The sequence below is a fragment of the Nicotiana tabacum genome, chromosome 9, assembly GCF_000715075.1.
Source record: "Nicotiana tabacum cultivar K326 chromosome 9, ASM71507v2, whole genome shotgun sequence".
In the NCBI taxonomy this organism is placed as follows: Eukaryota; Viridiplantae; Streptophyta; class Magnoliopsida; order Solanales; family Solanaceae; genus Nicotiana; species Nicotiana tabacum.
In genome coordinates, this window is record NC_134088.1 from 81,464,859 (window position 1) to 81,536,947 (window position 72,089).

The 72,089-nt window shown below is 40.1% G+C and overlaps 1 protein-coding gene and 2 non-coding genes across 9 annotated transcripts; all 3 read left to right on the top strand.

Annotated features, from left to right (window-relative positions):
* The first annotated feature begins 25,472 nt into the window (after positions 1-25,472).
* On the top strand, positions 25,473-58,515 carry LOC107810568 (uncharacterized). Of its 7 annotated transcripts, none has more exons than XR_012694940.1 (3): positions 25,586-25,981; positions 43,426-43,481; positions 56,658-58,515. XR_012694940.1 is itself a non-coding variant. In XM_075221775.1 (3 exons), the coding sequence occupies exons 1-3, from the start codon at positions 47,890-47,892 to the stop codon at positions 57,249-57,251; spliced, it is 315 nt and encodes a 104-aa protein (XP_075077876.1). In that variant the 5' UTR covers positions 43,488-47,889; the 3' UTR covers positions 57,252-58,515. The 7 variants fall into 7 exon arrangements, 1 of the variants encoding a protein (XP_075077876.1); XR_012694944.1 differs by having other exon boundaries at positions 57,239-58,515; XM_075221775.1 differs by lacking the exons at positions 25,586-25,981; positions 43,426-43,481 and adding an exon at positions 43,488-48,055 and having other exon boundaries at positions 56,658-56,793; positions 57,239-58,515.
* LOC142164449 (small nucleolar RNA R71) lies at positions 44,531-44,637 on the top strand. The gene has a single exon (XR_012695218.1). It is a non-coding gene; the product is annotated as a small nucleolar RNA R71 (small nucleolar RNA).
* On the top strand, positions 46,363-46,469 carry LOC142164442 (small nucleolar RNA R71). The gene has a single exon (XR_012695213.1). It is a non-coding gene; the product is annotated as a small nucleolar RNA R71 (small nucleolar RNA).
* Positions 58,516-72,089: the final 13,574 nt, after the last annotated feature.

Consider the following 72,089-nt stretch of genomic DNA (forward strand, 5'->3'; position numbering starts at 1 on the left):
CCTATTCTTCAGAGCGGTTGGCAGAGATTTACATCCGCGAGATTGTCCTTCTTCATGGTGTGCCCATGTCAATCATTTATGGTAGAGGTACGCAGTTCACCTCGCACTTTTGGAGAGTAGTACAGTGTGAGTTGGGCACGCAGGTTGCGTTGAGCTCAACGTTTCATCCTCAGATAGATGGACAGTCCGAGTGCACTATTCAAATATTGGAGGATATTCTCCGCGCTTGTGTTTTAGACTTCGGAGGTTCTTGGGATCAGTTCTTGCCGCTCACGGAGTTTACCTACAACAATAGCTACTGGTCGAGCTTTCAGATGCCTTCCTATGAGGCATTATATAGTAGGCGATGCCGATCTCCAGTTCGATGGTTTGACGCGGGAGAGGCTTAGTTGTTGGGGTAAAAATTTAGTACAGGATGCCTTGGATACGGTCAAGATTATACAGGATCGACTTCGCACAACTCAGTCCAGGTAGAAGAGTTATGCCGACCGCAGAGTTCGTGATGTTGCATTCATGGTCGGAGAGAGAGTGTTGCTCTTGGTATCACCCATGAAGGGTGTGATGAGGTTCGGAAAGAAGGGCATGTTGAGCCTTAGGTATATCGGGCCTTTTGGGATTTTTGAGAGAGTGGGAGAGGTGGCTTACAGACTTGCGTTGCCACCGGGTTTATCAGCAATTCATTCGGTGTTCCATGTGTCCATGCCCCAAAAGTATCACGGCGATCCGTCCCATGTGTTAGATTTCATCTTTGTCTAGTTGGACAAGGATTTGACTTACGAGGAGGAGTCGGTGGCTATTGTAACCCGACATGTTCGTCAGTTGAGGTCAAAAAGTTATCCTTAAGTCCGAGTGCAGTGGAGAGGTCTGCTCGTCGAGGCAGCTACTTGGGAGTCTGAGTCGGACATGCGGAGTAGATATCCCTACCCTTTCACCAACCTAGGAACTTTTCTATGTCCATTCTAGGACGAATAATTGTTTTAGAGGTGTAGAATGGGATGACCTAATAGGTCATCTTATGTTTTAGAATTGTTTTAGAGGTGTAGAATAGGATGACCCAATAGGTCATCGTATGTTTTAGAACCTTATTAAATACCTCATTTTAGCCTTCCTCGATTTGCGTATGCAGTCTGAGTGTTTTTTCGGAAAGCTTTTATGTTAAAAACTGAGAAAATATGAAATATTTTCGTAAAAATCTTTTTGAGTTGACTTCGGTCAACGTTTTGAGCAAACGGATCCGGATTTATATTTTGACGGTCCCAGCGGGTCCGTATCGTGATTTGGGACTTGGGCGTATTCCCAGAATCGAATTCGGAAATCCCTAGCCTTATTTATCAGACTTTGTTGAAATTTGAAAGTTTGACCAATGTTTGAATTTATTGATATCGGGTCCGTATTTTGGTTACGAAACCCGGTATAGGTCCATTAGTACATTTATGACTTATCTGTCAAATTTGGTGAGAAACAGAGTTGGTTTGACGTGATTCGGACGTCCTGTTGTGAAATTAGAAGTTCATGAGTTTTTTGAAAATTTCCTTTGATTTGATGCTAAATTCGTAGTTTTAAGTGTTATTTTGGCGATTTGATCACGCGAGCAAGTTCGTATGGTAGATTTGGTAGATTTTGATGTTATCTAGGGTATGGATTGGCTGTCACCTTATTACACTAGATTGGATTGTCTTGCTAACATAATAACCTTAGCCTTGCCGGGGTTGCCTCGATTAGAGTGGAGAGGGACTCCTAGCCATTCTACCAGCAGGGTTATCTCTTATATGAAGACTCGGCGTATGGTCAAGAAGGGGTGTCTAGCTAATTTGTCTTATGTTCCTAATTCTAGTGCGAAGGTTCCTACCATGGATTCAGTACCAGTTGTCTGTGAGCTTCCAGATGTGTTTCATGCAGACGTGCTGGGGATGCCACTCGATAGGGACATTGATTTCTGTATTGATTTCGCTTCGGGCACTCAGCCCATCTCTATTCCGACATACCGTATGGCCCCAATAGAGTTGAAAGAATTGAAGGAGCAGTTGCAGGATTTGATTGATAAGGGATTCAATAGACCTATTGTCTCACCCTGGGGTGCGCCTGTGTTTTTCGTGAAGAAGAAGGATGGATCGATGAGGATATGCATAGATGATCGGCAGTTGAACAAAGTCACCATCAAGAACAAGTATCCATTACCGATGATTGATGACTTATTTAATCAGCTTCAGGGTGCCAAGGTGTTTTCGAAGATTAATTTGAGGTTGGGCTACCATCAGTTGAGGATTAGGGCATCCAATGTCCCTAAGATAGTTGTTCGGACTCGGTACGGGCATTATGTGTTTCTAGTGATGTCCTTTGGGTTGAAAAATGCCCCAGCAACATTTAGGAATATGATGAACCGAGTGTTCAAGATTTATTTGTACTCCTTTGTTATTGTGTTTATTGATGATTTCTTGATCTACTCCCGCAGTCGAGAGGAGGATGAGCAGCATCTTCAGATTGTACTTCAAACTCTGGGGCACGTTGTATTAGTAGAGGGAATTCAGGTAGACCCTAAGAAGATTGAGGCATTTTAGAACTGGCCTAGACCTACTTCATCCACGGATATCCGGAGTTTTTTGGGATTGGCGGGTTATTATCGTCGGTTTGTGGAGGGGTTCTCATCTATAGCAGCCCTGCTGATCAGGTTAACCCAGAAGGGATCCCCGTTAAGATAGTCAAACGAGTGTGAGACGAGCTTTCAGAAGCTCAAGACTTCTTTGACTAGAACGCCGGTGTTGGGGTTGCCCACATGTTTAGGATCTTATAAGGTATATTGTGATGTATCCCATGTTGGGCTCGGTGCAGTATTGATGCAGGATGGCTGGGTGATTGCATATGCGTCGCGGTAGTTGAAGGGTCATGACAAGAATTACTCTGTCCATGACTTAGATTTGGCAGCATTGTTCATGCACTGAAGATTTGGAGGCATTATCTTTACGGTGTGTCGTGTGAGGTTTTCACGGATCATCGGAGCCTACAGTATTTGTTCAAGCAAAGGGATCTCAATTTGAGGCAGAGAAGGTGGTTGGAGCTATTGAAAGACTATAATATCACCATCTTGTATCATCTCGGGAAGGCCAATGTGGTGGCCGACACTTTGAGTAGAAAGGCAGCAAGTATGGGCAGCCTTGCGTACATCCCAGTCGGTGAGAGACCGTTTACATCAGATGTTCATGCTTTGGACGATCAGTTTATGAGGCTGGATATTTTGGAGCACAGTCGTGTCCTAGCTTGTACAGTCGCTTGGTCTTCCTTGTTTGAGCGCATCAGGGAGCGGCAGGTTTGCTTGTCCTATAGGGCATAGTGTGGCGCGGTGGTGCCAAGCAGGTTACTATTGAAGATGATGGAATTTTGAGGATGCAGGGTCGTGTTTGGGTGCCTAATGTGGATGGACTTCATGAGTTGATTCTTGAGGAGGCCCATAGTTCTCAGTATTCTATTAATCTGGGCACCGCCAAGATGTATCAGGACTTGCGGCAACATTATTGGTGGAGAAGGATGAAGAAGGATATAGTTGCATATGTAGCTCGGTGTCTAAATTGTTAGCAGGTAAAGTGTGAGCATCAGAGACCTGGTGGTTTGCTTCAGAAGTTAGAGATTCCTGAGTAGAAGTGGGAGCGTATCACTATGGATTTCGTTGTTGGACTGCCACAGACTCAGAGAAAGTTCGATGCAGTTTGGGTCATTGTAAACATGTTGACCAAGTCATCGCACCTCAATCCTATGGCAATTACCTATTCTTCAGAGCGGTTGGCAGAGATTTACATCCGCGAGATTGTCCTTCTTCACGGTATGCACGTGTCTATCATTTCTGATAGAGGTACACAGTTCACCTCGCACTTTTGGAGAGTAGTACAGTGTGAGTTGGGCACGCAGGTTGCGTTGAGCACAACGTTTCATCCTTAGATGTATGGACAGTCCGAGTGCACTATTCAAATATTGGAGGATATTCTCCGCGCTTGTGTTATAGACTTTGGAGTTTCTTGGGATCAGTTCTTGCCGCTGGCGGAGTTTACCTACAACAATAGCTACCAGTTGAGCATTTAGATGGCTTCCTATGAGGCATTATACGGTAGGCGATGCCGATCGCCAGTTGGATGGTTCGATGCGGGAGAGTCTCAATTGTTGGGGTACAGATTTAGTACAGGATGCCTTGGATACGGTCAAGATTATTTAGGATCGACTTCGCACAACTCAGTCCAGGTAGAAGAGTTATGCCGACCGTAGAGTTCGTGATGTTGCATTCCTGGTCGGAGAGAGAGTGTTGCTCCTGGTATCACCCATGAAGGGTGTGATGAGGTTCGGAAAGAAGGGCATGTTGAGCCTTAGGTATATCGGGCCTTTTGGGATTTTTGAGAGAGTGGGAGAGGTGGCTTACAGACTTGTGTTGCCACCAGGTTTATCAGCAATTCATTCGGTGTTCCATGTGTCCATGCCCCAGAAGTATCACGGTGATCCGTCCCATGTGTTAGATTTCATCTTTGTCTAGTTGGACAAGGATTTGACTTACGAGGAGGAGCCGGTGGCTATTCTAGCCCGACATGTTTGTCAGTTGAGGTCGAAAAGTTATCCTTAAGTCCGAGTGCAGTGGAGAGGTCTGCTCGTCGAGGCAGCTACTTGGGAGTCTGAGTCGGACATGCCGAGTAGATATCCCTACCCTTTCACCAACCTAGGAACTTTTCTATGTCCATTCTAGGACGAATAATTGTTTTAGAGGTGTAGAATGGGATGACCTAATAGGTCATCTTATGTTTTAGAATTGTTTTAGAGGTGTAGAATGGGATGACCCAATAGGTCATCGTATGTTTTAGAACCTTATTAAATACCTCATTTTATCCTTCCTCGATTTGCGTATGCAGTCTGAGTGTTTTTTCGGAAAGCTTTTATGTTAAAAACTGAGAAAATATGAAATGTTTTCGTAAAAATCTTTTTGAGTTGACTTCGGTCAACATTTTGAGCAAACGGATCCGGATTTATATTTTGACGGTCCCGACGGGTCCGTATCGTGATTTGGGACTTGGGCGTATTCCCAGAATCGAATTCGAAAATCCCTAGCCCTATTTATCAGACTTTGTTGAAATTTGAAAGTTTGACCAATGTTTGAATTTATTGATATCGGGTCCGTATTTTGGTTACGAAACCCGGTATAGGTCCATTAGTACATTTATGACTTATCTGTCAAATTTGGTGAGAAACAGAGTTGGTTTGACGTGATTCGGACGTCCTGTTGTGAAATTAGAAGTTCATGAGTTTTTTGAAAATTTCCTTTGATTTGATGCTAAATTCGTAGTTTTAAGTGTTATTTTGGCGATTTGATCACGCGAGCAAGTTCATATGGTAGATTTGGTAGATTTTGATGTTATCTAGGGTATGGATTGGCTGTCACCTTATTACACTAGATTGGATTGTCTTGCTAACATAATAACCTTAGCCTTGCCGGGGTTGCCTAGATTAGAGTGGAGAGGGACTCCTAGCCATTCTACCAGCAGGGTTATCTCTTATATGAAGACTCGGCGTATGGTCGAGAAGGGGTGTCTAGCTAATTTGTCTTATGTTCCTAATTCTAGTGCGAAGGTTCCTACCATGGATTCAATACCAGTTGTCTGTGAGTTTCCAGATGTGTTTCATGCAGACCTGCCGGGGATGCCACTCGATAGGGACATTGATTTCTGTATTGATTTCGCTTCGGGCACTCAGCCCATCTCTATTCCGACATACCGTATGGCCCCAATAGAGTTGAAAGAATTGAAGGAGCAGTTGCAAGATTTGCTTGATAAGGGATTCAATAGACCTAGTGTCTCGCCCTGGGGTGCGCCTGTGTTGTTCGTGAAGAAGAAGGATGGATCGATGAGGATGTGCATAGATTATCGGCAGTTGAACAAAGTCACCATCAAGAACAAGTATCCATTACCGATGATTGATGACTTATTTAATCAGCTTCAGGGTGCCAAGGTGTTTTCGAAGATTAATTTGTGGTCGGGCTACCATCAGTTGAGGATTAGGGCATCCGATGTCCCTAAGATAGTTGTTCGGACTCGGTACGGGAATTATGTGTTTCTAGTGATGTCCTTTGGGTTGAAAAATGCCCCAGCAACATTTATGGATATGATGAACCGAGTGTTCAAGCTTTATTTGTACTCCTTTGTTATTGTGTTTATTGATGATTTCTTGATCTACTCCCACAGTCGAGAGGAGCATGAGCAGCATCTTCGGATTGTACTTCAAACTCTGGGGCACGTTGTATTAGTAGAGGGAATTCAGGTAGACCCTAAGAAGATTGAGGCATTTTAGAACTGGCCTAGACCTACTTCATCCACGGATATCCGGAGTTTTTTGGGATTGGCGGGTTATTATCGTCGGTTTGTGGAGGGGTTCTCATCTATAGCAGCCCTGCTGATCAGGTTAACCCAGAAGGGATCCCCGTTAAGATAGTCAAACGAGTGTGAGACGAGCTTTCAGAAGCTCAAGACTTCTTTGACTAGAACGCCGGTGTTGGGGTTGCCCACATGTTTAGGATCTTATAAGGTATATTGTGATGTATCCCATGTTGGGCTCGGTGCAGTATTGATGCAGGATGGCTGGGTGATTGCATATGCGTCGCGGCAGTTGAAGGGTCATGACAAGAATTACTCTGTCCATGACTTAGATTTGGCAGCATTGTTCATGCACTGAAGATTTGGAGGCATTATCTTTACGGTGTGTCGTGTGAGGTTTTCACGGATCATCGGAGCCTACAGTATTTGTTCAAGCAAAGGGATCTCAATTTGAGGCAGAGAAGGTGGTTGGAGCTATTGAAAGACTATAATATCACCATCTTGTATCATCTCGGGAAGGCCAATGTGGTGGCCGACACTTTGAGTAGAAAGGCAGCAAGTATGGGCAGCCTTGCGTACATCCCAGTCGGTGAGAGACCGTTTACATCAGATGTTCATGCTTTGGCCGATCAGTTTATGAGGCTGGATATTTTGGAGCACAGTCGTGTCCTAGCTTGTACAGTCGCTTGGTCTTCCTTGTTTGAGCGCATCAGGGAGCGGCAGGTTTGCTTGTCCTATAGGGCATAGTGTGGCGCGGTGGTGCCAAGCAGGTTACTATTGAAGATGATGGAATTTTGAGGATGCAGGGTCGTGTTTGGGTGCCTAATGTGGATGGACTTCATGAGTTGATTCTTGAGGAGGCCCATAGTTCTCAGTATTCTATTCATCTGGGCAGCGCCAAGATGTATCAGGACTTGCGGCAACATTATTGGTGGAGAAGGATGAAGAAGGATATAGTTGCATATGTAGCTCGGTGTCTAAATTGTTAGCAGGTAAAGTGTGAGCATCAGAGACCTGGTGGTTTGCTTCAGAAGTTAGAGATTCCTGAGTAGAAGTGGGAGCGTATCACTATGGATTTCGTTGTTGGACTGCCACAGACTCAGAGAAAGTTCGATGCAGTTTGGGTCATTGTAAACATGTTGACCAAGTCATCGCACCTCAATCCTATGGCAATTACCTATTCTTCAGAGCGGTTGGCAGAGATTTACATCCGCGAGATTGTCCTTCTTCACGGTATGCACGTGTCTATCATTTCTGATAGAGGTACACAGTTCACCTCGCACTTTTGGAGAGTAGTACAGTGTGAGTTGGGCACGCAGGTTGCGTTGAGCACAACGTTTCATCCTTAGATGTATGGACAGTCCGAGTGCACTATTCAAATATTGGAGGATATTCTCCGCGCTTGTGTTATAGACTTTGGAGTTTCTTGGGATCAGTTCTTGCCGCTGGCGGAGTTTACCTACAACAATAGCTACCAGTTGAGCATTTAGATGGCTTCCTATGAGGCATTATACGGTAGGCGATGCCGATCGCCAGTTGGATGGTTCGATGCGGGAGAGTCTCAATTGTTGGGGTACAGATTTAGTACAGGATGCCTTGGATACGGTCAAGATTATTCAGGATCGACTTCGCACAACTCAATCCAGGTAGAAGAGTTATGCCGACCGTAGAGTTCGTGATGTTGCATTCCTGGTCGGAGAGAGAGTGTTGCTCCTGGTATCACCCATGAAGGGTGTGATGAGGTTCGGAAAGAAGGGCATGTTGAGCCTTAGGTATATCGGGCCTTTTGGGATTTTTGAGAGAGTGGGAGAGGTGGCTTACAGACTTGTGTTGCCACCAGGTTTATCAGCAATTCATTCGGTGTTCCATATGTCCATGCCCCAGAAGTATCACGGCGATCCGTCCCATGTGTTAGATTTCATCTTTGTCTAGTTGGACAAGGATTTGACTTACGAGGAGGAGCCGGTGGCTATTCTAGCCCGACATGTTTGTCAGTTGAGGTCGAAAAGTTATCCTTAAGTCCGAGTGCAGTGGAGAGGTCTGCTCGTCGAGGCAGCTACTTGGGAGTCTGAGTCGGACATGCGGAGTAGATATCCCTACACTTTCACCAACCCAGGAACTTTTCTATGTCCATTCTAGGACGAATAATTGTTTTAGAGGTGTAGAATGGGATGACCTAATAGGTCATCTTATGTTTTAGAATTGTTTTAGAGGTGTAGAATGGGATGACCCAATAGGTCATCGTATGTTTTAGAACCTTATTAAATACCTCATTTTATCCTTCCTCGATTTGCGTATGCAGTCTGAGTGTTTTTTCGGAAAGCTTTTATGTTAAAAACTGAGAAAATATGAAATGTTTTCGTAAAAATCTTTTTGAGTTGACTTCGGTCAACATTTTGAGCAAACGGATCCGGATTTATATTTTGATGGTCCCGGCGGGTCCGTATCGTGATTTGGGACTTGGGCGTATTCCCAGAATCGAATTCGAAAATCCCTAGCCCTATTTATCAGACTTTGTTGAAATTTGAAAGTTTGACCAATGTTTGAATTTATTGATATCGGGTCCGTATTTTGGTTACGAAACCCGGTATAGGTCCATTAGTACATTTATGACTTATCTGTCAAATTTGGTGAGAAACAGAGTTGGTTTGACGTGATTCGGACGTCCTGTTGTGAAATTAGAAGTTCATGAGTTTTTTGAAAATTTCCTTTGATTTGATGCTAAATTCGTAGTTTTAAGTGTTATTTTGGCGATTTGATCACGCGAGCAAGTTCGTATGGTAGATTTGGTAGATTTTGATGTTATCTAGGGTATGGATTGGCTGTCACCTTATTACACTAGATTGGATTGTCTTGCTAACATAATAACCTTAGCCTTGCCGGGGTTGCCTAGATTAGAGTGGAGAGGGACTCCTAGCCATTCTACCAGCAGGGTTATCTCTTATATGAAGACTCGGCGTATGGTCGAGAAGGGGTGTCTAGCTAATTTGTCTTATGTTCCTAATTCTAGTGCGAAGGTTCCTACCATGGATTCAATACCAGTTGTCTGTGAGTTTCCAGATGTGTTTCATGCAGACCTGCCGGGGATGCCACTCGATAGGGACATTGATTTCTGTATTGATTTCGCTTCGGGCACTCAGCCCATCTCTATTCCGACATACCGTATGGCCCCAATAGAGTTGAAAGAATTGAAGGAGCAGTTGCAAGATTTGCTTGATAAGGGATTCAATAGACCTAGTGTCTCGCCCTGGGGTGCGCCTGTGTTGTTCGTGAAGAAGAAGGATGGATCGATGAGGATGTGCATAGATTATCGGCAGTTGAACAAAGTCACCATCAAGAACAAGTATCCATTACCGATGATTGATGACTTATTTAATCAGCTTCAGGGTGCCAAGGTGTTTTCGAAGATTAATTTGTGGTCGGGCTACCATCAGTTGAGGATTAGGGCATCCGATGTCCCTAAGATAGTTGTTCGGACTCGGTACGGGAATTATGTGTTTCTAGTGATGTCCTTTGGGTTGAAAAATGCCCCAGCAACATTTATGGATATGATGAACCGAGTGTTCAAGCTTTATTTGTACTCCTTTGTTATTGTGTTTATTGATGATTTCTTGATCTACTCCCACAGTCGAGAGGAGCATGAGCAGCATCTTCAGATTGTACTTCAAACTCTGGGGCACGTTGTATTAGTAGAGGGAATTCAGGTAGACCCTAAGAAGATTGAGGCATTTTAGAACTGGCCTAGACCTACTTCATCCACGGATATCCGGAGTTTTTTGGGATTGGCGGGTTATTATCGTCGGTTTGTGGAGGGGTTCTCATCTATAGCAGCCCTGCTGATCAGGTTAACCCAGAAGGGATCCCCGTTCAGATGGTCAAATGAGTGTGAGACGAGCTTTCAGAAGCTCAAGACTTCTTTGACTAGAACGCCGGTGTTGGGGTTGCCCACATGTTTAGGATCTTATAAGGTATATTGTGATGTATCCCATGTTGGGCTCGGTGCAGTATTGATGCAGGATGGCTGGGTGATTGCATATGCGTCGCGGCAGTTGAAGGCTCATGACAAGAATTACTCTGTCCATGACTTAGAGTTGGCAGCTATTGTTCATGCACTGAAGATTTGGAAGCATTATCTTTACGGTGTGTCGTGTGAGGTTTTCACGGATCATAGGAGCCTACAATATTTGTTCAAGCAAAAGAATCTCAATTTGAGGCAGAGGAGGTGGTTGGAGCTATTGAAAGACTATGATACCACCATCTTGTATCATCCCGGGAAGGCCAATGTGGTGGCCGACGCTTTGAGTAGAAAGGCAGCAAGTATGCGCAGCCTTGCGTACATCCCAGTCGGTGAGAGACCGTTTTAATCAGATGTTCATGCTTTGGCCAATCTATTTATGAGGCTGGATATTTTGGAGCACAGTCATGTCCTAGCTTGTACAGTCGCTTGGTCTTCCTTGTTTGAGCGCATCAGGGAGCGGCAGGTTTGCTTGTCCTATAGGGCATAGTGTGGCGCGGTGGTGCCAAGCAGGTTACTATTGGTGATGATAGAATTTTGAGGATGCAGGGTCGTGTTTGGGTGCCTAATGTGGATGGACTTCATGAGTTGATTCTTGAGGAGGCCCACAGTTCTCGGTATTCTATTCATCTGGGCACCGCCAAGATGTATCAGGACTTGCGGCAACATTATTGGTGGAGAAGGATGAAGAAGGATATAGTTGCATATGTAGTTCGGTGTCTAAATTGTTAGCAGGTAAAGTGTGAGCATCAGAGACCTGGTGGTTTGCTTCAGAAGTTAGAGATTCCTGAGTGGAAGTGGGAGCGTATCACTATGGATTTCGTTGTTGGACTCCCACGGACTCAGAGGAAGTTCGATGCAGTTAGGGTCATTGTAGACATGCTGACCAAGTCATCTCACTTCAATCCTGTGGCAATTACCTATTCTTCAGAGCGGTTGGCAGAGATTTACATCCGCGAGATCGTCCTTCTTCACGGTGTGCCCGTGTCTATCATTTCTGATAGAGGTACGTAGTTCACCTCACACTTTTGGAGAGTAGTACAGTGTGAGTTGGGCATGCAGGTTGCGTTGAGCACAACGTTTCATCCTCAGATGGATGGACAGTCCGAGTGCACTATTCAAATATTGGAGGATATTCTCCATGCTTGTGTTATAGACTTCGGAGGTTCTTGGGATCAGTTCTTGCTGCTCGCGGAGTTTACCTACAACAATAGCTACCGGTCGAGCATTCAGATGGCTTCCTACAAGGCATTATACGGTAGGCGATGCCGATCGCCAGTTGGATGGTTCGACGCGGGAGAGGCTCAGTTGTTGGGGTACAGCTTTAGTACAGGATACCTTGGATATAGTCAAGATTATTCAGGATCGACTTCGCACAACTCAGTCCAGGTAGAAGGGTTATGCCGACCGCAGAGTTCGTGATGTTGCATTCATGGTCGGAGAGAGAGTGTTGCTCCTGGTATCACCCATGAAGGGTGTGATGAAGTTTGGAAAGAAGGGCATGTTGGGATTTTTGAGAGAGTGGGAGAGGTGGCTTACAGGCTTGCGTTGCCACCGGGTTTATCAGCAATTCATTCGGTGTTCCATGTGTCCATGCTCCAGAAGTATCACGGCGATCCGTCCCATGTGTTAGATTTCAGCTTTGTCTAATTGGACAAGGATTTGACTTACGAGGAGGAGCCGGTGGCTATTCTAGCCCGACATGTTTGTCAGTTGAGGTCGAAAAGTTATCCTTAAGTCCGAGTGCAGTGGAGAGGTCATCCCATCGAGGCAGCTACTTGGGAGTCTGAGTCGGACATGCAGAGTAGATATCCCTACCCTTTCACCAACCCAGGTACTTTTCTATGTCCATTCGAGGACGAATAATTGTTTTAGAGGTGTAGAATGGGATGACCTAATATGTCATCTTATGTTTTAGAATTGTTTTAGAGGTGTAGAATGGGATGACCCAATAGGTCATCTTATGTTTTAGAACCTTATTAAATACCTCATTTTAGCCTTCTTCGATTTGTGTGCGCAGTCTGAGTGTTTTTCTAGAAAGATTTTATGTTAAAAACTGAGAAAATATGAAATGTTATCTTAAAAATCTATTTGAGTTGACTTTGGTCAACGTTTTGAGAAAACGGATCCAGATTTGTGTTTTGACGGCCCCGGTGGGTCCGTATCGTGATTTGGGACTTGGGCGTATTCCCGGAATCGAATTTGGAAATCCCTAGCCCGATTTATCAGACTTTGTTGAAATTTGAAAGTTTGACCAATGTTTAACTTTATTGATATCGGGTCCGTATTTTGGTTACGGAACCCGGTATAGGTCCAATAGTACATTTATGACTTATCTGTCAAATTTGGTGAGAAACAGAGTTGGTTTGACGTGATTTGGACGTCCGGTTGTGAAATTAGAAGTTCATGAGTGTTTTGAAAATTTCCTTTGATTTGATGCTAAATTCGTAGTTTTAGGTGTTATTTTGGCAATTTGATCACGTGAGCAAGTTCGTATGATGTTTTTAGACTTGTGTGCATATTTGGTTTAGAGTTCCGAGGGCTCGGGTGAGTTTCGGATAGGCTATGGAGTGGTTTAGACTTAGAACTCAGGTGGTCTTCTGCAATTTCTGGTATTGGTCGCGAATGTCCCAAATCCTATCAGGCTCGCATTTGAGAGCAAATTCTTCACATTTGCGAAGAGTACCTGGGTCAGCATAAATTCGCATTTGCGATCAAGAGGTCGCAATTGTGAGGAGGCGAGAGCTCGCATTTGCGAACAATACTTCACATTTGCGAAGTGGGCCTGGGGCAGGCTTGGTCGCAAATGCGGAAGATCAATGCTCACAATTGCGAACAAGTCATCGCATTTGCGATGAAAGCACACGTAGGAAGGACTTCGCATTTGCGATGGTTTCTTCGCATTTGCAAACCCCAGGTCGCCAATGCGACTTCTGCAATTGATCAAAATGGGACTTAGACGGGATTTTGGTTCATTCTATTAAATTTTCAAAACAAGAAACCCTAGAGGCGATTTTTCGAAGAACCTTTCTTCCCCAAATCATTGGTAAGTGATTCTAAACTAGTTTCTTTCAATCTTTCAATACATTTCCTAAGATTTCAACCAGAAATCTCATGTTTTCATGGTGGAAATTGGGGGTTTGGGTAGAATTAGGGATTTTTATAAAATGGGGATTTAGACCTCAAATTGAGGTCGGATTCCAAAACAAATTACATAACCGGGCTCGGGGGTGAAAGGCTAATCGGATCTTGGTCCGAATTATAGGATTGGACCAAGCGGGTGAGGGAGTTGACTTTTGTTGACTTTTTCAATAATGACCTAAATTAAATTCTTTGCAATCGTGGGTAGTTCCTAAGGCTTAATTTGAATTGTTTGGTTGGTAATTTACTAGATTCTATTGGTTCAGAGGCTTGTTTGAAAGGCAAAGCTGTGATTGAGCTTTGAGTGGACCTTTTGGAGCGAGGTAAGTGTTGTGGTTAACATTGACTTGAGGGATTAGGACATGTTTGTCTATTTGCTACATGTTTAGATGTTGGGTACAACGTATATGTGAGGTGACGAGTACTTATGCATTGTTGTATGGTTAAATCATGCGGGTGGGGACCTGTTCCTTGTAGTTTATTGCTTACTTTGATCTTGTTATCCATGCTTAGACTAGTTACTTACTAAATTTACTGTTCTTATCGTATTTACGGGCTTCTGTGATAATTGCGTATTGATTCCAAGGTTGAGATCGGAACCATTATTGAAGTAAGGCTTGTTCTTGTTGATTCTATCTCCCTGCTATTACTTGTAAATTGTTATGTGGTAAGGGAAAGTGTTAATGCACGAAGGGTGATGTCGTGTCATATTGTGAGTGTAAATGCACGAAGGGTGATGTCGTTCCATATTGTGAGTGTTAATGTACGAATGGTGATATTGTGCCATGTTATGAGAGTTAATGCACGAAGGGTGATGCCGTGCCGTATCTATTGATTTATATTGTGAGGCAGAGAGTAAAAGCACGAAGGGTGATGCCTTGCAATGTTCTTCATTGTGTTTAGTTGTTTTCACTAGCTAAAAGTATGTTGAATGTTCTGATTATCATTTCCACTGTTTCTCTTTTCTCTTGTGCCACTTTAGCATGTCCCCCCTCCCAATAGTACATGTTTAGCTGTTATTGTTATTTTCTTATACATATATTGTTATCTGCACAAGTTATTATGAGGGCGTCGTGTTAAAGCCTCATCACTAGTTCTTCGAGGTTAGGCTCGATACTCACGAGTACATGGGGTCGGTTGTACTCATACTACACTCTGCATTTCTTGTGCAGATTTTGGTACCGATCCTAGCTGATCGTGAGGCTTAGCAGCTTGGACTTGCTTATTGGAGACTCAAGGTAGATCTGATGGCATCCACAGATATTGGAGTCCCCTTCTATCTCCCCTATTTTACTGTTTCTTTTCATTTAGAACAGTTGTATTTATTTAAGACCCTGTTTGTAGAAAATCTTAGAAGCTCGTGAGTTGTGACTCCATATCCGATTTGTAGTAGATATTATGGGCATTTATGTTATTCTGCACTCAGTTTTATTTCATTTTGGTTTAATTGACTATATCTATTGAATTGAATAACAATTAACTTAACGGTTCTCTAACGTTGGCTTGCCTATCAAGTAAAATTTTAGGCGCCACCACGGTCCCAAATGTGGGAATTCTGTGTCGCGACACTTCTGTATTTTTTTACTATGGTTCCACTTATTCATATGTATAATCATATTTTGCTCGTTACCTGGATATGCCCCGTGAGTCCTTTGCTTCATCTGTTCAAGTATCTACGATAGTGGGTGATGCTATTGTTGTGGATCGTGTATATCAACCGTGTGTAGTGACTATTGGGGATTGGAGACTAGAGTTGATCTCTTATTGCTTAGTATGGTTGATTTCGACGTGATCTTGGGTATAGTTTGGTTGTCTCCCTGTCATGCTACTATATATTTTCATGCTAAGACCATGACATTGGCGATGCCGGGGTTGACAAGGATTGAGTGGAGAGGTTCTCTAGATTGTGTTCTCAGCTGGGTAATTCCTTATTTGAATGTCAAACAGTTGGTTGGGAAGGGATGTTTTTCTTATTTTGGATTTGTGAGGGATGTTGGTGTTGATACTCCTACTATTGATTCTGTTCCGGTGGTGTGAAATTTTCCGGATGTCTTTCGTGCAGACCTGTCGGGCATGCCACCCAACATGGATATTGACTTGGTGTCGGGCACTCAACCCATTTCTATTTCTCTGTATCGTATGGCACCAGCTAAGTTAATGGAATTGAAAGAGCAACTTTATGAGCTTCTTAATAAGGGGTTTATTAGGCCTAGTGTGTCACCTTGGGGTGCACCGGTTCTGTTTATGAAGAAGAAGGATGGTACTAAGCGGATGTGCATCGACTATAGATAGTCGAACAAAGATACAATCAAGAATATCTGTTGTCGCGCATTGATAATCTATTTGACCAGCTTCAGGGAGGGAGGGTGTTCTCTAACATTGATTTGAGGTCTAGGTATCACCAGTAGAAGATTCGAGATTCGGATATTCTAAAGACAACATTTAGGACCCGTTATAGTCACTATGAGTTCATTGTGATGTCTTTTGGGCTAACCAACACCTCAACAAAATTCATGCATCTGATGAACAGTGTATTTCAGCCATATCTTGACTTGTTTGTCATAGTATGCATTGATGATATCCTGGCATACAGACGTAGCCAGGAGGAGTATGTCTAGCATTTGAGGATTGTATTACAACGGCTAAGGGAGGAGAAGCTTTATGCCAAGTTCTCCAAGTGCGAGTTTTGGCTTAGTTCAGTGGCGTTCTTTGGGGCATGTGGTGTCCAGTGAGGGGATTAAAGTGGATCCAAAGAAGATATAGGCGGTTCATAGTTGCCTCAGACCGTCCTCGGCTACTGAGATTCAGAGCTTTCTCGGCTTGTCCGGTTATTATCGTTTGACCAAATTGACTTAGAAGAGTGCTCCTTTCAGGTGGTCGGATGAGTGTGAGGAGAGATTTTAGAAGCTCAAAAATTCCTTGACCATAACTCCAGTTGTATTTTTGCCTTCACCTTCAGGCTCTTATACAATGTATTGTGATTCTTCCTGGATTAGTATTGGGTGTGTCTTGATGTGGGAGGGTAGAGTGATAGCTTATGCTTCACGTCAGTTGAAGCCTCATAAGAATCACTACCCTACTCATGATTTGGAGTTGGCAGCCATCATACATGCATTGAAGATTTGGAGACATTATTTCGATGGTGTGTCTTGTGAGGTATTTACAGATCATCGGAGTCTCCAATACATGTTCAAACAAAAGGATCTAAATTTGTGACAGCGGAGATGGTTGGAGCTGCTAAAGGACTATGATATCACCATTATGTATCATCACGGGAAAGCTAATGTGGTGGCCAATGCCTTGAGTAGTAAGGCGGTGAGTATGGTTAGCCTTGCATTTATTCCTATTGGTGAGAGACCGCTTGCAGTTAATTGTAAGGCCTTGGCCAACTGGTTTGTGAGATTAGATGTTTCGGAGCCCAGTCGGTTCTAGTATGTGTGGTTTTTCGGTCTTACTTATATGATCGCATCAGAAAGTGCTAGTATGATGACCCCTAATTACGTATCCTTATGGACACAGTTCAGCATGGTGATGCCAATAATGTTACTATCGGGGATGATGGGGTGTTGAGGATTCGGGGTCGGATTTGTATGCCTAATGTGGATTGGCTACGTGAGTTGATTCTTGAGGAGGTCCACAGTTTGCGGTTCATCCGGGTGCCGCGAAGATGTACCAGGACTTGAGGCAGCACTATTAATGGAGGAGGATTAAGAATGATATAATGGGGTTTGTAGCTCGGTGTCTAAATTGTCAGCAGGTAAAGTATGAGCATCAGAGACCGGGCGGATTGCTTCATAGGCTTGATATTCCAGAGTGTAAATAGGAGCGTATTACCATGAATTTTGTAGTTGGGCTGCCATAGACTTCGAGGAAATTTGATACTAGTTGGGTGATTGTATATCGGTTGACCAAGTCCCCTGCATTTCATTCTAGTTGGGACTAATTATTATTCAGAGTGGTTGGCTAAGATCTACATCCGCAAGATTGTTCGCCTTCACGATGTGCCGGTGTCCATCATTTCAGATCGGGGTATGCAGTTTACATCGCAGTTTTGGAGAGCTGTGCAGCGAGAGTTGGGCACACAAGTTGAGCTGAGTACATCATTTCACCCTTAGATGGACGAGGAAGTACAAGCGCACTCTTCAAATATTGGAGGATATGCTATGCACTTGTGTCATAGATTTCGGGGGTTCTTGGGATCAATTTATGCCGCTCATATAGTTTTCCGACAACATCGTCCACGAGTCGAGCATTCAAATTGCTCCATATGAGGCTTTTTAAGGGAGACGGCGTCGGTCTTCGGTGGGATGGTTTGAGTCGGGTGAGGCTAGGCTATTGGGTACTCACTTGGTCCAGTATGCTTTGGACAAGGATAAATTGATTCAGGATCAACTTTGCACGGCGCAATGTAGAAAGAAGAGTTACGCCACTCGGAAGGTTCGTGATGTTGCTTACATGGTTGGGGAGAAGTTATTGCTCAAGTTTTTACCCATGAAGGGTGTTATGAGATTCGGGAAGAAGGGAAAGTTAAGCCCTCGGTATATTTGTCCGTTTGAGGTGCTTTAGAGGATTGGAGAGGTGGCTTACAAGCTTGCCTTGCCGCCTAGTCTGTCATGTGTTCATCCAATATTTCATGTTTCTATGCTCCGGAAGTATGCCGGTGATCCGTCTTATGTTTTGGATTTTAGCACGGTTCAGTTGGATGGTGATTTGACTTATGATGTGGAGCTGAGGGCTATTTTGGATCGACAGGTTCAAAAGTTGAGGTCAATAGACATAGCTTAAGTGAAGGTGCAATGGAGAGGTCAGCCGGTTGAGGAACCTACTTGGGAGACCGAGCGGGAGATACGGAACAGATATCCACGCCAATTTGAGACTCCAGGTATGTTTCTAGACCCTTTCAAGGATGGATGTTTGTTTAAGAAGAGAAGGATGTAACGGCTCAGCCGGTCGTTTCGAGTGTTGTAGCCCTTCTCCCCCATTTACTACTCATTTTAAGCTTATTAGTTGTTATGTGACTTATCGGGGTAGTTGATTTGGTTCCGGAGATGTTTTTGAATGTGATGAGACACTTAGTCTTAAGGTTGAAAACTTAAGTTGAAAAGGTTGACCGGTTGTTGACTTACGTGTAAACGACTCTGGAATGGAGTTTTGATGGTTTCAAGAGCTCTGTTGGGTTATTTTGGACTTAGGAGTGTGTCCATATAGTGATTTGTAGATCCGTAGTTGATTTAAGCTTGAAATGTCAAAAGTTGGAAAAATAGAAGCTTTGGAAATTTAGAAGTTTGATCGAGAGTTGACTTTATGGTTACCGGGCTTTGGTTCCGGGAGTTGGAGTAGGTCCGTTATGTCATTTAGGACTTGTGTACAAAATTTGAGGTCAATTGGACGTGATTTGATAGGTTTCAGCATCGATTGTAAAAGTATGAAATTCCTAGTTTTTATTAGGCTTGAATCGAGGTGCGATTCGTGTTTTTGATATTGTTTGATGTGATTTGAAGGCTCGACTAATTTTGTATTGTGTTCTAGGACTTGTTGGTATATATGGTTGAGGTCCCGAGGGCCTTGAGTGGAGTTCAGATGGTTAACAGATCAAGTTTGAAATTTGAAAGACTGTTGTAGTGCACCAGGTCTGGTGTGATTGCACCTGTGGAGTATTGATCGCAATGCTAGATCGCAAAAGCAAGTAGGGGTGCGCAGAAACGGCCTGGGAAGGAGTGTGACATGGTCATAGATGCGGCGTGTTTGGCGCATAAGTGGAGTTGGTCAGCTGGGGGCATTGCGCAGGTGCGATGGTAGTCCTGCACCTACAAGAGCGCAGATGCGGAGAAAGTTGCACAGGTGCGAGAGCAGGGGTCACCAGGGGAAACCGCAGAAGAGGAGGATTTGTCGCTTCTGTGACACCGCATATGCGGGTAAGTTGGTCTCAGGTGCGAAAAGCCCTAGACAAAATATAAATGTTGGGTTCCGAGGGTTTTATCATTTCTTGACTTTGCAAACTGAGATTAAAGAGATTTTTGAGAGGGATTTCGAAGGGTTTCTTGAGGTGTTTCACTTGTGATCATTTTTATTCAGTAATCTTGTTTTCCCATTGAATTGCCCACCTAGTTTGTGTGTGTTTGATGTTGAATTTGGGAGTTTGAGGCCAGGGATTTGGAGATTTTAATTTGGGGATTTGACTGGTGTTTTGGTATCAGAATTTGGTCAATTTGGTATGGTTAGAGTCGTGGTTTAGTGGGCTTCCGGGTTTTGTGAATTTTATTTGATTCTGAGACGTGGGCTGGGGGTTTGACTTTTGAGTTGACTTTTTGATTTTTGATTAAGAACTTAGTATTTTCTTATGGAATTGATTCCTTTAGCTCGTGTTGATTATATCGAGTTTTTTGTGGCTAGATTTGTGGTATTTGGAGGCCGATTCATGAGGCAGGGCTTATTGGAGTAGCGATTTGCACGGTTTGAGGTAATAAACACTTCTAATCTTGGTTCTGAGGGTACAAAACCCCGAATTACATGTTATGTGATTAGTGTTAAGACGACGCACATGCTAGGTGATGGGCGTGTGTCATGCACCATAATAATTGTAATTTAGTCGATTCCATGGAACTGTGTAGCTATTTTATTTGAACATTTTCACTGTACTCTATGTGTTAGAGCACTTGAGCTGTAATTTATGCTAGGAATCTTGTTTAGGCTATATGCTAGTACTATTGGGACCCAGAGTTGTTGAGTTGTTTGCTTAATTGCTGTCATGTACTCAATCGCATTCATCATTGCATATTTTATCTCAGTCTTTTTTACAATATATAGTCACCTCTTGTGAGCCTGAGAGACTGGAGAGATTGATGACTGTGTGAGGGCGAGTGCTTGTTTGTGAGTTACATTTATGGGATCGGGTTTTATACCACAACAGACTTTATTGATTCATACATGGATTTGGTTTATTATAGCGCTTGGGCTGGATCTGCCCCTCCGGAGTCTACACACCTACATTAAGCGCAATTGTTATTGATTTATTTATATATGGGCTGGATCTACCCTGGATTTATTTACATTTGGGATGGATCTGCCCTGTACAGTGTTGAGTGAATGAGTGAGAATTGGGACAGTCAGGTAGAGTTCTCTGAGAGTGTGAGTACATGAGGCTTTTATTGTATTGCATCATATACGATATACATGTTGGCATGTAGATATAGAGATGTCATATGTCTCATATCATTCAGACTTGACATATTTTATTTGTTCTGAGATTTATTGCCAAACCTAAAAGCATGTCTAAATTCTTACACTGTTACCTGTAGATTATTGTCACGCCCGACCTCGGGGAGCACGACCGGCGCTCAATCGACATACCTCGGTCGAGCAAGCCTGCACAATACCGTCTACCGGACTTAAACAAGAATAAGAAGAAGGTACAGTTCATTAATGAGACAATAAGAAAGTCACGTGAACAACACCATTTCATTACCATTGGTTACCTCATTTATAAGTCTCAAAATACATTACACATTCATAGTTTAAAGTGGAACATGTGATACAACTACAACATTTTTTGGTGGCTTTCCCAACACTAAAATACAACCCACACTATGTCTACGGATCCTCTAACAGAAACTAAAGAGTGTTATGACAGTGTCGGCGACAAGGCCCTGACTATACCTCAAAATGCTATGTAGAAAGGACAAAAGATACATGACCCCGAAATGAAGTGGGGCTCACCAACTCAGTTGAGGAGAGGGTGTACTGCTATAACTGCTTAATGTCGCCCGCTGTGGAACCACTTGCATCTATAAAATATACAGCTCCCCTGTTAAAAAGGATGTTAGTACATATGGAATAGTACTAGTATAAAAATGAAACACCACCTCAATAGAACGAGTAACACTACAATGATAAAGAAATAGTAAATCAATGAGGGCCTCGTATATATTAAAGTACCAAGTTAGGAGAAAGAATAAATTTCAAGCAAGTTTCAATATATTAAGTTGGGATATCTTTAGTACCGATACACCACTGTGCTTTTAGCATGGAGTCCGATGTCAACCCGATCGGCTAAGCCATCTCACCCGAGACGTCCACTCACAATACCACCATGTGCGCGACATGGCGTCCAATATCAGCCCGATCGACTAAGCCGTCTCACCACAATGCCGTGTGGGTTGACGTCACCTCACATTCAGCCAGCAATCATCTCATCGCATTTAAGGGGAATTATCTCAACACATCAATCACATCCCATATTCGGGGAAAACTCTCACCACCTCACACTAGGATTTTACCCCTCACTCACTCCTACACCGGCACGTGTAGTTTTGGGGTTAGGTCATTTCAACCTACCCTTCCTCGGCGACTAAACTATACTCCCAAGGCATTTATTATTTAAGGAATTTGCAGATCATTTCAATGTATTTTACACTTCTTTTCATTTCATTGGCACTAGCGGCCTCTATTGTAATATCATTCTCGGTACGTTGGCCGTGTTTCATATCTCATGCTTACTTCTTTTGCTTTCAAACACCACCAAGGGTTATCAACAATAAGGCATTTCTATTCAAGACTTTAAGTACACATGTGAGCAAAATAAGAGTCTTAGGCACAATGAGATTTCTTACACAATTCGACATAATAGCTTTCTTTAGAATCATGTCTTGAAGTTATAACATGTTAACACACAACACATACTTAGATCACATTCCCCGAAGGATAACACAATAAGATAGAAGCATTCAGAATAGTCACATTTATAATGATCACCACGGGCTTACAAGAACAATGTGGAATTTAATTCTAAGAGAGAAATTTAGCCAACATACCTCGCCTTGAGCATCCTTAAATTAATACAATACTCCGGAAATCTTAGCGACTTCGATCTATTTAGAAATATAACAAAATTGAACACCAATTAGGAAGGAGTTCACGGTTCCAGCTCATTTGAGTATTTTATCAAGCACTAGGTGTGCATTAAGATTTCAAGGTCCTCCTATGGTGGATTCCGTCATCCCACTACCCAAAGTCTACCCAATTGAGCTCAACAATCTTCCCACAAACAATGATAGTACATGCATGCATTATGAACAACACCCACACCCAAGAATTGCTTTTCTCATTACCTAATATTTAGTTAAATCCCGAAATTGAGGGATAGGGAGTAGAATCTTACATCTATTATGAAGACCTAGTGAGTTTTCCTCGTTAATCCTCGAAGCGTTGAGCAAGAATTGATGAATAATTAGTTTAGGAACCCTTCTCACTCTAGAGCACTTCCTTACTCTCAAAATATTAGATTTTTACTTATCAAATAGTCCTTAATGTCTATTTACCGAAGTGGGTTTGGGTTATAAAAACAAGAAAATGGACTCTCCGAACACAGCTCTGCGGTCGCAGAGTGGACCGCAGAACAGATATGCGGTTCACAAAATGGGTCACAGAAGTGATGTTAAAAACTGGGCTGTTCGGGTCAGTTCTGCAGATCACAGACCAGTTCTGCGGTCGCATAATGTGCCACAGAACTTCCCTCCGGAATTCTTTATGCTGGCTCTGCGATGGAATGTACGGCCCATGAAAGCATTATGCGGTTGCATATTAGACCGTAAAACGACCCTCTAAAATTGGCCATTTTTCTGTTACACTATGCGACTGATCTACGGCCCAAAGAATCTGTATAGTCATCAACACATAAGTCCACCTTGGCATCACGAAACCCGGGTTGTAGGTGAAATATTTTATGGGGCCTTACAATTATGAATTAAATGAGATATCACTGTCATATTTTCCATATATTTTTGTACTATTAATGATGTATTTTGGGCTGTAATTCTCGGACCTGTCACTACTCTCAGTCCAAAGGTTAGATCTGTTACTTATTGAGTTGGTTGTACTCACGCTACACCCTGAACTTCGTGTGCATATCCAGGTGTTTCTGGTCACGGCGGTTGCTAATTCATAGAGTTCAGTCATTCAGAGAATATCGAGGTAGCTGCCCTGGCATCCGCAGACTTTGAGTCTCTTTCCTATATCCCTCAGTTTTATTTATTCAATTTCAGTTTTTCTTAGACGGTGTTTTAGACTTGTATTGTATAGATGCTCATATACTCAGTGACACCCTGATTTTTGGAAAACTTATATATCGAGTGTGGAAGTTTTATTCGAATTATGAGATTTCTTAATTATGTAAAACATGTTTTAATATATTTTAAAATTTGAAAGTGTCAGAAATGTCTGAGTAGTCGTCTTGCCTAGTATCATGATAGGCTCCATCACAACAGGTTGAGTTTTGGGTCATGACATATTGGGCAGTGCTTAGAGGTGCGTCGGCTCAGATCACTTTGCTTCGGAGACTTGAGGTAGATATGTTGGCGTTCGCAGGCCTTGAAGTCTCCTTCCATTCCCTATCTTTACTGTTTATCTCTTTTGACCAGTTGTATTATTTTAGACTATGCTTGTAGACTTCTAGTTGCTCATATACTTGTGACTTCAGATTTCTGGGAGTAGTTAATATCACGTTGCTTATGTTCTCAATGTGTTATGTTTGGAGTTTATTTCTCGCTTAATGTCATTACTTAGAATTATTTGTTAAAAATTGGTTAATTTCTTTATTAACGTCGCTTGCCTAGCAAGTGGATGTTAGGCGTCATTGCGGTCCCGAGGTTGGAAATTTCGGGTCGTCACACGATCACACATATCAAAAATAAGTAATTAGGCCAAATCCTATGGGGTAATTCCCCCACACAAAGTAACGTAAGATACATACCTCAAATTGCCCAAATCAACACTCAAAAACAACATTTCCTTTAAAATTCACCTCTGCTCAGATCAAATCTAACCTGTCAACTTAATAACATAAAAAATGCAAGAGAAATTAATTTGAATTAATAAAGTTCAAATTTTACACAATTCCCTAAAGGTCAACAAAAGTCAATCCTAGGCCCGTCCGTTAAACCCCAGTTGAAAGGTAGATCTTGATTACCCATAAGCCCACGAGTTCAAATATGTGTTTGGTTTTCAAATCCGAGTCCAATTTGTCTCTCAAATCTCAATTTTTTTTAAAATAGTCAAAAATTCCCAAAGTTCCTTTCAAATCTCATGATTTTGATGATTAAATCCATAAACAATCATGCTAAAATATTAAAATTGAGTCAAAATCACTCACCCAATAGCTAAATGTAAAATTCCCTCTAAAACATCGCCTCTTGTTGACGACCAGTTTAAACCCTCCCTTTTAAAATTAAATTATTTACTCTTATTAATTAGTATTGAATGCAGTAAAATATTTTTCAAATCGATAATATCTATTTTTTTACTATATAAATAATATAATACATATTAATAATTAACAATGTTAAATGAATAATAATTTGATATTAAATATGCATAGATTATGTTACTCTTATTGTTTTAAACTATTAAAATAGCTTTTATATCTTGATAAACAAGTTTACAATTAATTTAATAAATTAGTCTTTAATTTATAACTATACTACCTTTATTACTTTAATTAGGCAAAATTAGTTTTCATAGATGAAGTATTATGATTAATTTGAATAAATGATTAATTACATTAATTATTAGTATATTTAATGATTATATTTTATTGTATTTAATTGAGATTAATTAAGTCTAATTAAGTTAATTTTAAAAGCGATTAAAAACTTAAAAGGCTGTAATTGCAATTGGTTAATTAAGTGCAATGTGTCTATGAATTAAATTTCATATATCAGCTAGTTTAGCCCAACGCACCCTTCGACCAGTCCAGACCCCCCTCTCATCCAAGTTGGAAATCTATGCCATTTTTCTCTACCAACGGCATTGTGCCACGCCATTGCTCTCCAACACTCACATAAGAAACACAAAAGATCTGGGCTATTATTTCAATCCATCAACGGTTTACAATTAACCCTTGTTTTTCCTTTATTTTCAACCCTTCCCTGAATCTCATCTCAGCCGTAGGATCACAAAGATCCAATGGCCATCGTTTTTCCTTTAAAAATCCTATTACTAATTTCTATTCTCTGAAAAATCGGAGTCGTTGATCAAAAGATCCAACGGCTCAGGTCTCATCCCTCAATCTTAACCTAAGAGACACCCCTAGAACCCTACTCATTTTTCACTACCCTACCTCCTTCATTTTCCTTTTCTCTCTCTTTCATCTCATCCATCAATCCCTATCAGTCTCCAAAACCTTGCACAAATTTGTGCAAGGTCACACGATTCAACCATATATCATCCATCTTGTCACTGATAGCCGGAAAACACACCGGTTTATTTCCATTTCTGTCAATTTTATTCAAAATCCCAAAAATCAAATCCTAGACCTAAATCGTGTAACTGAAACTCGTCTATTGTCTCTCCGTCCTTTAAGTCGGAGTATGCATGACTGATTTTTATCATTATTATTTGTGTCCAGAGGTCAATTGCAGTAACCTCTGTACATTAGTGTTTAGCCAATGGTTCTTCACCTTCAACGGTCTCCTTCCTCCATTCCCGTGCCCAGGTAAAAGTCCTTTGATATTTTTTCATCTACTCTTCTATGATTTAACGGTGTTGCTATCATCATCCATCATTCGTCAATTTCCACTATCTATTTTGAACTGATTGGAATCCTAAGTGGCTTGAATGCCACTGTAAAAAGGGCATTCGATTTTCATACCTAACCGACACCGAATACAATCATAAATACAAAAGAAAAGAAAAAAACATTAAATTTAAGATTTCTTACTAAGTTCGATGGTTTCTCTCTAATTTTGTTTTCTTTCCTTTCATTCCCGGTTTGAGTTCAATTGCTGTGCTTTGGTCTTGAGTTTGGATCTCTGAAACGGCTATTGAACACTACCCTACCTTGTTTCTGGCTCTATAGAACGTCAATGTAGACTGGCCCCCTATCTTTACTTCGAATTAGTTGCTTATGATGTTTTCCCTAGTCTTCTGTTGCGTATGATGTATGTTAACATTGTAAGATTATACTTATTATGCTCTATTTTGCATGCCATTTTTCTAATGAGTTGATAGTTTTTTTATAGGTCACGTTGTTCTGATGTTGCTATCTAATCTATATTGTTAATGAATTTCATTCCTCATAACTTAGTGTGGATACATATTTCTGTGTTGTTGTAGTCTCATGAACCAATCATGTGAAAATCTCGTGATTAGTCGAGTTAAACTTCAAGTTGGTGCTATGTGTGACCCTAGTTGACAGCTTATTCATGCTACTATTATGACATGATCTATGTGTAATCTTCATGACAAAGAAATAACATGCTAAACCTTTTTAGTGTATCAGAAAACCTGTCCTCAGATGTGAACATAATTTGTTGGGATTGACCCCTATAATGAGTGTTAATACTTGCCATCTCATGACTTTTTGAGATTTGTGACAATATCCATATGAAATTCCTTTTGTTGTTTTAATGACTCTCCTTAACCTCTATACTTGAGCTCACATCTATCATGTTAGTTATGTTGTGCTCATAGATTGTTACATGACCTTAGTTTGAGGAATTGTGTACTTACATCTTTGTGTTAACTCTATACCTGCAACAATCCTGACCTTCCTATGATGTTGTACTGGTTTAAGTTAAGTGAGCAACTCTCCTTAAGAAATTTTATGTAATGCCAGTAACAAAAATTCTTACGTAAATAGCTCTACCTAGTAAACTTGGATATGAAACTATGCTATTCTAACAACATGCCTACAGAATCATGCATTGAGCCTTTGTTGACATATCCTGCTAATGAATCTGTCTATATTTCCATAATGTTAACTTATCAAAATCTGTTTGCATACCAAGTTAAAGGGATTATCATTACCTGTTGTCTTATGCTTGTTAATATCACTGAGGACTTAATCTGAAGCTGTTTGAGTTTGAAAGGTAGAAAGTGTAATGAACTATGTGTTGTTGTCACTAGACATCATGCCATTAAGATTAAACAAGATCAAAATTAACCTTTCCATTTAGGTTGATGTCTCTGCTGGCTTGATTAATTGGTAAGCCCTTTTAAGAATTCTGAAATGGAACTATTAACTTAAGTGTCTAGTAAATGAGAGGTCTTGGTTGGGTGCATGCTTTGCTATGAACTGTGTTGAACCACTAGAGTACATGTGGACTGTGCTTATGACTTGAACCTACTATGGGAATTCTGAAACATTGAACCTTTGCTGGAATCAGTAGAACAAATGCATGTGATCATCTCTGTATGCCACTGGTAATTGCCTGATGAGATTTTGAGTCTGAAGTTACATCTAATAAACCATATCAGTTGTGTTCCGTAAACTCAACTGATTATGTCCCAATAGTGACTCTATGCATATTGCACTATCCTATCTTTATGCTTCACACTCTAATGTGAATGTTTTTCCGTCAATGTTGTATCCTGAGTTACTTCTGTGATTTGATGATGAACTATAGCGTCATGTCTGCCTAAAGTTATTAAGTCTTTGCATGCTTGAACCTTTGAAAGGTTTACCATGACCTTTTATATTTACTGCTGATGTTATAGTAAAATGGAATTACGAAGTTGACACTCTAGTTGTGCCTAAACCTTTGAGGAAGAGTAAGAATGGATGACTAAAGGCATTTGGGTGTGAATTTGGTTTGTGGTTAGGATACCCCACCCTGACACAAGCACTTGTCATGACCCAAAATCCAACTAGATGTGATGACACCTAACTGTCACGCGCCAACCTCGGTAAGCGCGACCGGTGCCCAACCGAGTGAACCTGGCCGAGAAAGCCTGTTAGATACTTTCTACCCAACTCACCCATGATCAAGAAAGTGCGTGATTTCATTAATTATACAGTAGGAAGCTGATTTATGTAATATTAAATTGTTTCTTTAGCTATTTCGCCTTTCAGTCTCGAAATACACATGTTCTTATAGTCTAAGTGGAACAAGTGATCAAACACAATATAACTCTCTTAACATTCCCAACACCCGTATACAACCCACATAGTGTTTACAGAGCCTCTAGAGATACAAAAAGGTGTAAAGAAGGTGCCGGAAACAAGACCCCGGCTATACCTCAAAAAGTACAACAATATAAACAAAAGATATATTACATAACTGCGGAATGAATGGGGCTCACCGAGTCTGTTGAGAAGAGGATGCAACACCTATCTGTGATCAACATTGTCTGCTATGTAACCATCTGCACCCATTTAAAGATGCAGCGCCCCCGGCAAAAGGGACGTTAGTACTGTCGAATAGTACTAGTATGTATAATTAAATACTATCTCAATAGAATGAGCAATAATACAGGGGGAGACAGTCAAGAACGCAATATGAGATTTAAATAACACTAAAACATCAAGTTATCACATAGATTTTTAAGTCAATTCCCGGATTATTAGGTGAGATCGTTTTTAGTGCCAATATGCCACAATCCACAATACCACCGTATTTTTCCACGAAGTCCGATCTCGGCCCGATCTGCTAAACCATCTCATTGGAGACATCAACCATATTTACTATTTCACTCACAATACCACTGTGTTATTACATTGAGTCCGATCTCAGCCCGATTGGCTAAGCCATCTCATTTGAGACATCAACCATGTTCACAGTTTCACTCACAATACCACCGTGTTATTACACGGAGTCTGATCTCGGCTCGATCGGCTAAGCCATCTCATTCGAGACATCAACCATTTCAATCGATCATATTTCTTTCCCATATTTTTAGCACATTGGCACAAGTGGCTTTAATTATAAAGTCGTTCTTGGCACTTAGCCTTATTTCATAATTCAAGTTCTTTTCCACAATCCAATATTATTATTATCTTCAATAACAACACAGTTTTCATTCAAGACTCTTGATTTCACATGTGAGCAGTTTAGAATTCAAGGCACATAAAGGCTTTTCACACAATTTGGTATAACAGTCTTTAATCGAATTTGACGTGAAGTCTAAGCATATTTACACATATTCTAAGTCTTTAACATTTCCTCAGACGACGAGATAACATGATGAATGCATGGGAATACGTATTACACGTATATTTGCAAAGGAAGCACATTCACGATAGCAATTTCTAGGACGTTCAATTTGGGACTTACGTCGATTACATGAATACCGTGGGATTCAATTCTAAGAAGAGAGGGTTTAGCCAACATACCTCAATTGAGCCTCTTAAAACTCTAAAATATTCCGAAATATTAGCAACTTCAATCTAATTTAGCAATATAGCAAAATTGAACCCAAAATTAGGAAAACGATCATAATTCTAGCTCACTTGAGCATTCTATCAAACACTATGTATGTATTAAGGTTTCATGGCTCTTTTTATGAAAGACTCCACCAACCCACACCCCATTCTTTTCTATCTTTAACTCACAAGCTCCTCACACACTTTAGGAACACATGCATGGAAGGTAAGCACTCCCATCCCCATGAATTACCTTACTAATGGCCCATTCTAGTTACATTTTGAAATTGAGAGTTTGGGTGATAGAATCTTACCTCTTAGGAAGAAGACCTAGGTGCCTCTCTTGATAATCTTCAAGGTTTTAACTGAGGATTGAAGAGCAATTTGATGAAGATCACTTTCTCCCTCTAGGATTCTCTCTCTCTCACTCTAGAGTATCAGATTTTAGTAAAAAATGGCCCCTTACATCTATTTTAACGAAGTAGGGTCGGGTTTTAAAAACCCAAAAATGAAGCTCCGAAATAGGTTATGCGGTCCGCGAAATGACCGCAAATTAGGATGCTAAAACTGGAGAGGAACTGACCAGGTCTGCGGTCACTATGCGGCCTGCAGACCTGTTCTGAAGGTCGTATAATGCACCGTATAACGGTTCTGCGATCGCATAGTGCACCGCAGAACCTCCCTCCAAAAAATCCCAATGCGGGTTATGCGACAAGAGTGCGCCCCGCAAAATGGTTATGCGGTCGCATAATAGGCCGTAAAATGACATTAAAATGGCCTAGAAGACTGCTCCACTCTGCGGCCATTCTGCGCTCGCAAAACGGATCGCAGAAATGCCTACTTCTGTCCAACATTTTCCTTCAACTCCGCAACGCACTGGTCAATCCAAAAAGTCCGAACCGCGGTGAGCTTACTATTATTAACCTCTACGCCTACTTTAGCATCACGGAAATTTGGGTTTTTATGAAAAATTTTACGGGGCCATACACTAACCCAACCCGCTAGGTAAGTCAATTAACAATAAACCACAATATATTGATAATGATAAGAGTCAAAAATAAAATAATTGAATTTTATAAAACTCTCCAAGGACTGGTAGTATAAATCATGAGCTTCTACGATTTATAGTTTAAAAAGCAGGTATGAAATAAATACATCATCTGATCGAAATGTACATAAACAAATTTATAAATCTAAAGCTACCAAGAACAAGGGAAATCTATAACCAGAACGCAGGTACAACTGTAATGCCAGCTCTTGCCATACACAACAACATCAGCTCCAAAATCTGCACGCAAGGTGCAAAAATATAGTATAAGTACAACCGACCCCATATACTCAATAACTAACAAACCTAACCTTAGGATGAAAGCAATAAAAAGCTTGGACAATGGTCACAGTCCAACACCAATGGCCAAGAACAGCTTGGAACAATATAATAAAAGAAGTAAAAGTAGTAACTCAAGGATATGATGCTCAACTCGTTCATAGTTGTGGAAAATAGGTATGTTTATCAGGTATAACAGTAAAACCCAAATCTTTTACCGAAATCACCAAAATATAAGTATAACAGTAAACTATGATTTTTACCAAAAACATTCAACAACCGATAAGATATTTCATTCTCAGATAGCATGAGGAAAGTATATCTCTATGCCTACATGTCAATGTGCATGTGAAGTCATGAATTTCACAAAACCATATAGCATGAGGAAACACATCTCTATGCATGTATGTCAAGTATGCATGCCAAATGGAATACATCACAATGATGAAATCATATACTCACACTCTCGGAGTACTCAATCCCAAGAGCTAATATAAGCCAACATAGCTTGCTGCAGAGTGCAACCCGATCCCATCATGAATCAGTAAAACATGCTACAGCGTGCAGGCCGATCTCATAATGAATCAATAAAACTTGTTGCGATGTGCAACCCGATCCCATCATGAATCAATAAAACCTGTTGCAGTATGCATCCTGATTCCATAAATATCACTTACAATACGGCCCTCAGGCCCCAACTCAGTCATCAACCTCTCCAGTATCTCAGGCTTACAAATCTCATGCCTATCAGCCCAAATAATGAGAATATGGTGTGACAACAAATGATAACAAAGACAGAGATATGATATGCAAATGAATGAATATGACTAAGTAAGCAACTGCAATTTAAGCAAATAACTCAATAGCAGAGATGACCTCAATTGGTCCCAACAGAATAAGCATATATCATAAACATGATTTCTAACACGGTTCACGGCTCATACAATCAACCAAGTAGGGAGAACATGGATGTAACAAGATATAACAGAAAAACAAGTTTGGTCATAGTCTAATAGTCGACTAAAATCATGATTTCCTTGGTGCATGGCCACATGATCTTCACCTAGCTTGTGCATCACCTCAATACATCTCTTATAACACAGTTCCCAGGGTTAAATACCCTTAAATCAAAGTTTAGATATGTTACTTATCTCGAACACGCCGAATCCAATACTGAGCAACACAAACAATACTCTAGAAATGACATCCCCCGCGTACCAACCTCCAAACTGGCCAAAAGCAACTTAAGAACATCAAATAATGCCAAAGAAAACAAACCAAATCGATAAAGGTTGAATCTTTAATTAGAAGTCCCAAAGTCAACCAAAAAGTCAAACCTGGGCTCGCACCTCAAAACCCGACAAAACTAACAAAATCCGACCACCCATTCAATTACGTGTACAACCATACTAGTTTCACTCAAATCCAACACTGAATCGATGTTCAAAACTCTAGAATTCGCTTTATGAAAGTTTAGACAAAAACTCCCAAATTTCTCTTTGAAATCACCAATCAAATGCCAAAAACGAAGATGGATTCATAAAATATAATCCAAACCGAGAAGAAAACACTTACCCCAATACATGTGGTGAAAATCGCCTCAAATAACGCCTCAATCCGAGCTCCATAGCTCAAAATATGCTAAAATATCTAAAACTTTCAAAATAGAGTACTTCTATTTCACTGAACAGTCATACGCATCGCGATCGCGTAGAACAAATGCAACTGCCTCCAAAAATACTCTATGCATTCGAGATAATAGGCACGTGAACGCGACATATATCTACACTAATTGATCGCGACACAACTAACGTGAACACGAAGAAGAAGTCTCCAGCTCTCAGCTCTCAGCTCAGCTCAATGTGAACGCGGTGAACCATATACGAACGTGAACAATAACCAACACAACCCTATGCAAACACATTCCAGCAGACGCGAACGCGAATAAGAAAATTACTCATCTCTAGAATCCTTCTACGTTGTCATGCCCCGACCTCGGGGAGCACGACTGGCGCTCAACAGAGTTACCCCAGTCGAGCAAGCCTGCATAGTGCCGTCTACCCAACTCATCCACAAAAAAAGAGAAGAATGCATTTCATTAATTAGTCAATAAGAAGTCATGTGAACAACACCGGTTCATTTCCATTAGTTACGTCATTAACAAGTCTTCAAAATAGTACGTTGTACAATCATAGTTAAAGTGGAACAGATGATACCATTACAACATATTCAGTTAACTTTCCCAAAAATAGATACAACCCACACTATGTCTACGGAGCCTCTAACAGGAATAGAAGAGTGGTATGACAGTGCTGGCAACAAGGCCCCGACTATATCTCAAAATGCTATGTACAAAGGATAAAATATACAAGACCCCGAAATGAAGTGGAGCTCACCAAATCAGCTGAGGAGAGGGTGTGCTGCTCGAAGCCTCAAATAACCAGTAATCACATCAAAACCACGAATCGCACTTCAAATCAAAATTAATGAATGTTTGAACTTTCAACTTCCAAATCTCGTACCGAACCATATCAAATCAACTCTAAATGAACTCAAATTTTGCACACAAGTCCCAAATGACATAACAAAGCTATTCCAATCACCGGAAACACAATCCAAACCCAATATCATCAAAGTCAACTCCCGGTCAAACTTATGAACATTCCAAACCTTCAAATTTTCAAAATTTGCCAAAGAGTGTCGTAACCTTCTAGAAATATCTAAATGAAAACCTGGGCATATGCCCAAGTCTAAAATCATCATCCGGGCCTAAAGTCAAACTTGGTCAACTCTTCCAACATATAGTTTCCTAGCTGAGAATCATTCTTCCAATTCAATTCTGAATCACCTGAAAACCAAAACCGATGATTTATACAAGTCATAATACATCATTAGGAGATACTCATGCCCTCAAACCACCGAGCGAAGTGCAGATGCTCAAAATAACCGGTCGGGCCGTTATATTCTCCCACACTTAAATATACGTTCATCCTCGAACGTGCCAAGAGTCGTTCCAAAGCCATCCAATCGCCGTGTAAACTTACCATGCACTTAGCCAGGGTGATCCCATGCCACCCTTGTAAGGCCCCATAAATTTTGCCAAGGGATTCAAGTTTTATGGTGCCGAGGCAGGGTGATGTACGGATGGAGTAGTTAATCTTCACGATGAGCTTGCTCGCCGCGGTATGGAATTTTGGGGTTGAAGAATTCATCGAGGTATTGGTGGAAATATTTTGCTGAAGGGTCAGTTATGCGGTCAGATTCACGATCGCAGATCCATTCTGCGGGCCGCATACCCGTCGTAGAGTGGATCAGAAAAGTGGTTGAATTTTTAAGGTCATTTTGCGGTCCATTTTGCGATTGCATATCCATTTCGTGGTTCGCATTTTCCACCGCAGATTTGGCATGAAGAATTTTGTTGGATGATTCTGCGGTCCATTATGCGACTGCATAAGTGGTATGCAGACCACATACCTGTCACAGACCGGTCCAGACCAAACCAGTTCTTGGCATCATTTTCGTGGCCTATCTTTTGGGCCGCATATTTGTTATGCGGTCCATTCTGCGACCACAGACCAGAGTTCGGAGGGTCCATTTTCCTATTTTTATAACCCTACCCTATTTTGATAACTCGCTTTTAGGGATCATTTTGAACGAATGTCTGGTAAATTTAAAGAGAGGTAAGAGTATTTTAGAGAGAGAAGGGGAAGGCCTAGCATTCTAAGCACCCATTCTTGCACCAATCTTTAAGAATCAAGGAAGCCACTCACTAGACAATCATCTATCCAGCTAAGTTCATGTCTTATACCACCCATGCAAGTTATTAGGGTCTAAGTATATTGTGGGATTGGAATTAGGCCATGAATGTGACAATAGCTTGCAGTATGTGGGGTTAATAAACTATTTTGGGTAGTTTCTTATTGAAAGTGGTTGAGGGAGTAAGGTATTACCATTATAGAGCTTTGCAGTCTTTTTTGTATACTAGGTGTTTGACAAAATTCCTAAGAGGTTACACCTTGGGAATCCTTCAAATTATTAACCGATTTTTGATATCTTCTTATAAATTATTATTGCTAGAAGTGTTGGGGCATTGTAGTAACTTAAGGAAAGCTTAGAGAAGGTATGTTGGCTAAACTTCTCTATTGGAATCGAATTCCATGATGTTCCCGTAAGTTTCAAGTATGGTTGGCCCAAGTTCCTAATTTCCATGTTCCGAGCTATTCCGTACAAATATTACTACTCCAAATAAACTTGTGTTGAATGATATGTACTATAAATGTGTATCGAATGCTCATATCGTATTGTGCTATCCTTCAGGAATGTATTCAAATGTGACTAATGTGTCGAAATATTATGATTTCAATCACTATGTTTTTAATTGCATGTTGTTATGCCCAATTGTGAAAGAAAACTCAATGCGCCTAAGACCCTTATTGTTCATATTCATGCTTAAGGCCTTGATCCCAAATGCTCTTACTGTTGATGACCTACAAATATGCTTGAAAGTGAAAGAATTAAAGTGAGATATAAAACGTGGCCATGGTTGATGTAGCTAGTGTATTTGATTTGATGTTGTGTTTAAATCGTAAATCACCATGCCCTCCTTTATAAATATTTCCAATGTGATTTGATTTCTTATGTACTCAAGAGTTGAAATTGTGTATTGCCCTTTTGTGAATAAGTATTTAAAAATATATGGTGTAGTACTCGCTTATGATTTTTAACTTGTGTTGTGATTACAAGTCATTGTGCTCCATACTTTGAAAAGGGATCTAATGTGTTTAAGCCTTCATTACTAATGAACTTAAAGTTGTGATTTCCGAAATATTCTATATGTTGATGTTTATATTGGTGATACTTGAAAGTAAAGAAATCAAAGTGTGAAATGTTAAATACGGCTACGGTACCATGAAAGAAGAATCATACGTATGGCCAATAGAGTTGAAGAAATAATGATTTTGTGAATGGTTGAAAGTACTAAAGAAGCTATATATGGTGTGAAAGGTTATGAGGTGAATATAAAAAAATATATATATATATATATATATATATATATATATATATATATATATATATATATATATATATATATATACACACACACACACACACACACACACACACACACACACACACACACACAGTGCTTTTGTTTCCCCTGTGTGCAAACCAAAAATGTTTTTGGGAGTATCATTAGCAAACCGAGGAAGGGTGGGCCATAAGGCCCACACCCGAAACTACACATGCCGGTGTGGGGGTGGATTGTGATTATTCCCCTTATTTGCGATGAGATTGAAATATTTATGTGATTGTGATTATTCCCCTTAATTGGGATGAGGTTGATATTAGCTGTGAATTGGAAAGTCAACCCACACGACATATGTGGGAAGGCGGCCTAGCCAATCGGATGCCATGTTGCACACATGGTGGTACTACTCTTGGTAACATCTTTTTTTTTTTCGCATCACATGTCAAACCACATTATTTGTGGGGAGATTGCCTAGTCGATCGAGCGTGATCGGACTCCGTGCTAAAAACATGGTGGTATATCGGTGCTAATGATCTCCCAACCAAAAATATATATTATTTTCGTATTTTGAAAATATTATGTTTTAACTGGGCATTTGGATATTGTTGATTGTGACTTGCTGTTTCTATAGTTTTCCCTTTCTTATATTGGCATTCTATTTTGAAAGAGGGAATTTAACTTTACATACTCGTACTATTCCATATGTACTAACGTCCCTTTTGCCGGGGGCGCTGCATCTTCAATGGATGCAGGTGGTTCGTCAGCGGCCGGTTTTGATCCTCGTTAGCAGTTACTCTCTATTCGGCAGATTTTGGTGAGCTTACTCTGTTCCGGGTTTCATGTCATATGATGTTGTACTTTATGATTTGAGGTATAGCCGGGGTCTTGTCACCGACACTTCCGTACTACTCTTTTGTTGTACTTAGAGGCTCCGTAGACAGGTTGTGGGTGGTGTTTGATGTTGGGAATTAAACTAGCAAGCTTTGGTATTTGGGCAAACGTGTTTTTCATCATATCTATAAACTTGTAATATTTTGAAAATCATAAATGAATAACCTTTAGTAAGGGAAAAGAGAATATGGAACACATAAATCTTCTCATGTCTATCACTTGTACTGATTCTTATATTGTTAATGGGCAAGGTTGGGTAGAAGACATCTAGCAGGCTTGCTTAACCGGGGTATCTCGGTTGAGCGCCGGTCGCGCTCCTCGAGGTTGGGGCGTGACAACCATTCCATATAAGTCTGACATCACAACATTACTGAAGATCCTCACTTCATACTTAGCCCATAAACCTTGGATCCTAATTTCCAACATCCGAAATTCCTTACGAGACCCGAATCTCGCATCTACATACTGTATAAGTCCAAACAAGTTGTATCAAGCCATAATCATAACCCAAGAGTTAGTCACATGATATACCACATAACTCGCATACCCGTAGCAATAATTTCCGACCACAATAGATTCTCAAAACAAACCTGATGATGAAAGAAACATGCAGAACCTCATAACCACTCATCAGATCAACAAGTCGTGGAGCTCTATCTCTCGTCCGACAAGAACCAAGACCCAAATCCTAAGCCGACTACCGATATTATTCTTCCAAACATACCGTAATCAACTCCGAAAGCAATCACTTTAGTCCAAAGACTTTATATCATCAAATACAAGCTACTCTACTGACATGCCACACCCATACTACCTAGAGCCTCAAACCGTGCAATCCGTGCACCAATAAGAAACAACTCAAATGTATGCAAACATGGAAATAAATGACTCAAATGAGAGAATCATCCCGCAAGCTCAACAAGTACCACCACAACCGCAATGCTATGAACCCAACATACATAGTAGAAGAAAGACACACAAATATAACACAAAGGATCACATCCCAACATAACTCTACTGCATTGCGTGACCCCATCCAACCATTTGTCCATATGAAATACCTCAAGCCACGATGCTCAAAATCAACAACCATGAAGCAATTCGACATCAAGTACACGATATACATGACCATAACCATGGGTAAGTGAATAACATAATATACCACAGCAAAGAAAGATGATAACCAAGGTGAAATTAACCATTCAACACCCCAATAACCATCTCGCTCGAATTTGGCTACAAGGACCAAACAGAATCGTATCGTGTGTGCATATAATCTACAAATCACACCCCTTGTGGCATAAAAGAGTAACACATAGAATATATCAAAACATGAACAATCTCAACTCTAACTGAATGCCACACCACTCAGCACTAACAGTTCTGAGTCAATAAATCAGGCCCAGTGTATAATACACATCCTCATTGGGCTTACCAATGGGCCCCGAAATCAAATTTTGTCATCCCTAAATGGATAAATATCCCTACAAAGGTCCAAAATGATCTAACCATAACACATACTACCATCTGGCTAACATTGTCCACACCTTCATAGTCCACAACCACGAAATAATCTTCTTTTGAGAACTCCCAGTCTTCAAATCCATAGAACACATGAATCACTATAGTCGATCCCAACTCCACCACTCGAATGACTAACACCCCCTCATACACAATCATGTCACGAGAAATACTTCTATCATTTTTCTATTCCACATAGAAGAATATGAACATCAGCAGTCCATCAACTAGGCGAGTACCGCAATACCAATGAAGCATCCCTAAGTCATACTACAAGGTGCCTTCTAAAATGTGCACCCTTCTCAGGTCATACCAAGTAGTAATAGCATTCATCTAAACATCTGAGATAGTACATGTTGTCTAAAATTCATGACCTTCCCTCCAAACTGAACCGCCACCTTGTACGTGCAAATCCCAATCCCTCACGACGTACAATATCTATCGTGCCATCATATGAAAACACTAGAACCTCATTAGAAACTTCGAGTCACAAGTTGAATACATACTCAATCAGCTAGAAACCTTCCACTTAACCCCATCCAGGTGAAAATGACAATATACGACATACTCTTCATGCCGGTAGAAAATATCTATCTCAAGCCATGGTAGAAATCGTCGAGGACGCTTCGAAACCCATTTGCACATAACCAAGCCTTTGGAACTGAATCCCTCTCACATCAACCAAGCCACACATGTCGCCAAACCAAATAGTGTTTCCACAACACATCTTTAGAGATTCACCACATCATAAGTACCCAAAGAACCGATCATATCCATTACCATGATGATCCAACCTACTACCAAGCCGTCCTATTTCTCCGAGTTCCTTTTGAATTACCCTTAGGTTGACACTTCTCCTTGCCAAAACACCATGATCATTACCCAAATCTCATCACAAGAGATCCTACCATAAAACCACACCGCCCTAAGGCCCATAAGCCGTTGTATTCCCTTTTAAGCACCCCAAAATTACCGCAACCGAGAAACCAACTCTGAAGAGACCTTATGTGAATCTAACATTGTTCGTTTTACCTTTCTGATACTAAAATGTAGAATCCATAGTGATACAAAAATACTGCAAGTCCCGGCACCATCCAATGCAAATCTCAGATCTTAGCCATATATAAATCTGGGGAAATCCTCCAAATGCCACATATGAATCATGAGCTCTTTAGAACCTTCTCGATAGATATCCTCTCTACTCAAATCTTAATTGCACCGCCTAAACAGGTTGAACGACCTATGACCCATTAGCATGACAACACCCAAAGAAGTAATCCCGCCTTAACGCAGCCCACGTATACCCATGAAGTGTAACACATTACGTATCCAAAAATTCCATACTCGAGTCATCCTCGAAATGAACATCTTCAAGTCATAACTGATTTTCATACATGCCTCAGGCTGAAATTACTACAACATGTAACCATGCAATCTGATCGTCAATAGTGGACTCCCCCACTTGGCTTGAAACTATAGAACAAAAAATCTAATAACTCACAATACCCATACTCTATTGCTGCCATAATCCACAATTGAAATTCAACTAAATTCTTCATAAGCTCAAGCAACACATACCATAAAATACCTCAAATCAACCGCTAAGCTTGCATTCATCCTCGTGACAATCAAGTCAACTTTCTCAATCGATCCAAACACAAATCGCAACACATATAACCTACTAGTAGAAGGAAACTCTCCAAACAACATCATCAGGATAACAGATCCGAAGATTACCCCGCAGGTGATAACCCACTTTCTCAGCCTCAAACTGACATCTCTTTATACCATTTCACAGCCACAACTACTACGCAATCACTTAATCTTCCTGATTCTAAACTCATCAACAAAATATGAGAATCTACTTTGTTCTACAAATAAACAACATGAAATATCTCTCACTACGATAATAACTCGAAATTGTATGACACGTCAAGACAGAATTCAAGCATGCAATAGTCCTTTTTATATCCCAAGCAACCCTTCTCGCCACATCCAACCCATCTGAACGCATACCACAATCACATCATATTCATCATATAGCCATCGAACTACTCACCGAGCCATAAATTCCACTCATAAAGACACTACCGGACATATAAGTCCGAAAGCACATGCTCACATAACTGAAACTACCGAGCCTAAGCTGCGGTCTAAACTTGGCCTCAAGTCCTCCATACTGGCCCATCACCAAAACACAGAAAAGACATCTCTCACCTCATCCATAGAATCACAATCCAGCGACGCACCGTTGATAGCGTGACGAGCACAAAACACCACTTTAATTTATGCTCGCTAGTCAAAGAGTATAGTATAATATCGTATTCATAGGGATTGGAGTTAAATAATATTTTCGTAGTTTCTAGCTTGATTTCTATCCAGGAGAATCACCAATCGAGATTTACATGATTAATAACTAAAATTAACTAAGAATATAGAGCTATTGACTAATGACAATCGAAACAAAGAAAAGTAGAGAAAGTTATCAGTGAGAGAAAATAAGTGTTGATAGGATAGGTGTAAGATAATTGTTTGGGATATAAATCAAGGTAATTCACATCTAATGTTTAAGTGAATCTCTTGAATTCACTTAATTATCAATTCAACCATTCAGCAAAAGCTCCTCTCTCGATTAAGTCTTAACCTCACAAGATGAACCAATTTAAGCACGTGAAGATATGCAAGAATGCATAGTGGATTGGTCTTAAGGAGAACCTCTCTCGATTATTCTCCTACTAAGAAGAAGTAATGAACTCAACCAACAATATAATGCAAAGATATCACAAGATATGCCTCTCTCAATTACATGAACTAGTGAGTATAGATGCAACAGTTAAATCATCCAAAAACGCTTCAATACATAAAACTACTTCATAGATATGGAGTAATTCATCACAAATATAATAAAAGTATAGGAAAACATAAATTCAAATCAAGCTCGGGTCTTGAGTGAGGAAGGAATGATAAAATCCTTTTGCTCGTGTTCTTCCAACTCCTTCTTAGCCTCCTTTGGTCGAATATGTGTTAAAAGTCCATAAAATAACGTTTTCCATGTAATTATACAAAGTAGGGTTGGGCTCAGACGAAATCACCTTCTCCTTTTCGAAATAGGATTCACTCTGTAATAATTGCACAGGCGCACCGCATGGGGCGACGCGCCATGCGAGACATTAGTAGGGAAATCCAGAGAGTTTGTTCTGATAGGCAGCCTACATTATAAGAGTGACTACACCTCCCTAAGTACTTAAATACATACAATTAACCATTCAAAACCCCACACTTATGTCAAACCATAACTCCACCTTCACAATCAATATACATTAACTCCCTACTTCTTTATGCACAATTACATCAAGATTCACCACTATCAAAGAATATTTTTCACAACAATACAACATTTTTTTCTTTTTTCTTTTCAATTCAAGTGGCTCTTACTTTTTCCAAATAGTGCACCTTTCTCCTATTTCAATAGTTCCACTCAAAAGCCAAACCAACACCCCACACTTTAACTTTTACAAAGTTCATAACAAATTCAAGTGCTCACGAGATGTAAAAGGTTTAAATAGATGGTCAATTCAAACAAATGGGTAAGGCTTGTAATGTGGTTGCCAAAGAAACAACATTATATGCTCAACGGGGTTGACTAAGATACATATTAATTAGGTGGGTAAAATCATATATCTGGCTTAACAAAGAAACACCTAAATCACTTCCAAGACTAAACAAACAACTATTTCGCTTTGCAAACACATAGGGCAAGTTCTAGACATCAAATGCAATACACAGAATAACACAAAACCTCACACAGACATGGCACATAACTCACTCAGGATCGGACTCATCATGACACTCTAGTCACAACAGTTAAGCATAGTTAAGATCATATAATTTAAGGTACTTATACAAGAGTCGAAATTTGAGCCTAACCATCACAACTAAAGCACTTACTATTCTCAATGCATACTAAAGTTAAGAGATATTGCCTTCAATTCAAATCATAGCTGCTTCCTACTCCTAAAAAAAATTAACTACACCCGGTTCAAACAAAATCCTTGGAAAAGAATCGCGGCACAAAAAAAACCCAAAGGGGAATTGTTACACTACCTAAAAAAATAAAATATTTTTGTCTTTTTCTTTCAACTTTAGTCCCTCAAGAAACCCGTCGAATTATATCCATCATCGGGAAACATCAAAATTTTTAATATTTTCTAACTACTACAACTAACAAAATTAACACATCCACATACAACATACAATTATTCCCACCCCACACTTTAAGTTATGGCATGTCCCCATGACACACAATTAAAAAGCATAAAGTAAAGAAAATTTCCCTGAACATCTAGTCGGTGTCTGAGTCGAAGTCGGGCTCGATTCCTCATGCCCAAATTATGCACACATCTATGCAGAGAACTATTTCTCAGCCTTTTTAGGGTACACTCCACACTTATGTTTCTCACTCAATGCAGCCTTCTCTTTTGAGCCCTTCACTTTCCACTCAACACTCGCAGCTGGTTTTTCTTTTTGCACCCCCTTTTCTACATTCATATTGAAAGTCACAATCGCCTCACCCAATTTAAGCATGAGTTTCCTCTCGTGTATATCTAATATAGATCTACTCATCGCTAAGAATGGTCTTCCTAGGATGAGGGGAAACTCCTTATTTTCCTCCATATTCACCACTATAAAATTTACAAAAAATATGAACTTATCCACCCGAACTAACACATCTTACACTATCCCCTTGGATATTAAGATCGTTTGGTCTGCCAGCTGCAAATATATTGGCACTGACCATATCTCTCCAATCTTCTTCTCCAGTTTCCTGTAAATAGATAGAGGCATTAAGTTAATTGATGCACCAGAATCACATAAAGACTTATCAAAATTTATAGTCCCTGATGATCAAGGTATAGTAAAACTCCCTGGATCTCCACACTTTTGTGGGAGTTTATTTTGCAATATAGCACTGTAATGCTCTGTAATCTTGACCACTAAGGTCTCCTCTATTTTTCTCTTCTTTGTCAGGATCTCCTTCATAAATTTGGCATAAGCAGGCATTTGTGAGGGCACTTCTGTAAATGGTAAGTTTACATGGACTTGTTTCAGCATATCCAAAAATCTCTCAAATTGCTTGTCCAGCTTTTCTCTGTATAGATTTTGGGGGAAAGGTAGAGCAGGCATATGCTCGTTCTTCTCAAGTTCCTTCCTTCTCGATTTTTCTTCCTTCTTCTTCTTCTCAGTTTTCATTAGGCCTTTCTTATTCTTGTCATCATCACTTTTCAGCTGCTCCCCACTTTCTTTTGTAATTATCACATCTTTTTAGATTGGGGTGGGATCCTTCAACACTTTCCTACTTCTCAAGGTCACAACATTCACTGTTTCTTTGGGATTTCTCTCAGTATTAACGGGGAGAGTTCCTGGAATCCTCTCAGACAATAGAGTGGATAACTACCCAACTTGTCTTTCCAAGTTTCAAAAACCAGTACCTATTTCTTTGATAGCTGCTACATGTTCCAGTATAACTGTGCTATGAGTTTCGAGCCTCTCATCAGTTTTTAGAATGAAGGCCTTCATGAGATCTTCTATGCTAGACCGAATGGGTTATTGAGGATGAAATTGTTACCTTTGCTGATTTTGGAATGCTGTCGTTCCTTGTCCTTGGGGGCTAGAGTTATTCTGTTTCCATGCATTCGCGGTACCCCCATGTGAACTCCATGAAAAATCGGGGTGCCTCTGACCTATTGCATTAAAATTGTAGTTTCCCATAACATTCACTTCCTCATTTGACACTTGACACTCATGAGTAGGGTGTCCTCTTCCACATATATCACAAGTTGCATGAGGCTCACTCTGTATTGTTGCCAAGGTCAACTTTCTTATCTCTTTGGCAATAACATCAAGCTGTACCTCCACAGATGTGTTAGCATCAACTTGGTGAACACTAGTTGATCTTTTTCTTTCAGCACTATCAGAGGGCCACTGATTAGCATCTTCAGATAACTCATCAAGAATTGTAACTATCTCCTCTGTAGTTTTGTTCATCAACGGGCCTCCGGCTGCATTGCTCAATGTTTTACGTGAGGCCAGTGTCAATCCATCCCAAAAGTCCTGGAGTTGCATCCAGAGTTCAATTCTACTATGTTGGCACTTTGTAACAATCTCCTTAAACCTCTCTTATGCTTCAAAAACAGTTTCATTCTCTTTTTGGCAGATGTTATGGATTTCTCTTCTAAACTTGCCCGTCTTTCCTGATGAGAAATATTTATCAAGGAATTTTTTGGTCATCTCCTCCCATGTTCTAATTGATCACGTGGGTAAGCTTTGAAGCCACTACTTTGCATCATCTTTAAGCGAAAAGGGGAATGCCCTTAGATACACTGCATCTTGTGACTATCCATTGTATTGAAAGGTGTTCATAATCTCCTCGAAGTTCATTAGATATGTGTTTGGATCTCCGTTTGGCTTCCCTCTAAAGGCACAAATATTCTGAAGGGTTTGAAGCAACCCTTGATTTAACTCAAAATTGTTTGCTGCAATTAGAGGTGGTCTAACACTTGATAAACCTTGATTGTAGACTGGTCTAGCATAATCGCCAAGTGGTCACCCAGGAATGGGAGCTATATTTCCAAACTGGTCTGCACCCAAGGGTTGATTTTGAGAAATTCTACGACCCCTCTCTTCTTCATAGATAATATGTGCATCTCTAATAGTTGCTTCTTCAACATCCCGTGCAACTTGTTCTTATCGTTGGGATGCTTCTCGCATAGCCAAATCTACATTATCATCACCGGTTCCAGCCATATCTTCTTTGGTTGAGGATTGCCCAACCTTTCCTGATGTATCTGTGAGATTTCTTTCCTTTCTCAACTATCATAGCCATTTTTCAATATCTTGCTCGTATGGTAGCCCTTCCTTCGCATAAGCTCGAGTCATGCACCTATCTAACCTGTAACCTGCGTACAGTCCAAGAACACTAAACGTAAAAAGGGATAAAACATTCCTCAATTAGCACTACAAACTATTTCAAACCACCCCCCACCCCCCGACAGTAAAAACGCCCTCTACAATTGGTGATTTCCGGCGCTAAGGTTATGCTCACACTGGAATGGGTACAAATCCGCCTTTAGGTGGAGAAATTCCTCCAGACCTGTCTCAAATAATACTCAATAACACATCTACCAAATCTCAGTTCATTTCCTCTGACAAATCCATACAACGCGCTATAGATTCGCAAAAAGGGGAAGAGTCACTGTAGCGATAGGGCGTCTGGATTCTCCAAGAATAACTCAGATAACTTCTGGGCCAAATCGACAAACACAAAGAACTGGAATTCTTCCTCCAATTAAAACAACAACCCACCAAAAACTCAGAGCTTTCAACCAAGGGATTTGTGAGCATCACCCAGCTGCAAAACCACGAAGAGCACATGCTGGAAAGAGATGATGAATAAGATGTCGAATTGGAACAAAATCAATGTGAAATGGTATCTGCAAGTTTGGAAATGATTGCCGAGCAACAAAAATAATACCTCATTGTGCCAAACCCCATTACAATCGATGCAATAAACTCTTCTAATCCGCCCACAGAAGGTGGTCGACAAAATGTCGAAACCAGCACGACAAACCCAATTGAGACTCAATTGGTCGAAAACATCCTCCATATGTTGCTGATGGTCGCCCACATGTCCAGTTTCGAACTCCAGTTGATATCATTGATGCTCGACCAATGGTGGAAAATTTGAGTGTTTCACTGACTGCCCATGGAGTTCCTGGTATTTCAACTGGCCTAACGTTAGTCGAGCAACTTTATATTGATAAGGAGAAGGAAGTTGCACCAACTCCTACTACTCAAGCTCAACCAATCCCTACAACAACAAACTTGGCATCTTCAAGTAATGTTTGTGCAACACATTTGTCTAATACAACATCTACTGATTTAATTAGTAGTTGCATCCAGAGTTCAATTCCACTATGTTGACACTTTGTAACAATCTCCTTAAACCTCTCCCATTCTTCAAAAACAGTTTCATTCTCTTTATGGAAGATATTATGGATTTCTCTTCTAAATTTGCCCGTCTTGCCTAATGAGAAATACTTATCAAGGAATTTTTTGGTCTTCTCCTCCCATGTTCTAATTGATTCTGTGGGTAAGCTTCGAAGCCACTACTTTGCATCATATTTAAGGAAAAAGGGGAATACCCTTAGATACACTACATCTTGTGACACACCATTGTATTGAAAGGTGTTCATAATCTCCTCAAAGTCCATTAGATATGTGTTTGGATCTTCGTTTGGCTTCCTTCTGAAGGCACAACAATTCAGAAGGGTTTGAAGAAACCTTTGCTTTAACTTGAAATTGTTTGCTGCAATTGGAGGTGGTCTAACACTTGATAATCCTTGATTGTAGACTGGTCTAGTATAATCGCTAAGTGGTCTCCCAGGAATGGGAGCTATATTTCCAAACTGGTCTGCATCTCTTATAGTTGCTTCTTCAGCATCCCGTGCAACTTGTTCTCGTCGTTGGGCTACTTCTCTCGCAACCAAATCTGTATTATCATCACCGGTTCCAGCCATATCTTCTTTTGTTGAGGATTGCCCAACCTTTCCTGATGTCTCGGTGAGATTTCTTTCCTTCCTCAGCTATTGTAGTAGTTTTTTAATTTCTGGCTCGTATGGTAGCACTTTCTTCGCAGAAGCTCGAGTCATGCACCAAACTAACCTGTAACCTGCGCATAGTCCAAGAACACTAAACGTAAAAATGGAAAACAATTCCTGAATTAGCACTACAACTATTTCAAACCCCCCTCACAGCAAAAACGCTCTATACAATTGGCGATTTCCGGTGCTAAGGTTACGCTCACACTGGAAAGGGCACAAATCCGCCTTTAGGTGGAGAAATGCCTCCAGACCTGTCCCAAATAATACTCAATAACACATCTATAAAATCTCAGGTCATTTCATCCGACAAATCCAAACAACGCGCTACATATTCGCAAAAAGGGGAAGGGGTCACTGTAGCGATAGGGCGTCTGGATTTTCCAAGAATAACTCAAATAACTTCTGGGCCAAATCGACAAACGTAAAGAAGTAGAATTCTTGCTCCGATTCAAACACAACACCCTGTCAAAAACTCAGAGCTTTCAACCATGGGATTTATGAGCATTACCTAGCTGTAAAATGACGGAGACCACAAGTTGGCAGGAGATGATGAACAAGATGTCCAATTGGAACAAAATCAATATGAAATGGTATCTGTAGGTTTTGGAATGATTGCTGAGCAATAAAAACAACACCTCATTGTGTCAAACTCCATTACAATCGGTACACCGACCTCTGCTAATCCGCCCACAGAAGGTGCTCGACAAAATGTCCAAACCAGCGCGACAAACCCAATTGAGACTCAATTGGTCGAAAAAATCCTCCATATGTTGCTGAAGGTCACCCGCATGTCCAATTTCAAACTCTAGTTGATATCATTGATGCTCGTCCAATGGCGGAAAATTTGAATGTTTCACTGACTGTTCATGGAGTTCCTGGTATTTCAACTGACCTAACGTCAGCCGAGCAACTTTCTATTGTTAAGGAGAAGGAAGTTGCACCAGCTCCTACTGCTCAAGCTCAGCCAATCCCTACAACAACAAACTTGGCATATTCGGGTAATGTTTCTGCAACACATTTGTCTAATACATCACCGACTTATTTATCTAGGAATCTCAATTTTCAAACTAATCCCCAACTCACTCAAATGCCAATTCCATCAAACTTTCCTAAGATCTCCACAATCTTTGACAAAGCACCTGCTTTCCAGAATAAAAACACAGCTATGACTAAGCACCATCACACCAACACTCCAACCTTAGCACTAAAAGAAACTACACAACATACCAAACATCATAGCGAAACAATCAATGCATTAGCTGCAAACACACATCCAAACATCTTAGACAGTTTTCATATACCAAAACATACACACTCCTTCCAACCATCTGCAAATGTTCACCAAAGTACCCAGTTTTACGACTCTAAATCAGCAGCCACACTAAATCAAACAGAAGACACTGCCCAGCCATATAAACCAACTAACTATCCTGTCCCATCACCTCCAACCATAACACAATCACATGCTACAAAGTTAAGAGCAAGGCAGGCAGCAGAAATAGCTCCAATAGAGTTCACACCTCCAAAAATAACTACCAAACAGGGCCAACCAACTGTCATCTTCACTAAGAAGGACTACATGATCACACTTGCATCTAGATGCCAATATACAATTGTAGGGAAAGTCCTTAACACAATGCCTCGAATGGAATTGATAAGGAGATGCTTCATAGCACAAATAAAACTCAAAGGAGGAGTTAAAATAGACCATTTCAATGCTCGCACAGTTTACATTGATCTAGACAATGAGTACGATAACACAACTGTCTAGACAAAAACATTCATGTACATCCAAAGTCAAAGAATGGAATTACAAGCTTGGACACCCAACTTCAATCCGAATGAGGATAATCCAATTATCCTTGTTTGGATATTTATTCCTGAACTTCCATGGCATTTCTACTACATGGAGGTTCTATTTTTACTGTCGTCACCTATTGGTAAGGTATTGCATCTTGACCTAGACTTAATACAAAAAACAAGAGGAAGTGTAGCAAAAGTCAAGATGCAGGTTTACTTGACTCAACTCAGGCCTCATCATGTTTGGCTGGGCTTTGATGAAGATCAGGATGTTAACGAGGATGGCCAGTGGCTGGAAGTAGTATATGAGGATATCCCCACATACTGCTCACATCAGTGTTTTAAAAAGCGACGAAGCGATCGCTTTAAGCGAGAAGCGACGCAAAGCGATGGCTGCTCGCTTTTCCATGCCTGAGGCGACTCGACCACACGAAGCGCTCGCTTCAGTCGAAAAAGCGCGAAGCGACCTTGAAGCGAGAAGCGCAGAATCGCTCGCTTTTGTTCAGAGAGGTCAGTTTTTTTAAAAGAAAAAGTTTGGGTCTGTTTTTTTATTATACAAAACATATCCGTAAGACCAAAGTAAAGACCATTTCTCTCTTCTTCCCAAAATCAATTGTTGTTGAGTACTGCTAGGGTTCAAGTCGCCAGAAACCTCCTCCAATACTCCGGGTAATTTTTCTTCTTTTTTTCTTCTTTCTTCTTCTTCTCCTTCTCCTTTTTTTCTTTCTTCTTTCTTCTTCTTGTTCCCGTCCAGGCGTCTGCTCACAGCTAGGGCAGGCACGATTTATTTTTCCTTTTATTCTTTTTATTTAGTATTTTAGCCTTTATTTATTAATTTGTATGTGTATTTCAATTTATAAAGTTAATTATTATATATATATATATATTTTCAGTTTATTTGATTAGTATTTTAGCCTTTATTTATTAATTTTTATGTGTATTTCAGTTTATAAAGTTAATTTTTATGTGATTTTGCTTTATATATATATATATATATTATTTTCAGTTTATTTGATTATGTTTTTTTCTTATATATAAATTGAACTCTTTGATTATTTATATTGTGTCTTTGCAAGGTTTACATTATGTTTTTTAAGAATTGCGCTTCACTTCAATGAAGCGTGCGCTTCGCTTTGCGCTTCGTTTTTGAAGCGAGGCGAGCCCCTGTCGCTTTTTTGCGCTTCTCGCTCTCAAAAACACTGGTTCCACTAGAATTAATTGTAACCCAGAATTTTCTTGGTTTTCTATTCCCGCTGAACAAAAGAGCAGCTGAAACTCCACAAATTTAGACCAAACAGATATCAAACAATGCTGAAAGAGCAAATGGAATACAACAACAAAAGGAGCAGATCATACAGGAGCAGCATAAGGATCAAAATCTCAATCAAAAAGTAGTGGCACAAGACCAAAATGAGGAATAATAGGGAAGAATAAATAGCAAATTAACAGTACAACAACCAATAAAGGAAAACCACTCAAAGGATCAATGGCAATCTCAGAAGAAGAAGAACTTCAAGGGTATCAACCAAAATAACAAGCAAGAAAAACACAAACAGCCTTATGAACAAATGATTGCAAAATAGATAACCACAAAAGCTCAGAACCCTGGTTCACTGACCAAACCACAAACTGCTACAACAATTGTTTTGGAGAGTATAGTAGAACCAAGTGCCAAGGCTACTATATTCATGTTGCAACTGATGGAGGGAATGAGACTGTGCATGAGCTACCTAATGACCAAGCAAATCCCAAGGTAGTGGGTTCTCAACATCTATTGCAACAGCTTACTCAATTGAATGCTCAAAAAATGATTGACAACATACAACATGCTGATACAAGTCGAATATGCCTTGAAAGAAATGGAACTGCTGAAATTGTCACTAACAGGCATAATGAATCAGAAAACAATGGCAAGGATAAGATAAATGACAAGCAGCAGAAGCTTCAAACAGTGGAAACCAATAGGAGTCAAGAGACCCAACATGTCAGGACTGCTGACAAATCCAGTGACAATCCAAAGGATCCAGGGATTGGTAAAAAAATACTGCCACTATTGCTGGGGTAACAGTAGCAGTTACAAAGGAAAATATGATTTATTTGGTTCAACGGAGTTTTGGAATGCACAAGGAAGTCCTTAATGTTACACTCAACCACTCATGCCAGGAAATACCCTCACAGACATTCATGGAATCCCCTGTTTCTAATGGCAACGCAGCAGAATTTGTACAACTAGGGACTGATGAAGCACAACTGAAGAGTTACGGTTCAGGGAAACAAACAATAATCAGAGTTGATGATCAAAATGAAAAAGTCAGTTTCAGAACAGTTTCACAAAGCATTATCCAACAATGCTTTGAGCAGCAGCACAACTGGGGAATTATTAACCAATGTTCAAGGTCCAATAGTGGTAACTACAACAACTGACAAGGTTAGTAATGATGCTCCAGAACCCCAAGCTGTGGTTGTGAAGGATGCAATTGTGGTATATGAATAGAATGGTGCAGCTATTGTCCCAATGGAGTCAACTGCAAATAATACATTGGCTATGGCTTGTGCATCAGGTACAAAATCTCCAATGCAGATTTAAGTAAGTGTACCATTGAAATATCCAAATCATGTAATGCATGAGATTATTACACACAACCAACTGCCTATGGAACTTCAAAATGCCTTGGACAATAAAAAGCAACTAGAAGATGAAGCTGACAATGAATCTACTGCTAGGAACTTCAAGATTGTTGTAAGAGAAGGAGATTTGTCACCTAGGTTGTACGCTAAACAGGGGAAGAAAGGAAATAAGCAAAATCAACTAAAGGAACAGTTGCCACCTACAAGAATACTGCCCAAAAGGGCAGCTCCACGAGTAGATGATGATTAAAACTCTCATATGGAATATAAGGTCTGTTAAGACACAACAAGCCTCTCAAAGAGTTATCAACATGCAAAAGGAACATGGTTTCTTCGTTATAGCACTTATGGAACCTTTCCAAAATCAAAGGTTTATTCATAATTACATGAGGACACTAGGCATGGATGCTACGATTTCAAATGTCAATGGCAAGATATGGCTCTTTCTGGATTCAGTTATGTAGTGGGATTTGTTAATTGACACAGAACAACAACTTACTATCAGAGTCTATCATGAAGATATTGGTAAATATATCATGATGACTTTCGTGTATGCAAAGTGCTCATCACTGGACAGATTAGAACAATAGGACAGTTTATACTATCTTGCAAGTGACATGGAACTACCATGGCTAGTTAGAGGGGATTTTAATGTGATTTTGAATAAAGAAGAGAAAATTGGAAGGCTTCTAGTGTACCCTCCAGAATATGAAGACTTCGCCTTCTGTTTAAACTCATGTGGACTATTTGACACTGGTTACAAAGGAAGTCCTTTCACATGGTGGAATGGGTGGCCATATACAACATACATCTTCAAAGGACTGGACATAATTCTTGTTAATTCCCCATTCCAATCTATATTCCCAATTACAAAGGTGGAGTATCTAATTAGAACAAGTTCGGATCATGCACCACTATTTATGACTTGTAGTGACCAGACTACCGCATTTGCCAAACCATTTAAGTTTTCGAATTTCTGGACAAAACATGCCTCTTTTATGGAGGTGGTTAGACAGAATTGGCTGGCCGACGTCACAGGTGACCCCTTCTTGATGTTCAAACAGAAAATAAAAAGAGTTAAGCTTACTCTTTCAAAATGGGGCAGGCTCACTTACAGGGACATCTTTAAACAACTGGCTTTAAGGGAATATGTTGTCAGAATAAAGGTAATGTTGTTTAAGAAGAACTAACAGTTGAAAATAGAATTATACTTCAGAAAGCACAATCCGAGTTAAAGAGATATCTGAGTATAGAGGAGCAATATTGGAAACAAAAAGCTGGTATGTCCTGGTTTGCAGAAAAAGACATAAATACTAGATTCTTTCATAACCATGTCAATGGTAAAAGGCAGAAACTCCAACTGAAGAGAATCCAGAACCATGATGGTAATTGGATTGAGTCACAAGATCAGCTGGCTGAGGAAACAGTAGAATCTTTCCAGCAATAGTTCACATAAGAAGTTGATCATACAAGCTTTGAGCTACTCAACAATGTGCCTTCAATGGTGTCTTGTGATAAAAACATAGAGCTTTATAGAATTCCTACAATAGAGGAGGTAAAAGCATTGGTATTTGCATTGAGTGGTAAAAGTGCAGGTGGTCCAGATGGTTTCACAGGTATTTTCTTTCAAGAATGCTGGGATATAATAGGGGAAGACATACATGAGATGCTGAAACTATTTTATGGAGGAATATCTTTGCCTAAGTCTATAACCCATACAAAACTTGTCCTGCTACCAAAAAACCAGAGGTTCAAACATTCACTGATCTAAGGCCTATTAGCTTAAGCAATTTTATAAATAAAGTGATCTTCAGAGTTGTTCATGATAGACTGGAAAAAATACTGCATTCTTTGATCTCTTCCAATCAATCAGGATTTGTCAAGGGGAGAAGTATATTTGAAAATATTCTGTTAACACAGGAGATTGTTACTGACATACGATTAAGGGAAAAACTTGCCAATGTAGTTATCAAACTTGACATGACAAAGGCATATGATAGGGTCTCCTGGAAGTATTTAATATATGTTTTGAGGAAAATGGGATTTGCAGAATACTTCATCAACATGATATGGAATCTACTTTCCAACAACTGGTATTCCGTTCTGAATAATGGTCAAGCTTCAGGATTCTTTCACTCAACAAGAGATTTCAAGCATATGGATACTCTCTCTCCAGCCCTATTCATACCCTCTGCATAGGTACTATCTAGGTTTTTAAATAAACTATTTGAAGACAAGTGATTCAACATCTTTGGGATGCCAAAATGGACTGATCCATTGAATCATTTAGCCTATGTGGATGACACTATAATCTTTGCTTCAGCTGATCCATACTCTTTAGGGAAGATTATAGAAGTCTTGTCCAAGTACGAGCACACTTCAGGACAAATGATCAACAAGACAAAGAGTTCCTTTTATATGCATTCTACCGTGTCTTCAACATCTTTCAACTCTGTAGGTACAATTACTGGATTTTCAAGGGGTGAGTTTCCATTCACTTATCTTGGTTGTCCAATATTCTACACAAGAAAAAGGAAGGATTATTACAATGACCTGATAAAAAATGTAAAGGCAAATCTGCAGTCTTGGAAAGGGAAGCTGTTGTCCCATGGGGGGAAACCTACTTTAATCTGTAGTGTCCTACAAAGCATGCCTACACACATCCTCTCTGCCATTTATCCACCTGAAAATGTACTTGAATACCTTCATAAAACCTTTGCGAGATTCTTCTAGAGTAACAAGGAAGAATGTATAAGTAGACATTGGACAAAATGGAAACATCTATGCCTATCAAAGGAAGAAGGGGGGGTAGGTTTTAGATCACTGCATGATGTATCAAAAGCTTTATTTGCCAAATTGTGGTGGAAGTTTAGGACATACAAGTCTTATGGTCTAATTTTATGTGGAACAAGTACTACAAAAAAGGAGCTACCAACAGTTGTCCAAGTTAGAGAAGGGTCTCATGAATGAAGGAAAATGTTAGAGGCTAGGGAAGAGGTGTAGCATGAAATACTATGGAAAATTAAAAGGGGATCTACTAATGTTTGGTATAAGAATTGGACTGGACTGGGAGCTCTGTACCATATTGTTCCAAATGACTATACAATCAATGAAGATATACAGGAAGTAGCTGACTTGAGAGTGGATGATGCGTGGGATAAGCAACTCCTGGATCAGTCTTTTCCTATAGACATTGCTCAACATATCAGACAGGAAGTCCTATTTGACACTATTGACGATTGCTGGGATTTTCCTAGATGGATGCCTACACCCTAAGGAAACTTTTCTGTTAGTAATGCTTGGAAAATTTTGAGGCGTAGAGCACATTCTATTCCTAATTACATTAAGATTTGGAGTAAAGGTTTACCTTTTAAAATCTCCTTCTTCTTATGGAGATTGTGGAAGGGGAAGATTCCTAATTATAATTTGTGGAGAAGAAGTGGATATATGGTGGTGTCTCAGTGTTGGTGTTGTTCACAACCACAATAGGATTCTTTTCAACATTTGTTCTTAACTAGTGAAACTGCAACTAGAGTATGGAAAAACTTCCTTCAAGCAGCAGGTTTGGTGGTCAATCTGGCATAGGTGCATCAAGTAATAAGAACATGGTGGAATGCAAAGTGTTGTCCTAAACTCATGCCATTATTACAGGCAGCTCCAGTAGTAATTACATGGGAACTTTGGAAGATGAGAAATACAATGAAGAATAAAGGTGGAATTTCTTGCAATAGGGTGATTCATGAAGTGAATAAGACATTACATTATCTAGCAAGGGTGAGGTATCCATGGTTGTCCAGAATTCCTCTTTTATGGCTAGATATAATCAGCTTGTTTGAGGGTTACAAGCCATATGTGGAGACTAAGAGTGTGACACAGCAGCTTCCTTATGAAGGGTGGTACAAGTGGAATACCGATGATGCATCAAGAGGCAATCTAGTACCAAGCTCATATGGCTTTTGTGTACGAGATCATGCTGGTGATTTGGTGTTTGTGAAAGCACAGGAGATAGGAGAGACAACTAACTTAGTGGCAGAAGCAAAGGCAATTGTGGAGGGGTTGGCATACTGTGTGGAAAGGCAGCTACATCCACTAATTATGGAGACTGATTCCTTGGTGATGAGGAAGATAATTTATGGGGAATGGGCAACTCCATGGTGTATAGGTGCTGAAGTAAGGAAGCTCAAGAAGATAAAGAACAACTACAATGTTGTCTTTCAGCATGTACTAAGGGAAGGGAACAATGTTGTAGATTTTCTTGCTAACCTAGCTTTCTCTTTTGCAGGTAGACACATTTTAGTCATTTCATGAATTGCCAATTGAAGCAAAAACAACTGATTAACATAGACAAATCAAAAATTCCTAACCTTCGGATTAGGATTGTGAAGAGAAGAGAACCTAATTGATGAGCATAACATATAAAGATTTACCTCTTTTTCATTCATAATTATGCTCTCACAACAGTAAAGCCAAGCTTTTAAAGACAAGTAGGCAAGTCAAATACAACAATCATCTTTTTAGCACCACCAAATGCAACAGGAAATCAACATTCCAATAACAGTAACCCAATAGTTTCTAACAAGAATCACTTCTACACCAGCTAGCCTTCATAAGCATGCAGTTTCTCTCATCTGTATGGTGTAGATGTTTGTTTGGTTATAGCTGTCATTGTTAAAAACCAAAATGTAGTGGATCTGCTGCTTCATTTACTCTACTGGGCTTACATACACGAGGCTTGAAGGGTGTAGATGCTTGGTTGGTTTTGGCTGCTATACTTAGTGCGATTTCAATATGCCAACCAAACAGCAGCCACAGTCCTCCTTCAAAGCGAAAGCCTCTTCAATGCTCCCAGAAGACACAAGAACCTAGGAGCACAAACTCCATTCCTAACTTTGTTTCATACATTTTGCAAGTCCCAAAATTAGGCTCAGAAAACTGAGGCAATAGCATGGACTGATTTCATATAGATACATCAACAGACCATAATTTCACAGGATACTAAACCTGTACTATTTCTGCACATCAAATACTTCTAGGTCCAGAGATTAACACATACTGTTGTGGCCACTCGTGCAGACAATTACATCAATGTTTGGTTTTTTGCAGCACCAGTACTGTTGTGCTGGTTCCATAGATAAGATCAGTTTATTGAGGTTTCTCCATTTTCACATGCAGAAGAACTGAAATACAAAAGTTGGACATCGCCTTCTATTAATGTCTTAATTATGAAGATTGGAGTGTGCAAGTCAAAGATGCAACTTTCTAAGTTCATAAAGTACCTTACTACTAGAAGATTAAGGCAGCATCTGAGGTACTCAAAATTGCTACAACCTAGGGGCTTAATACTTTCTGTTACTAATATAGCAGTAACTAAAAAGATACTGTCCAGCAGTTCACTCAGGAATGCACCCGGTCCTGGTTTGTTTAGCACAATTATTTGTGCACAAATTAATACCAATGTATATTGGCAACTGATCCTTCAATGTTACTGTGATTACATCAACTTCAAGTCCATCAACATGACAACCAACTTATACCAAAAAAGCTGCACCACTGATCATGTGCTTTGGAAGAGACTACACAGTTGTCTGCAATTTAATTATTTCCCAGTGGTATTAGTATGGCATCATGCTCACTCTGGGGGTGATTTGATTACATAAAACAAAGATATACCAACATGTCAGAATCCACAACATTCCTTCTATACTCAACTGGTAGCAGAATGTTGCCTCGTAACTTGTTTGCTAATTTTGCAGGTTGAAGATATAGGGTCAGATTTCTAATGCATATGCATGGGGTTGATAATGGTTTCTGCAGCAAGAATAAATGACTACTTACTCAACCTGCAACTGCATATGATTCCATACACATTAGTTTTAATCTTAATTAATGCACATTGTGTGGTTGATGAATCTGTTCACTGGAAGCTACTATCCACATACTTCTTGAAGAATACATCACACACATATTTGTTGCTTGGTTATAGCTCCTTATTCAAAAATACATTACGATGTATTTGGGCTACAATTTCTGGGAATTAGCTATTGCTTGGTTTTCAAACAACACTATTTCTGCCCACCAAGTTGCTCAACAAAGTTCAGTGTCAAGCAGCCTGCTTCTTCTATTGAGGATACTTACTACACTGTCTTCTTTATGATTGTGTCCTTTCTGTTTGGAGTTGTTTCAACACTCAGTTGTATTAGCATTATATAATGCTCAGCCTGTGGTTGCTACAACAACACATAGAAAGATACTAGTCAGCTTCTCCAGGTTCTGGTTTCCCATTTCACAGCAGGCTAAAACTTTGTTGTTGCTGCACATAAATTCAAGAAATCTTCAGATTTGAGGCATTTGCAGCTTCATTTGATGAAGGTCATTACACCACCAGGAAACTCCACTAATTTTCAGTTAATGCGGCACAAAGACACAAGTGTTATTTCAATCTCCAGTTCAATGAACATCTGGATGACACTTCTTCCATGTGCAGATTCAACTTCCATTAACTGGTTTCTTGATCAAATGTTACCATTACCATTGCAAAATGGATATCAACTAGACAAAAGGAAAATGACTTGTTCTGTATCAATAATATTGATGCAACTACTCAGCCCCAAACTGAAGGTGTCTGAACTGCTTTGTTGTACATCATGTGGATTCCTACAATTTTACTCCAGTAGATTGCAACAAATGGCGCCTGGTGAGAGCTTTGTAGGTGCTACAAGGGATTGTTTACAACTGGTGTGTGAATTCAATGACGTCAGCAACAATTGGATGTTTCAAATTAGTAGCCTAGTACTTTTAAGTTATCATTATGCTACTGCTACATTGTATTTGGTAGCAATAGCCATTGACTTTCTTTGTTTTTTCTTACTTACTTTCCTTTTGCCTGAACAATTGTATCAGTTTGGGGCTTATTATATATATATATATATATATATATATATATATATATCATCTACTAGGGGAATAAACTAGTAGTATATTTGCTTAAAAAAACTATTTCAAACACTATTGATTGCCAATCCCCGGCAACGATGCCAAAATTTGACGAGCTCAAAATATCACTTTAATTTATGCTCGCTAGTCAAAGATAGTATAGTGTAATATCGTATCCACATGGATTGGAGTTAAACAATATTTTCATATTTTCTAGCTTGATTGCTATCTAGGAGTATCACCAATCAAGATTTATTTGATTAATAACTAAAATTAACTAAGAATATAGAGTTATTGACTAATGACAATCGAAACAAAGATAAGCAGAGAAAGTTATCAGTGGGAGAAATAGGGGTTGATAGGATAGGTGCAAGATAATTGTTTGGGATGTAATACTAGGTAATTCACTTCTAATGTTTAAGTGAGTCTCTCGAATTCACTCAATTATCAGTTCAACCGTTCAGCAAAAACTCCTCTCTCGATTAAGTCTTAACCTCACAAGATGAACCAATTTAATCACGTGAAGATATGCAAGAATGCGTAGTGGATTGGTCTTTAGGAGAACCTCTCTTGATTATTATCCTAACTAGGTTTAATCAATGATTCAACTAGCCTCTTTCAATTACTAAGAAGAATTAATGAACTCAACCAACAATATAATACAAAGATATCACAAGCTATGCCTCTTTCGATTACATGAACTAGTGAGTATAGATGTAACAATTAAATCATCCAAAAATGCTTCAATACATAAAACTAGAGTTATAATCCACAAACAATCATCAATACAGAAAATCCATCAAACCCTAAAGAGAACTACTCCATATATATGGAGTAATTCATCACAAATATAATAAAAGTATAGGAAAACATAAATTCAAACCAAACTCAGGCCTTGAGTGAGGAAGGAATGATGAAATTCTTGTGCTTGTGTTCTTCCGACTCCTCCTTAGCCTCCTTAGATCGAATATGTGTCAAAAGTCCAAAAATAACGTTTTCCATGTATTTATACCAAGTAGTATTGGGCCCAGACGAAATTACCTTCTCCTAGCTGAATAGGATTGTCACTCTATAAAAATTACATAGGCGCATCGTATGGGGCAACGCGCCATCCGGGGCATTAGTGGAAAAATCCATAGAATTTGTTTTGACAGGCAGCAAAGATTTACACAGCCGCGGTGCACCACGCGGCACCCTACGCGCTGCACTAGTGCACTTTTCTCAAAGTACGTCTCAAATCTCAATTTTTGACGTCCAGACTTGGTTCTCGACCCCCGAACATGATTCCGGCTTAATCCCTTAGGATTTTACTCAGATTTTAAATCTCCAAATCACTCTAATTGTTTCCATAACATCTACATACCTCGGAATCACTCCTATAATACAACACACAATTAGTACAAAACACTATCAATTAATGCTCAAAACGAATAAATTGCAGTAAATTGGAGTGCAATAAGTGACTAAAATATGAGATTATAGCCTACCATCATACCGGGCGCTCATATCCGCATACGAGCGAGTGTAAGGAATTCAAAGAGACATGCTTCAAGCTGAATCAATGTCGCACGATAAGGAATGTAAGATGTGAAGTTTATCATAGATGCCATGTAGCCTCTCGAAGATAGGTATGGACGTCATCATACCGATCCGCAAGACTCTACTAGACATTTGCTCAAGACTCGTAGAACTTATAAACCTAGATCTCTGATACCAACTTGTCACGACCCAAAATTTAACTATCCGTAATGGTACCTAACCCAACCCGCTAGGTAAGCCAATTAAAATAAATTACAATATATTGATAATGATAAGAGTCAAAAATAAAATAACTGAATTTTATACAACTCCCAGGGACTGGTAGTATAAATCACGAGTTTCTAAGACTTAAAGTTTATAAAGCTAGTATGAAATAAATACATCATCTTATCGAAATGTACATAAACAGATTTATAAATCTAAAGCTACCAAGAACAAGAGGTAGATATAACCGGAACGCAGGTACATCTACAATGCCAGCTCCCACCATACACAGCAACATCAACTCCAAAATCTGCACGCAAGGTGCAAAAGTGTAGTATGAGTACAACCGACCCCATGAACTCAATAAGTAACAAACCTAACATTAGGTTGAAAGCAGTGACAAGCTTGGACAACGGTCACAGTCCAACACCAATGGCCAAGAACAACTCGTAATAATATAATAAAAGCAGGACAAGTAATAAATCAATGATATGATGCTCAACTTGTTCACAATTACGGAAAATAGGCATGCTTTTCAGGTATATTAGTGAAACCCAAATCATTCACCGAAATCACCAAAATATGAGTATATCAGAAAACTATGATTTTTCCCAAAAACATTCAACAACCGATAAGATATTTTATTCTCAGATAGCATGAGGAAAGTACATCTTTATGCCTATATGTCAATGTGCATGTGAAGTCATGAATGTCACAACACCATATAACATGAGGAAATGCATCTTTATGCCTATATGTCAAGTATGCATGTCAAATGCAATACATCACAGTGATGAACGTATGTACTCACACTCTGGGAGTACTCAATCTCACTATCTCGCACTCCCACTCATCACGCTCAATCACTCAACATACTCAGTCACTCGGCATTGTATGGTTCCTGCGCCCACTGCTAGTATATTAGACTCCAGAGGGGAGGATCCTGCCTAAGTGCTAATATAAGCCAACATGGCATATTGCAGCGTGCAACTCGATCCCATCATGAATCAATAAAACTTGATGCAGCGTGCAGCCCGATCCTATCATGAATCAATAAAACCTGCTATGGCGTGCAACTCTATCCCATTATGAATCAATAAAACCTGTTGCGACATGTAGCCAGATCCCATAAATATCACTCACAATCCGACCCTTAGGCCCCAACTCAGACATCAATCTCTCTAGTCTCTCGGACTTACAAATCTAATGCCAATTACCCCAAACAATGATAATATGATGTGACAACAAATGATAATAGAGATTGAGATATGACATGCAAGTGAATGAATATGACTGAGTACACAAATGCAATTTAATCAAATAACTCAACAACAGAGATGACCTTAGTTGGTCCCAACAGAATAAGCATATAGCCTAAACATGATTTCTAATACGGTTCACGGATCATACAATCAAACGAGTAAGGACCACATGGATGTAACAAGATATAACCGCAAAACAAGTATGTTCATAGTCTAATAGTCGAAAACAATCACGATTTCCTTGGTGCACGCCCACACACTTGTCACCTAGCATGTGCGTCACCTCAATACATCTCCAATAACACAGTTCCCAGGGTTAAATACCCTCAAATCAAAGTTTAGATATGTTACTTACCTCGAACAAGTCAAATCCAATACCGAGTTCGCCAAACAACACTCTAGAAATGCCATCCCATGCGTACCAACCTCTGAACGGCTCGAACCTAGCCAAAAGCAACTCAAGAACATCAAATAAATCCAAAGGAAACAAACCCAATCGATAAAGGTTGAATCTTTAATCAAAAAGCCCAAGTCAACCAAAATGTCAAACCCGGGCTCACACATCAGAACCAGAAAAAGCTGACAAAATCTGACCACCCACTCAATTACGAGTCCAACCATACTAGTTTCACTCAAATCCGACTCTGCATCGATGTTCAAAACTCAAATATTCACTTTATGAAAGTTTAGGCAAAAAATCCCCAAATTTCTTTTTGAAATCATCAATCAAAAGCCAAAAACGAAGATGGATTGATGAAATATAATCAAAACCAAGTAGAAAACACTTAACCCAATCCATGCGGTGAATATCTCCTCAAAAAGCACCTCCATCCGAGCTCCATAGCTAAACATATGCTAAAATATCTGAAACCTTTGAAATAAAGTACTTATAATTCACTGAACAATCATACCCAGAATTAATGAAACTACCTCCAAAAATACTCTATGTGTTTGCTATAATAGCCACACGAACGTGATGACCACATATATCTAACCTAAGCGATCGCGGCACAACTAACGTGAACGCGAAGAAGAAGTCTCCAGCTCCCAACTCTCAGCTTAGCTCAATGCCAACGCGGTGCACCATATGCGAACGAAAACAGTAACCAACACAACCCTACACGAACACGTTCCTGAAGATGCGAATGCGAAGAATAAAATTACTCATCTCTAGAGTCCCTCTACGCGATCGCATCTCCATCTTGGCGGGAATGTGATGCATCAGAGAGCAGCATAAGCCAACAAGCCAGCATAAGCCCCTCGGGACCCGTCCAAACATACCAACAAGTCCCAAAATAAAGACGGACCTACTAGAGGCCTCAAATCACCCTTAACAACATCAAAACCACTAATCGCACCTCAAATAGAACTTAATGAAATTTTTAACTTTCAACTTTCAAATCTCGTGCCGAACCATATCAAATCAACTTGGAATGAGCTCAAATTTTACACACTAGTCTCAAATAACATATCAAAGCTATTCCAATTCTCGAAACAACAATCCAAACCCAATATCACCAAAGTCAACTCCCAGTCAAACTTATAAACATTCCAAACTTTCAAATTTCCAACTTTCGCCAAATAGTGTCGAAACCTTCTAGAAATATCCAAATGAAAATTCGGACATACGCCCAAGTCAAAAATCACCATCCATACCTAACGGAACCGTCAAAACTCAAATCCAAGGTCAAATACACAAAATTCAAACTTGGTCAACTCTTCCAATTTAAAGATTCCTAGTTGAGAATCATTCTTCCAATTCAATTCTCAATCACCTGAAAACCAAAAAAAGACGATTCACAAAAGTTATAATACATCATATGGAGCTACTCATGCCCTCAAACCACCGATCAAAGTGCAAATTCTTAAAATGACCGATCGGGTTATTACAGCATTACTCGGGGTCCTTAAGACCCTTCTGAACTCTGAAGTGCCAGGGGCCTACATGGGGTCTTTATCCATGAATAAGATTTCATTCTAGGACTTTGATACTAATTCTTATTATTACTCATAGTATTAACACAAGTAAAATTAGTCTCACTATATTCCCCAGCCCCTTTATTATTGTTAATCGTTTAAATTTTGTCTCCCAATGGTAGATACTACTTATTCTCCGTTCTTTTTGTATGCCTGATTCAAATTGGGCCTGCTGAGCCTATTTGGAGATCAAACCCAATTTCTAGATTTGGGTTGCTTTGTTTCTACCTGTTGAGTTTGTTGCTTGTGTATATCCTCCTAGGCCTAAATATCTGATGGCCCATATCGAGAGTCTAGTTCTCTTTCCTCATCTTTTAACTACATATGTTATTCTTTATTGATTTTGTGCATATACATATTTTAGAAAGCTAACCATTATGATATTTTGATATTTCGACTTCTCATTTTAGGGAAATTAGGCAAACCAAGACTCGTAGGTAAAAGTTAAATTAGAAATTTGACTCACCTTGGCTTCTCTAATTTTTTTATCACTATTAATTTCAAACTTATTTTTTCAACAAACAAAAGGTCTTATCTTGTTATAACTAATGGTTTCAGTAAGTTTAAAATTTGGAAAATTCAAAAGCGAAAGAGAACTCTCTTTGGAAAATCAAATTGCCAAAATAATGCGAGAGCTGTTTTGAAGAAGTAAAAACCAAACACATGCAAGTTGCAAAATGATGAGCCTCAGCAAGTTTTTAAACACAAGGCACACTACTGAAACTGACTTTCAAATAATGTATACCATTCCAACTTAAGGTATATTTTCTAAATGGTCTTTTACTCTACAAAGTTATAAATAATTAACAACCTTTTCTTCTAAGTAAAAAACACAACTCCTTTAAAAAAATGAGTTTTTAATACCAGACTCTCCTCAAAGGCAAAGGCATATCTGGTTTCCAACTTAAGGTATACATATATTTGAGAAGGTGATTTTTCACTTTCCAAGACTATAAACTCACAAACAGAAAACATCTTTTCTTTTCAAAGTACATACACAACCTTCTCAAAATAGTAAATTTTCAAATAAGACTTAGAACGTTTCATGGAGTTTACTTATCAACGTTAATACAGAATATAGACTTTTCTTTCCCCAAACCTAGCTTAATTTTAAGGAGCCACCTCAGGTGAATTTTAAGGGATGCCTAACACCTTCCCCTTAGAATAACTAGAACCCTTACCCAAATCTCATCAGTTAGCAGACCCTTAGGATTATAATCTCAAAGACCTATAGGTACCCTAATATACCTTAAAATATTAGGGGGCGACTCTCTTATATCCACTTCAGAAGAACCATTAGTTGTATTATATTTTGACTAGTTCAAAATAGGGTGAAACAACATGGCAACTATGTTAGGATTTTCACTTAGGTTCTGACCTAAGCGAACATAGGCTAGAATTGAACTTGGGGATGTTTTGTTATATTATGCTTTGATTATACTTGATATGCAAATATGTGTTTACTCGCTTCATCCTACTTGTTTACACTTTATAATATGATGATACATGCTTAGATGTTTATTTATATTACTGCTTTACCTTTAATAATCTATTACAACTTTATACACTGTCATCACATCTTTCCTATCGAGTCTTGGCCGTACACAATAACACACAATAGCACGCGAGGGTTGTCTTTACATCTCTTTGAAGCTTCTTACAAAACTCTTTAGTTTCAGAGAATGACTTTGTTAGGCCAACTGACATAACGTCACACAATTATTCAGTCCAACTCTAAAATTAGGAAACACTCTACGCTTAGAAAACATTGGTCATGCTGCATAAACTTTAGATGGGTCAATCCTTGTTATTAACTAACGATTAGGAAAACCACCCTAATGTCAACGGGTCATGGATCCAACGACATGCTTTATGTGGAACAACGAATTAATCCAGATAAGACACTAAGACTCCGGATCAAATACTTACCAAGCCTTTCATCCCTTTAGATAGAAATCAACCGTAACATCCCATAGATTAACATGGTCATGGGTGCACCTCAAAATTAAAGCAGTGGTGGAGGAACATTCAGCGGGTGCCCGGGAACGAGATCAGGACACACCTAGGAACATTAACTGCCCTGATGAATATCCGAGCTGACAAAGTACTCATTAGGCTACTGATATAGTTTTAGGACCCAGCCAAGTTGGTCTTCAAATTTGTTGATTGTGAGTTGATGCCAGCACTGTCATCTTCACGGAGTTACCATTCGCCGGGTGAAAACCAATACTGCCAGTCGTCATGCCAGACCACAGGTTCCTCCATGAACTAGGTCTGACAAGCAACAGAATCTTAAGAAATGTCGAGGATGGATGGGTGAGTCTAGACCAACAATTTGACAGATTCGGGCACCGGGAGACCTATGAGTGACATCTTGAGGAATTACTGTGTGATCAAGCAACATGGGGGAGCCTTCGCCCCCTAACCTCTTCTCTAGCACTGTTTGGACTTTTGGTTTGCCCATAAAGAAAGGGATAAATCAATATCAACATGCTACCCCTGGTTTTGGCAACCTTCTGAGGAAATCTTCAATTCACCCTTATTTCTATGATACTGCGGAGACATCCTGAGCACTATCGGCATACTCAAGAGGATATAATTTCTTCAGAGGTTGCAACTTGTTACTATAGATATGTGCTACAGAGCATTTCTTTCAGAGGGAGGCGACCATTGACTACTTTGTCGGCATCAGTAACATGATCCGCAACCATAATAAAAGGATGAGGCATTGGGCTACACCACGTGGATAGAAGGAGTGGTGGGAACCTTTGACCCAACTAAGTGAAGAATTCATCAATTGGAAACTTTCTTGGTTGAGTGGTAGAACTATCTTGAGAACCCCGGGAAAATACTTCATCAAGTTGGTAGGTCTGGAAGGGATTCAGATGTACGCACCACTGAGGGTTCTACGGCAATTTGTTTTTGTTTAAAAAGTGCCTCGGTGGTCAAGGAAAACTTTATACGAGGATGATTATAATGGGCAGATTCCAATCCCAAGGGTAAAAAGGCTCTAGTACGAGTGGAATGATCTGATTACAATGGGAATGGGGCAAAATCCCTAGTGCACACCTAAGTACTTTGTATGGATCAACAAAGAAGATGAGTTGGACAGACCAGTAGAGAGGGCCTAAGCCTATTGGAGGACTCTGTAGCAGCTCTGTAGATATACCACGAAATCTTGCTTCACTATCTTGTCATCACTGCCATGCATCGATAGGTAGTTCCGGGATTAGTCAACCACATGCTGCCACTGCCAGATGACGACAACTAGGTAGTTGAATACATACAAATTTATTCTGAGACAGAACTAAAGGAGGATCTAGAGGAGGAACAAGAGTACAACAATGATGAGGAGGAGATTGAAGAGGATCCTTAGGAAGATCCGAAAGAAGAAAGTCTGTGAGGCCTCCGTGGACGATTATTAAGTTGTTGGTTTATTTCTTTCTTGTACCGTGCAATTTTTAGTAAACATGTGAGAATCATGTCATAAACATTAACAACTATCCCCATTTTGTATCAAGTGATGAAGCCTTATTGTAACCCACAAATCCTACCAATGAAAATTAAAGTTTGCTCAAGATACGAATGTGTCAAAATCTGATTTTGTTTTTGTCAAATGCTCATGATATAGGCCTACCTCTAGAAATGAGAGGTCCATACATACCTTAGGAAATGCACTTGTATGAATATGTGAACTAACTGCTCTATGTTATTATATATATGCAATTCCTGAGACTGAATTCTTATTTTCTTTTCTTTTGCTCTATCACATCATTTATTTATCCCCGAAACAGAGGTTGATTTGTGTTGGTATATAAACTGGCGGAGCCATCGTACAATCTAAGGTCCAAAGGGAAGATGACCGCAAAAGACGATCCGTCCGGAAATGCTCTAGTGGCAGCCGACAACCCAGAGGGATCAGGGAAAAGGACGATACCCAAAATGAAGAACATGTTGCCCGAATAGAACATGAGATGGAATAATTAATAGAATAGGTACAACAAATCGGAGATTTGGCATACCTGGTTCTGACGACGCTTCCAAAACCACCCCGATTCCCCTTACTAGATTCAATCCCTGATCATTTTCCTTCATCAACCCGACAAACAACTAACACCCAAACTACTAGCACCACAAACACCGCCATAACTTTAGTTATACCGCCAGTAACCCCTACAAATCCACCAAACCCTCCCATACACACACCCTATATCCCCAACTATGTCCAAGCACTATAAAATCCACCAGCCACAACCAATTTGGTTCACACCCCTCCTCGTGACAATGTCATTTTAACCAACAACCATAGATAGTATATACCTGTATCACATACCGTCACACATGAGTGGTATGCTTCACCCGTATATGCCGCTTCTGAACCCACCTTTTTAGTGCATGTCATAGTTAGAGTGCCATATGAGATATAACAATATGCCGAAAGGGAGAGAAAAGCAAAATGCAAGGAAGATGAGTCAGTGGCGGAACAACTACGAGTATTAAGGAAATAGATGAAGAACCTCCAAGTTGCTCTAGGGAGCGAGAACTTGGATTGTGAGGACCTATGCATACACTCTGATGTTTATATGCCCACAGGGTACAAGCCTCCAAAGTTTGACATTTGTTATGGAACCGGTGACCCCCACGATCACTTTAGGGCGTACTATGACAAGTTGGTTGGAGTTGGGAAAAACGAAAAGTTAAGAATAAAAATGTCTATAAGAAGTCTGAATGGGGAAACACTTATTTGGTACACTAGACAATACCCCGGGAACTGGAGGGAATGGCAGGACATTGCCGAAGATTTCATGAACCACATCAGATTTAACACTGACATCACCTCGGACAGATTCGCTTAGGTGATCTACAAAAGAAGCCCTCCGAATAATTTCAAAAATACGTTTGCCGGTGGAGATCATATTCTTCTAGGGCACAACCGCCATTTTACAATAATGAGCTAACTAAGTATTTCATCCGTGCTCAAGAAGTGATCTATTTCAAAAAGATTATGGGAATGATAGGTTAGGAATTCCCCGAGCTAGTCAAAATGGGAGATTTCTTAGAAGAAGGTATCAAGTCGGGAAAGATATAGTCAATGGAAGCGCTACAAGCTGCTAGAAAAGCTATACAACCCAATTTTATTGGTAGTGGGAAGAAGAATAAAAAGGAAGTGATGGTGATCATCCCCTATTGTCAATCAAGTCCTCCTCATAGAACCAACCCTTACCCCTCAAACACCCATCTTCCACAGCAACCCACTTATACCCTAGTATATAACGCCCAACCATATTACAATGCTCAACCCTACTATATCTCGCCTCGAGCCAATATACATCCAAACCCACCATGGCCATATGCTCCGTTTAATCTACAACTCACCAAAATAGATCCACCTATGCACCCAGACCGCGCCCAAACTTTGAAGAAAGGAACCCCAAAAACATCACCACAATTGCTGAGCCTTTAGCCCAATTAGTTGAAAGGTTGAGAAGCACAAAACTATTTAATATACCCGGTGGAGGGAAGAATTCCCAACCATCCCTCCAAGTATTTCAATGCAAGCAAATGATGTACCTATTATTCAGGTGTTCTTGGGCATGCCATCGAGGATTGTTTTAGCTTGAAGAATAAGATCAAAATGTTGATCAAGAGTAGAGCAATTCAATGCACCCTAGCCCCACAAAATATAAGTCGTAACCCACTACTAAACCACAAAAACCAAGGGACCAACATGATCACATTGGACGAGGACTATGACTTGAAAGAGACTATTGTTACTATTAGGAATGCCTAAGATGCAAGGACACCCCCTCGGGAAACCCCATTGATCACTTTGTAGTTGAAACCTCCTATGATATTTCAGACATACCAATAATTGCCTGTCACAGCCATTAGAGACGATGGGATTCGAGGATATAAAATAATTCCATGGACTTACCAATCGAAGGGAAAGGGAAATATGACAGATACCGCAACTTCTCATGGGATGACTAGGTCAGGAAGATGCTACACCCTAGAAGAGGTGAACCAAGGAAACCTGAATGAGGAGAAGAATCAGAGAAGAAACATAATCAATGCGGAGGCAGTAGAGTTTTGGAAGAGGACGCCGGTTAAAGAACACTCCATAAAAGAACAGTTGAGGAGGATCCATGCCCACATATCAATTATGGATCTATTGTGTGCTCCGACAGTCACATGGATGCTCTGGTAAAGGTGCTAAGTGGAGTAAGTATGTCGAGAAATATCACCGGTGAGGCGCTAGTAGCAACCATTTGGAATATAGTGGAGGCGAACAAAATTTCCTTTCGGAGTGATGATCTTCCTGTGGAGGGGATGGATCACAACCAGGCGCTGCACATCACGGTCAAGTATGGAGACAAAGTCGTATCTCGGGTACTTGTTGATGGGGGATCTGGAGTAAACATTTCTCCATTCTCTACTCTACAAGAATTAGGCATTCATTTGAGAGAAGTGAAAGAGACCCATGTAAGAGTAAGGGCTTTCGATGGGTCACAGAAGGATTTCATTGGACAAATCTACCTAGACTTTCATATTGCACTAGTTGAGTTCCCAATATTATTCCAGGTGATGGATATCTCTTCTTCATACAATTTACTACTAGGAAGGCCCTAGATATATATGGCATGGGCAATTTCTTCTACTATCTATCAATGTATGAAATTCGAGTGGGAGTAGAGTCGATGAACTTACTTGGAGCATGCAATTCCTTTTATAGAAGGATTGGAAGAGGTTGCTTTCCATGCAGTAGCGATCATGCAAGCAACAAAAATAGAGAAGAATGAACAGAATCATAGTATATGGTCACCATATAGGTCAGAGATAACAATGCAAGAAATGATGAATTATGGAAGCCGGCCAAGAATCGGGCTGGGAGCCCGATCATATGTGATAACAGAACCGATTCAACCTAAAGGTACAGCCAGCTTAGGGTTCCAACCTACAACTAGAAAAATCTATAACAGTAACCCTGGTAAGAATCATAGTATGCGGTCACCATACTAGAGCATTTTTCGCCTCAACTATGCCTGTACGTTTTTGTTAAATTGCCCCTTTGAATGCTGAGACGTTCCTTTTGATGAAATAAAAAGAATTATTTTCCTGAAAACCATGGCAAATCCATCTGTCTTTATTTATACTCAATCTTTTTCTTTTCACTAACCAAAATGGTAAACCCCCGCATTCAGCGATTATGACATGTAACGAAACCTTTGAGCAAAACTATCTGGACTACAAAGAGTAAGATGAGAGTATGATGCCTAAGAACCATGCGCAAGAGATCGGGCAGCTAGAAAGCCAGAAGAAGCCCAACCTCGAAGAAACAGAGGTGACCAATTTAGGAAATGAAGAAGATGTGAAACCGACTCGAATCAACATCCATCAAAAGGCAGAACAGAAGGAAGAATTTGTATAGCTCCTCCGATAATACATTTATATATTTGCTTGGTCATATAGCAAGCTTGTAAGCCACCTCTCTAATCCTCTAGAGTACCTCAAAAGGCCCAATATACCGAGGGCTCAACTTGCCCTTCTTTTAGAACCTCATAACATCCTTCATGGGTGAAACCTTGAGTAGTACCTTCTCCCCAACCATGTAAGCAACATCACTAACCTTCATGTCAATATAACTCTTCTGTCTGGACTGCACCGTGCGTAACCGATCCTGAATCAATTTATCCTTGTCCAAAGCATCCTAAAACAAGTCGGTACCCAATAGCCTAGCATCACCCGTCTCAAACCAACCCACCGGAGACCTACATCGTCTCCCATACAAAGCCTCATACGGAGCCATCTGAATGCTCAACTGGTAGCTGTTGTTGTAGGCAAACTCCGCAAGCGGCAGAAACTGATCCCATAAACCCCCGAAATCAATGACACAAGCGTGTAGAATGTCCTCCAATATCTGAATAATGTGCTTGGACTGTCCGTCCGTCTGAGGGTGAAATGATGTACTCAGCTCCACCTGGGTGCCAAACTCTCGCTGTACGGCTCTCCAAAACTGTGATGTAAATTGCGTGCCACGATATGAAATGATGGATACTGGCACACCGTGAAGGCGAACAATCTCACGGATGTAAATCTCAGCCAACCGCTCTGAAGAATAAGTAGTCCCAACTGGAATGAAGTGCGCAAACTTGGTCAGTTGATCCACAGTCACCCAAATAGCATCGAACTTCCTCGATGTCCGTGGGAGCCCAACTACAAAATCCATGATGATCTGCTCCCATTTCCACTCTGGAATCTCTAGCCTCTGAGGCAATCCACCCGGTCTTTAATGCTCATATTTCAACTCTTGACAGTTAAGGCACCGAGATACTATATCCTTCTTTATTCTCCTTCACCAATAATGTTGCCTCAAATGGTGGTACATCTTCGCGGCACCCGGATGAATGGAATACTGCGAACTATGGGCCTCCGCAAGAATCAACTCATATAGCCCATCAACATTAGGCACACAAATCCGACCCCGCATCCACAATACCCCATCATCCCCAATAGTAACATCTCTAGCATCACCGTGTTAAACCGTGTCTTTAAGGACAAGCAAATAGGGATTATCATATTGGTGCTCTCTGATGCGATCATATAACGAAGACCGAGAAACCACACAAGCTAAAACCCGACTGGGCTCAGAGATATCTAATCGCACGAACTGGTTGGCCAAGGCCTGAAC

Coding starts and splice junctions, on each gene's coding strand:
- LOC107810568 (XM_075221775.1), top strand. CDS start 47,890: ATGGCGGAAAATTTGAATGTTTCACTGACTGTTCATGGAGTTCCTGGT. Junction 48,056..56,657: donor AACAAACTTGGCATATTCGG/GTAATGTTTCTG, acceptor TTTCACATGCAG/AAGAACTGAAATACAAAAGT.